At 49.3% G+C, this 68,372-nt stretch overlaps 6 protein-coding genes across 12 annotated transcripts in view; 2 read left to right on the forward strand and 4 right to left on the reverse strand.

The window, feature by feature from the left end:
- Window positions 1-12,964: 12,964 nt before the first annotated feature.
- TLE5 (TLE family member 5, transcriptional modulator) lies at window positions 12,965-28,166 on the reverse strand. Of its 6 annotated transcripts, none has more exons than XM_081178088.1 (7): window positions 27,572-28,166; window positions 24,331-24,428; window positions 23,058-23,121; window positions 20,822-20,866; window positions 19,230-19,292; window positions 18,305-18,409; window positions 12,965-14,275 (listed from the first exon to the last, which is right to left on the reverse strand). In XM_081178088.1, the coding sequence occupies exons 1-7, from the start codon at window positions 27,596-27,598 to the stop codon at window positions 14,054-14,056; spliced, it is 624 nt and encodes a 207-aa protein (XP_081034214.1). In that variant the 5' UTR covers window positions 27,599-28,166; the 3' UTR covers window positions 12,965-14,053. The 6 variants fall into 6 exon arrangements, with proteins under 6 accessions (XP_081034214.1, XP_081034215.1, XP_081034217.1 ...); XM_081178089.1 differs by having other exon boundaries at window positions 12,965-14,272; window positions 27,572-28,165; XM_081178091.1 differs by having other exon boundaries at window positions 12,965-14,272; window positions 18,335-18,409; window positions 27,572-28,164.
- Window positions 28,167-31,096: 2,930 nt separating this feature from the next.
- On the reverse strand, window positions 31,097-35,319 carry LOC308577653 (duodenase-1-like). The gene is made up of 5 exons (XM_081178033.1): window positions 34,867-35,319; window positions 34,244-34,394; window positions 33,860-34,013; window positions 33,073-33,324; window positions 31,097-32,291 (listed from the first exon to the last, which is right to left on the reverse strand). The coding sequence occupies exons 1-5, from the start codon at window positions 34,925-34,927 to the stop codon at window positions 32,157-32,159; spliced, it is 753 nt and encodes a 250-aa protein (XP_081034159.1). The 5' UTR covers window positions 34,928-35,319; the 3' UTR covers window positions 31,097-32,156.
- Window positions 35,320-40,553: 5,234 nt separating this feature from the next.
- LOC308577668 (mast cell protease 8-like) lies at window positions 40,554-47,040 on the forward strand. Its single transcript, XM_081178058.1, has 5 exons — window positions 40,554-40,824; window positions 42,196-42,346; window positions 44,185-44,317; window positions 44,945-45,187; window positions 46,224-47,040. The coding sequence occupies exons 1-5, from the start codon at window positions 40,767-40,769 to the stop codon at window positions 46,356-46,358; spliced, it is 720 nt and encodes a 239-aa protein (XP_081034184.1). The 5' UTR covers window positions 40,554-40,766; the 3' UTR covers window positions 46,359-47,040.
- Window positions 47,041-49,525: 2,485 nt separating this feature from the next.
- LOC308577673 (complement factor D-like) overlaps window positions 49,526-68,372 on the reverse strand; it is a 22,431-nt gene continuing 3,584 nt past the window's right edge. Inside the window, exons 2-6 of one of the 2 annotated variants that reach the window (XM_081178064.1) lie at window positions 53,758-53,800; window positions 53,358-53,505; window positions 52,609-52,744; window positions 51,390-51,620; window positions 49,526-50,287 (exon numbers count right to left, since the gene is read on the reverse strand). In XM_081178064.1, the coding sequence (XP_081034190.1) occupies window positions 50,162-50,287; window positions 51,390-51,620; window positions 52,609-52,744; window positions 53,358-53,505; window positions 53,758-53,800 (684 nt within the window). In that variant the 3' untranslated portion in view covers window positions 49,526-50,161. Of the gene's footprint in view, window positions 50,288-51,389; window positions 51,621-52,608; window positions 52,745-53,357; window positions 53,506-53,757; window positions 53,891-68,372 lie in introns of those variants that run through there. The other variant, XM_081178063.1, reaches the window with a different exon arrangement.
- LOC308577700 (complement factor D-like) lies at window positions 60,025-63,942 on the forward strand. Its single transcript, XM_081178118.1, has 4 exons — window positions 60,025-60,194; window positions 60,808-60,943; window positions 61,807-62,037; window positions 63,174-63,942. Exons 1-4 carry the CDS (start codon window positions 60,106-60,108, stop codon window positions 63,297-63,299), a joined length of 582 nt encoding a protein of 193 aa, XP_081034244.1. The 5' UTR covers window positions 60,025-60,105; the 3' UTR covers window positions 63,300-63,942.
- LOC308577666 (granzyme-like protein 2) overlaps window positions 65,920-68,372 on the reverse strand; it is a 6,007-nt gene continuing 3,554 nt past the window's right edge. The window contains exon 5 of the mRNA XM_081178056.1: window positions 65,920-67,407. Coding sequence (XP_081034182.1) covers window positions 67,273-67,407 — 135 coding nt within the window. The 3' untranslated portion in view covers window positions 65,920-67,272. The remainder of the gene's footprint in view (window positions 67,408-68,372) is intronic.

The raw sequence follows: 68,372 nt of genomic DNA on the forward strand, positions 1-68,372 counted from the left end.
AGGGGCACCCAAAATGTGTCTCTAAATAAGGAGAGCAGAAACTCATTCCATCAGGCAACTAGCAGGTTTAAGGTTTTTTTTGGGGGGGGGGTGTTATGGTTGTCGCGGCCCCAAATCAATAAAAATCAATAAAATACTTAACTTCTTTTCCTTTTTTTTTTACCCAGCAGAGTTGCAGTTTATTTACACAGGCATTCCACAATCCATGGATGGGCAGAAAAAAATAATACAGATTTGACAGGGTTGTTTTTGTTTTTTAAAAATCTAGCTACCTACCTGTACCAGCTGGGATTACATACACAAAACAAGTTTTTAAAAATAATTCTGAGACCACAGTACAGTACTTACTCCAGTGATTTCTGCACACGTTCAAAGATATCACATAGGTGCAGTTTGTACATCATCATCAACAAATTAGAAACTCTCTCATGATAGAATACACGGGTTTGTTTTTTCCTTAAAGAAATTAAAGGAATAAAATACTTAACTGAGGTTCTGCCCCCACTAACAAAAACCCTGGCTATGCCCGTGGGGGGGGGTTGAAGATGGTTAAACCACCCCAAGATAGCCAGACGATTAGTGATGAGCAGGGAGACTTGATGCGCTAGTAAGGTACCACCACCAGCAGCAGCGGACTACATTTCCCAGAAGCCCTTGCGCGCATAGCTAACCCCCCCTCCTCGCTTCTCTCTGCCTCCCTCCCTTTCTCCCTCCTCCCCCCCTCTCCCTGCGCTGTCAATCAAAGTAACGTGGGGTCCTCGGCCTTCCCAGCTCCTGAGTGGTTGGCTTCTATAATTGCAACCCATTGATCTAACCCTGGCAAGGTTTTATGCTGGCTATCAATCAAGCATTAGCAGGAGAGGCAGGCAGGCAGAGAGGGAGAAAAAGGATTGTTCCTCTCTCTCCCTCCCTCTCTCTTTTCTCCAGCTCCAAGAGCAGCCAGGATTGCCTTCAGGAGCCAAACCTCCCCATCGCCCGCCATCAGCAAAAGGGCGCCTTCCAATAAAAAACAACAATTAAAAATAAAATAAAATAAAATCTGCTTCGCTTCCTCTCCTCCGCTCTCCATCTCCTCCTTTCCCAGTACCAAAAGCTTCCTCCGTCATGGGAAAAACACCAGGGAATAATAAACGAGGAAGGACGCCACGGCCTCTGAGCACGTGCAAAGCGGTTTTCTAAAGAGGCTGGTTTAAGACTGGTGAGCTAGGACATGAGAAACCAGGGTTTCAAAATGGCCAGTGCTTTTTTTCTCCCCCTAAAAAAATGTTTAGGGGTACTCTCATTTTCCTACTCATATTGAAGTGTTGTTGTGTAGTCGTTTAGTCGTGTCCACCTCTTCATGACCCCCTGGACCAGAGCACGCCAGGCACTTCTGTCTTCCACTGCCTCCCGCAGTTTGGTCAAACTCATGCTAGAAGCTTCAAGAACACTGTCCCACCATCTCGTCCTCTTTCATCCCCTTCTCCTTGTGCCCTCCATCTTTCCCAACATCAGGGTCTTTTCCAGGGAGACTTCTCTTCTCATGAGGTGGCCAAAGTCTTGGAGCCTCAGCTTCAGGATCTGTCCTTCCAGTGAGCACTCAGGGCTGATTTCCTTCAGAATGGAGAGGTTTGATCTTCTTGCAGTCCATGGGACTCTCAAGAGTCTCCCCCAGCACCAGAATTCATAAGCATCAATTCTTCGGCGATCAGCTTTCTTTATGGTCCAGCTCTCACTTCCATACATCACTACTGGGAAAACCAGAGCTTGAACTATACGGACCTTTGTTGGCAAGGTGATGTCTCTGCTTTTGAAGATGCTGTCTAGGTTTGTCATCGCTTTTCTCCCAAGAAGCAGGCGTCTTTTAATTTCGTGGCTGCTGTCACCATCTGCAGTGATCATGGAGCCCAAGAAAGTCAAATCTCTCACTGCCTCCATTTCTTCCCCTTCTATTTGCCAGGAGGTGATGGGACCAGTGGCCATGATCTTCGTTTTTTTGATGCTGAGCTTCAGACCATATTTTGCGCTCTCCTCTTTCACCCTCATTAAAAGGTTCTTCAATTCCTCCTCACTTTCTGCCACCAATATTGAAGTACTGCCCTGCAATGAGGCCAGACTTAGATTCGCAAAACGTTTAGGGGTATGCGCACCCCAGCGTACCCCCAGGAAAAAAGCACTGGAATTGCCCCTCCCTCCCTCGGCCATGAAGACCACAATGCCTGGGGGTTTGAAATGTGGCCCCACAGACCTTTCTTTCTGAGCCCGAGCCTCTTGGAAGCAGAGCTACGGGTCTTCTTTCTCCGCCGCAAAAATGTCCTGCCCATAGTGTTCCGAAGTTTAAAGGCTGGTTAAAAATGAACAAAGGAAAACAACAACCCCAGTTTGGATATATAGTCAGAATTCCATCAAGGGAGGGAGGGGAAAAGGGAAAGGACTTCAGCTTCTCCCTGGGGAAGTCTGGGGGTGCTCTGTCTACGCTCAGAGACCATGCTGCTTGGAGGAAACGCCCATCTGCTTGGAAATTCGATTTAAAACAAACCCCAAAACATTTGGATTATATTATCCAGACATTATCCAACTACTTAAAAAGTAAAAGACATATCCATCTACTTAAAAAGCAGAGACATCACCTTGCCAACAAAGGTCCGTATAGTTAAAGCTATGGTTTTCCCAGTAGTGATGTATGGAAGTGAGAGCTGGACCATCAAGAAGGCTGATCGCCAAAGAATGGATGCTTTTGAATTATGGTGCTGGAGGAGACTCTTGAGAGTCCCATGGACTGCAAGAAGATCAAACCTATCCGTTCTGAAGTAAATCGGCCCTGAGTGCTCACTGGAAGGATAGATCCTGAAGCTGAGGCTCCAAGACTTTGGCCACCTCATGAGAAGAGAAGACTCCCTGGAAAAGACCCTGATGTTGGGAAAGATGGAGGGCACAAGGAGAAGGGGACGACGGAGGACGAGATGGTGGGACAGTGTTCTCGAAGCTGCCAGCATGAGTTTGACCAAACTGCGGGAGGCAGTGGAAGACAGGAGTGCCTGGCATGCTCTGGTCCAGGGGGTCACGAAGAGGCGCACACGACTAAACGACTAAACAACAACAACAACATCCAGACATTATATATTCTATAAAGGGGGTTCCCTTTGAACACTACAAATCTGATTATTGGAGGGCTGCTGGAGAAGGCAGCAAACAGGAAAGATCCCTGGGAAGGCTGGGAGCACTCTGTGCATGCTCAGAGACCACGTGCGCCTCCCTGCTCATCAAGGGGGCTATGCTAAATGGGCATAGAATCAGAGTCGGAAGGGACCCCATGGTTCCAGCCCCTTGTGACGCAGGAATCATTTGCCCAGCGTGGGGCTTTAACCCTGAGATTAAGAGGTATAGCGCACTACCAGCTTGAGCTATGTTCAAAGGAGGATACACTAGGGCCAAGAATATTTACTTAATTGGAAACTGCAAGAAGTACCAACAGTGGAGGAATGGCAGATGAAGATGATGGGAAGAAGAGGGAGGAGGAGCACAAAGAGGATTGGAAGAAATTCAAAGATTATTTAGTTAAATATCTTAAGATAACATAAATAGAATTACTTGCGAGTACCAAATGGAGCCTGTTCTCTTTGTCCATGGAGTTTTCTTTGGCCATGAGAAGATAAGACTCCCTGGAAAAGACCCTGATTTTGGGAAAGATGGAGGGCACAAGGAGAAGGGGACAAGAGAGGACGAGATGGTGGGACAGTGTTCTCGAAGCGACCAGCATGAGTCTGACCAAACTGTGGGAGGCAGTGGAAGACAGAAGTGCCTGGCGTGCTCTAGTCCAGGGGGTCACAAAGAGGTGGACACGACTAAACGACTAAACAACAACACCAAATAGGGCTAGGATTTAAAATTGTGATGTTGTAAAATACCATGTTAAAGTTAAAATGAAAAGAAAGAAAGATGTAATTTGACCAAGTAAATATTATGTGAAAATAGTTTTTGAAAACTGCTACAATGGACTATATGGAAGCTCAGCTAAGGGGATTCGTGGAAGTCATTTAACACTGTTTAAAAAAATGAATTATTATAGTTAGGATAATTGTTTGATAAAAAAAAATGTTTGATAAAAAATTGGAGAATCAATTTTAAAAAATGGGGGGGGGATAATATTTACTTAGGCTGAAGAGATGAATTAACTGGTTTCCTGGAACGATCAGGAGAGCAAGGTGTGTTGGGGGGGGGACGACACGCCGTGTGGGACCCCTCCACCCCCTGAAATATTGCAGGAGCCAGATGTACTTGCCTCTGCCACCTACCCTGGCATCTGCGCCATCTAAATATTTAATACATCGCATTTCGCCCTAATCTTTTATTAATCACGCTATTTACTGTTTTTGCCAAAAAAAGTGTGGCGGCTGTGGATTGGAGACGGGTGTGGGAAGGAAAAGCTACTGCTCTGTGTGTCTGGAAAGGGCTGTGTGTCTTGCATGCCTTGTTGCTGTTTAGTCGTTTAGTCGTGTCCGCCTCTTCGTGACCCCATGGACCAGAGCATGCCAGGCACTCCTGTCTTCCACTGCCTCCCGTAGTTTGGTCAAACTCATGCTGGTCGCTTCGAGAACACTGTCCCACCATCTCGTCCTCTGTCGTCCCCTTCTCCTTGTGCCCTCCATCTTTCCCAACATCAGGGTCTTTTCCAGGGAGTCTTCTCTTCTCATGACGTGGCCAAAGTCTTGGAGCCTCAGCTTCAGGATCTGTCCTTCCAGTGAGCACTCAGGGATGATTTCCTTCAGAATGGAGAGGTTGGATCTTCTTGCAGTCCATGGGACTCTCAAGAGTCTCCTCCAGCACCAGAATTCAAAAGCATCCATTCTTCGGCAATCAGCCTTCTTTATGGTCCAGCTCTCACTTCCATACATCACTACTGGGAAAACCATGGCTTTGACTATACGGACCTTTGTTGGCAAGGTGATGTCTCTGCTTTTTGAGATGCTGTCTAGGTTTGTCATTGCTTCCCCCCCCCCCCCAAGGAGCAGGCGTCTTTTAATTTCATGGCTGCTGTCACCATCTGCAGTGATCATGGAGCCCAAGAAAGTAAAATCTCTCACTGCCTCCATTTCTCCCCCTTCTATTTGCCAGGAGGTGATGGGACCAGTGGCCATGAGCTTCGTTTTTTTGATGTTGAGCTTCAGACCATATTTTGCGCTCTCCTCTTTCACCCTCATATTTAAAGATAGGATAGCTGCTTATTTCCTTCACATCTGATGGGAGGGCTTTCCACAGGGTGGGCGCCACTACCGAGAAGGCCCTCTGCCTGGTTCCCTGTAACCTCACTTCTCACAATGAGGGAACCGCCAGAAGGCCCTCGGCGCTGGACCTCAGTGTCCGGGCAGAACGATGGAGGTGGAGACGCTCCTTCAGGTATACTGGGCCATTTAAGGCTTTCAAGGTCAACACCGACACTTTGTGCTCGGAAACGTACTAGGAGCCAATGCAGATCTCTCAGGACCGATGTTATGTTGTCTCGGCGGCCACTCCCAGTCCCCAGTCTAGCTGCTGCATTCTGGATTAATTGCAGTTTCTGGGTCTATCCTCTGTTCAGACAGTAGAGCCAGTGAAGGGTGAAGCCTGGGCAGACTTCTGAGGGCCGGATAGAGAGGAAGGGAGGGCCGAATTGGCTCATGGGTCTGCAGCTCCCCCCCCCCCCACTTTTGTTGGAGAAAACAAGTCAAGGTGTGTGAAAATAGTCTCTATGCGTCCCTGGCTTACTCCAAGCTGCCAGTGTCTTGTGAAGATGCGCAAGCAAGACTTTGGAAATGGTTGTGCTTCAAAACCTCCAAAGACAGAGATTCAGGCATAGAATCATAGAATCATAGAGTTGGAAGAGACCCCAAGGGCCATCGAGTCCAACCCCCTGCCAAGCAGGAAACACCATCAGAGCACTCCTGACATATGGTTGTCAAGCCTCTGCTTAAAGACCTCCAAAGTAGGAGACTCCACCACACTCCTTGGCAGCAAATTCCACTGTCAAACAGCTCTTACTGTCAGGAAGTTCTTCCTAATGTTTAGGTGGAATCTTCTTTCTTGTAGTTTGGATCCATTGCTCCGTGTCCGCTTCTCTGGAGCAGCAGAAAACAACCTTTCTCCCTCCTCTATGTGACATCCTTTTATAAGGGGCATTGTAAGGGGTTGGTGTACACAACCTTCGGGGTCCCATCTAGCTCTTATATGATTCTGTGAGTCAACAGCTGGGGGAGGGGGGAAAGGCTACTGCAATTCTAGGCTGCATCAACAAAAGTGCCCAGATCATGAGAAGTCAAGGTAAAGGTAAAGGGACTCCTGACCATTAGGTCCAGTCGTGGCCGACTCTGGGGTTGTGGCGCTCATCTCGCTATATTGGCCGAGGGAGCCGGCGTACAGCTTCCGGGTCATGTGACCAGCATGACGAAGCTGCTTCTGGCGAACCAGAGCAGCGCACGGAAACGCCGTTTACCTTCCCGCCGGAGCGGTACCTATTAATCTACTTGCACTTTGATGTGCTTTCGAACTGCTAGGTTGGCAGGAGCAGGGACCGAGCAACGGGAGCTCAGCCCGTCATTGCGGGGATTCGAACCGCTGACCTTCGGATCGGCAAGTCCTAGGCTCTGTGGTTTAACCCACAGCGCCACCCGTGTCCCTATACATGAGAAGGCAAAGGGACCTCTGACAAGACGTGGAACCTGGCCTGAAATCTTCATGCTGGCGATGCGGGTCTTTGCGGTTCTGTAGAAAACAAATAAATCCTTGTTTTGTGGACGTGATCCCTCCTGCGTCCTTGTGGAGGGCCTCGCTCCAGAAAGAGCCACAATGGCTTTCGACCTTATCCTTCCAGCTCCTGTTTTCCCGTACTGCTCTTGAGTGGTGTCTCAATTATTGATGTCCCTCCTTCTCTCTCTCTCTCTCTCCAACTCCCTCTTAGATTCAGCTACTGCATTAGTGATGCTCTGGGAGGCAAAGGCAGGTTGCTATGCCTTGACAAATCATCCCCAAATCCACCGGCAACGCCAGGCAGTAAAAAGAATAATATTTTTTTTAAAAAAAAACCGAGGAAAGAAGAGAGAAAAATCAAGATTTGGCTAGGCTTTATCAGCCGATGGGCATAATAACAAGACAGCCTGGCCAAATTTTGCAATGGTTCGTTTACTGTATTTTACTCCATTTCTCTTTTTTTATATAATAATTTTTATTAATTTTAACATATAAATTAGAATACATACCACAAAACTTCACCACTTATACAGTCTTTTTTGGACTTCCCTCAGCACCTCTGATGATCCGCCGTTTTAACCACTTCTTATGCATTTCTTAAATTCATATTGCCTGTAATTATCTTAACTAACCACCCTCCCCTTTATCCATTTTTGCAATAGTTCCAATAATTCTCCTCACAAAACTTCTGGCAAACCTACAAATGTACTCTGATCATCACAAATAGTCTGTAAATTTACACCAGTCTTCTGTGAATTTCTGGTCCCGCAGATCTCAAATCCTTCCTGTTAGTTTATCTAGTTCTGCATAGTCCATTAATTTCATCCTCCATTCCTCTTTCGTCGGTAATTCTTCTTGCTTCCATTTTTGTGCCAATAATATTCTTGCTGCTGTTGTTGCATATAAAAACAACTTACATTCCTTTCTATTTATATCACTTCCCTCAATGCCCAGTAAAAAGGCTTCTGCTTTCTTTATAAATGTATATTTCAACATTTTTTTCATCTCATTATATATCATCTCCCAGAAGTTACTGTACAGTGGTGCCCCGCAAGACGAATGCCTCGCAAGACGGAAAACTCGCTAGACGAAAGAGTTTTCCGTTTTGGAGGTGCTTCGCAAAACGAATCTCCTATGGGCTTGCTTCGCAAGACGAAAATGTCTTGCGAGTTCCTGTGGGGGGTTTTTCCTCCCCCCCCTTTTTCTAAGCCGCTAAGCCGCTTATCAGCTGATCCGATCACCCTCTCCCACCTTTGGAAGAACTGTACGGTTCCCGTTGCCTTAGGAAAGCAAACAACATCCTGCAGGATCCATCTCACCCGGGACACAGTCTGTTTGCACTACTGCCTTCTGGCAGGAGGTATAGAAACATCAAGTCAAGGACAAATAGACTGAAAAACAGTTTCTATCCAAGAGCTGTGGCCTTTTTGAATGCTGTAACTCGATAGTGAGATCTGGGAGTTTTTGGGGGTGGGTGTGGGTGTGGTTGGAAGGTGGTTTGTTTGATTGTTGTTGTTTTGCTTTTGTTGTTTTTAAGGGATGGCATCCAATTTCGTTGCACTTGTGCAATGTTGCACTAGTGTAATGACAATAAAGAATCTATCTATCTATCTATCTATCTATCTATCTATCTATCTATCTATCTAAAAGCCGCTAATAGCGCTAATCCTCTAATCCGTCAATGGGCTTGCTTCGCAAGACAAAAAAACCGCTAGACGAAGAGAATCCCGGAATCCCGGATTCTTTTCGTCTTGCGAAGCACCACTGTATTTAATCCGTTTCTATCCTGCCTTTTCTCCAAAGGGCACAAGGCAGTGCAAACGGTTCTCCCCGCTCCTTATCAAGTTCAAGTTTTATTGCGGCCAAAGCCAGTAACACTAAACACCACAAGATCAAACAACAAGAAATCAACAACAACCTCAGGAAAAAAAAAGTTACACAAGGGAACTTCGCACTGTGCCATTCAACAGAAGAGATTTACGCTTCCTAATTACTAAAGTGCAAAATTTAGCCACCTCATATGATATTGAGCTTGAGGAATCTTCCAGGAGGTATTTTCGAAGAATTTCGGGGGAGGATTCCAAATAATATTGAAGGTGTATAAATTTTGATAGGAGCGGTAAAATAAGTTGAACTCGTTCTTCCACTATAAAATTCGCAAAATAGAAGAATGTGTGTGACAGATTCTACCTTATTAGACATACAGGAGCAGAGACGCGCATGCATTGGGACCCGCGTGAATTTGCCATACAGCACTGCTGAGGGCATTGTCTCAAAGCGGGCTCTAGAGAAAGCCCATCTATAGGCTTCATTAGTGATGTTAGTTAAGTAAGGGGCAGCTGCAAAATTAGGCCAAGCTTTTAAACATCTATACGTCTCCGGGAGTAGGGCTCCTTCTTGTTGCAATCCCCGCTCCTTATTCTGCCATCGCAACAACCCTGAGAAGTAGGCCTGGCCAAGAGGCCGCGACTGAACACCTGCTCTCCAAGACCACCCCAAGTGAGCATCATGGCTGAGAGGGGTGGGATTTGAACTCAGGTCCTAATCAAGTGATGTTAACTATCAGAGCGCAATGGAGAGAGCCTGTTGGATTGGCCAAAGTGGGGGGGGCACCTAGACCTGCATTCTCCCCTCGAGGTAGTCAGGCCTAGTGGGAAGGCCCTTGGCGCTGGACCTCAGTGTCCGGGCTGGACGATGGGGGTGGAGACGCTCCTTCAGGGATACAGGAACAAGGCCGTTTAGGGCTTTCAAGGTCAACACCAACACTTTGAATTGTGCTCGGAAACGTACTGGGAGCCAATGTAGGTCTTTCAGGACTGGTGTTATGTGGTCTCAGCGGCCGCCCCCAGTCCCCATTCTAGCTGCCACATTCTGGATTAGTTGCAGTTTCCGGGTCACCTTCCAAGGTAGCCCCACATAGAGCGCATGGCAGTAGTCCAAGCGGGAGATAACCAGAGCATGCTCCACTCTGGCCAGACAGTCCGCAGGCAGGGAGGGTCTCATCCTGCGTACCAGATGGAGCTGCCCTGGACACAGAACTGACCTGCGCCTCCATGGACAGCTGTGGGTCCAAAATGACTCCCAGGCTGCGCACCTGGTCCTTCAGGGGCACAGTGACCCCATTCAGGACCAGGGAGTCCCCCACACCTGTCCCCCCAAAACAGTACTTCTGTCTTGTCAGGATTCAACCTCAATCTGTTAGCCGCCATCCATCCTCCAACCGCCCAAGAATGCTAAAAAACATTCTTCTTCAGACCAGCCTACCTAGAGGCTTAGAAAGTCCGAGTGGATTTTAATCTGTTTCAGCGTTTTAACTTTTGTATGTTTTAAAATAGGGCTGTAAGAAACTAAGTGGTCTTTAGCTGTAATGTTATAAGAGAATACGAGAAAATGGTTATTAACAGGTAAAAACTTAATGTTATAATATTTTAAAATTGAAGATTAAGATGATTGAAGAGGGGAGGGATTTGCTGAATTAAAAATTTGAATTGGAATACAGAAAAGGGAGGTGTGAGGAGGTCCGGGAAATAAGCAAATGAAAATATGGGATGGAAAGACTGAATTGTTTTTAACTATTTTTATTTTGTATTTTTTCTGTTTTTTTCTTTTTTCTTTTATATTTGGTAACTTTTTTTGAAAATGTCAATAAATATCTTTTAATAAAAATAAAGTAGGGCTGTAAATTTTTTAAAAATTATTCTTATATTTCACTGTTTTATATTTTGTAAACTGGGTGTGTGTGAATGTTTGTTTGTTTCAAACCCAATCAAGCGGTTTGTAAAATAAATGTTAAAAAAGGGGAGGTGGTCTTATACACGGGGGGGGGGGCAATCTCCCCATTTTATTAATTTTGAGTCCCCCAAAATAGGGGGCATCTTATACATGGGAGCGTGTTATACACGGAAAAATATGGTACGTGTTCCGGGAACCACACCCTGAGATATATGTATGAAGGGCGGTATATTATTATTATTATTATTAATAACAATAATAATAAATATAACACGAACCACCCAGATATATTTGTATGAAGGGCAGCATATTATATTATCACCACCACCACCATAAATAAATTAACAATTTATGAACAAATTAATAAATTAATTAGAACTCCAATGGTGTGTCAAAGAGCTATTTAACTCAAGTTGTTTTTCTTTGAGACTTCTGAACATCTCAGTTTCCAGAATTCTTGTCTGAAATGAGAGGAGGCAATCTATGAGCATCTTCTCTCAAGGGATAACTGGCCCAGGAGCCAAGACGCAGCCTGAGGCTATATAGGACCAAGAGAACACCCACTGGCTCATTTCTGTCACCTGACAGCCAGGAGGACACCCATTGGCTCATTTCCGGCGCCCGGCAGCCAACCAGGCAGAAGCTGCACTACCACCACCGGCCCACTAGGAGGAGCTCTAGCAGATCCCGGGGTGAGGTTCTGGCTCCCCCTGGTGGCAATGAACAGTCAACACAAGAAAAACAGCTGCAGTTTTAACCAACCATCTGATTTCTTTTATTTAAAAAGGCACAGCTAAGACACCCTTAATACAGAATTAATTTCTCTCAGTTCCTCTTAATATATAGGTCAAGTGATTAATAAACACATGAAGCAAACAAAGGTTTTTTTCCCCTCTTTTCTTTTCTCCCTTCCTTCCTTTTTTTCTCCTCTCTTCCTCTAAAGGAATATATACAAACACGAAAATCTCTCTCTCTCTTTTTTTGTCTTAAAATTTCTTTTGTTAAATGGGGTTGTGGATAAAGAGTCAAGCTAGCTTACAGAAAGAGAAGACAAAGTTGCAGTATCCTTTTCAAAAAAAAAAAATGACAACAGGGAGAGTTCAAAACAAAAACATTAAAAAGTGAGGAGGGGTGGGGTGGGGTTGAAAATTGTCGTATTTTTCTTCCCTTACCACCCTTCTCCCCTTTCCCACAACTCAAACCTTTCAGGGGGGGGGTGAGGAAGAAATAATGAAAAGGACGTCAGCCGCTGGGATACTGGGAAGAACCTAGATTTGCAAGAATGGGGGTCACAGATAAGGAAGGGTGTGTGTTTTTTGGGGGGAGAGGGGGGGAACCGACACCACGTCAAAAGTCACCCGGAAGGAGGAATATGGGATGAATATATTTATATATTTATAGATATAGATATATATAAAAAAATTCCGATTCTGTGCTACCTTAAAAACGAGACACATGCAAAAATAAAAATTAAAAAGGACGAAAGGTGCTCATTTGTCTAAAACTGCACCGGCGGGGAAAGGGGATCTGAAGAATGTGTGCATTGCGAAAGAGAAAGGAAGAAAAAGAAATCGCTTGTGGGAGCCGCTATGCGCAGAAACGGCGGGGGGAGTTAAGCAATGGGGAGTCGCCGCCTGGATCAAATTCGAATCGGGAAGTCTGGCAGATAATGGAGGTTCTCGCGGGTAACGGGGTGAGTGTGGGAAGGAACGCGAGGGCAGGCAAAAAACTTCCTAGGTGCTTGTTGGCACGTGCGTAGTGCCACGCACAACAGGGGCGGCGTTCGGGAATGCCGGGGGTTTTTTGCCGGCAGCTTGACGGACAGGTTCCCTTCTGGGGGCGGGACCGCAACCTGCTGGTGGGCGGGGTCAGAGGTGAAACTGGGCGGGGCAAACGGGCAGCGGGCGAGTTTTGACACCCACCACCCACCCTCTGTCGAGGCAAGCGGGAAGTGTTAGCAAAGGGCACCTTCCAGCCAGGCCAAAGGACTCAGGAATTGTGCGGAACGGGGTCAGCAAAGGATCGTGGGTTGGGGAGACTTCTGGGGGGCCGAACAAAGACGTCTCGGGGGCCGCCACCACCCCCTGAAGGTACGTCCTTCCCAGGTTAACCAGAAGCGATGCACGCTCAAGGTCTGGAGGAACATCAAAGCACGGTTCTCTGTTCCGCAAGCCACCTCCTCTACTGGTTTGGTGGTTCGGAAAACATCACTTGGGGCAAATGTTGGTTTTCATCTCACTTTCAGGCCGAGGGAGCCGGCGTTTGCCCGCAGACCGCTTTCCGGGTCATGCGGCCAGCAGGACTAAACCGCTTCTGGCTCATGACGGAAACCAGAGCGCACGGAAACACCGTTTACCTTCCCGCCACAGCGGTACCTATTTATCTACTTGCACTGGTGTGGTTTTGAACTGTTAGGTTGGCAGGAGCTGGGACAGAGCAACAGGAGCTCACCCCGTCGTGGGGATTCGAACCGCGCCACTTAACGCAGGGCTCGCAAACCGTTTCAAGCCACGGGGCGCGCATGGATTTTGCACCAGTCCCGAAATGGCCGCGGCAAGGAGTGCGGCATAGCACAAATTGGCTGCCCACAGAGCTGAACCCGTAGAAGCACAAACTGGGCAGGAAGAGCAGTTCCTCGCACGCTACGAATTTTTGAGGGTGTTATTTACGGAGACCTTTCGCGGGTGCCGTAAGCGCTCGTGATGGGACACACTGGCGCCCGTGAGTACTGCACTGGTGACCCCCTGGACTTGTTGTTTATTTAATTTGTCAAGCTGCAACCCTAACCCCTTACTTGGAAGCAAGCCCTACTGAATATGATTTGCTTCCGAGTAGACCCAGTTAGGATTGCACCATCGGTCACCTAAAACAGGGCAGTGGGTTTTTAAAACTTCCAAGAAGTCTTTAAATCGTTAGATGTGAAGAGGGTAATTTTTTTGGAGGGGTGTTTTTCGTTGTTGGACAACCAGGGCTCAGAAACTTTCCCCGATCTACTGCAAAGCATTTAGCCACCCATGACAAATTCTACCTACGGCCTGATTTTCCCCCTGCTATCTGCGAAGACCGGTTGTTCACCATTTTGTAAAACTCAAAAAAGCAGTCTCTCTCATACAGCGGCTCGCGACGATCTCCCCTCCATTCTGCAAAAAGCCAGGTCACTCATTGCCCCCCACAAAGCCACTGTTTGGACTTCTGCCATGTTAGGTGAAGAACAGCAAGCGGTTATGGGTGGCCCTGGAGCATACACAGAGTTCCCGGCAAGCCGCTGGCAGTGGTGGCAATTTTGTCGAGGGAAGCTAGCGTTTCCCCATGCAGAAAAATCTAAATCAATAGGGGTGGTGTTCACCTGCAATTCATTGCAGAGTGATCAGGATTGTGCCTCTGGGTATAATTGCTTTGGCAACGGGGGGGGGGCTGGAATTCCAAAAGGGGAGGGGACCCAAAAACGTTATTGCTGCAGAGGTGGGCGGGGCAGGCTAAACTCCTCCCCCCACCCAGCCCCCCACCAAACAACACCAACGGGTCCACCGAGCGCTAGCCGGAGTGGATACCGCAACTTTTACTGGGCTTTCCCCTTTTGTGCCACCGCCGCCCCAGGATCCCCCCGCCGAAAGCTGGTCTAATCCGACTTCTCCCCGTCGTCGTCCTGGTGGGCGTCCCCGTCGTGGCCGTTCTTGTCTTCCTTGGAGAGGTGGGCTTGCGAGCCGAGGGCGGACAGGGACAGCAAGCCGGTGCTGGCGCTGACGGCCGGGAGCGACGGGGGCTGCAGCCCCACGGGCAGCGGGGTCAATGGCAAGGCGAGAGCTTGGAGCTGGGAGAGTTGGTGAGCCTGGAGCTGCTGCTGTAGGGAAACGAGAAAGCAGAGGAAGAGGGGAGGGGACAAAGGGATGGGTGAGCGGGGCTTGCAAAGGGAGCGGACTGCAAACCACCTCTGCAAAAAAATCACATTATCAGTTCTGTTCGCATGCGGGCAAAATGGAGTACAGTGGAGCCCCGCAAGATGAATGCCTCACAAGACGGAAAACTCGCTAGACGAAAGAGTTTTCCGTTTTGGAGGTGCTTCGCAAAACGAATTTCCTATGGGCTTGCTTCGCAAGACGACAATGTCTTGCGAGTTCCTGCTGTTTTTTTCCCCTTCCCCCCTTTTTCTAAGCCGCTAAGCCGCTTATCAGCTGATCCGATCAGCAGATAAGCCGCTAAAAGCTGCTAATCCGCTAATCCGTCAATGGGCTTGCTTCAACCGCTAGACGAAGAGAATCACGGAACGGATTCTTTTCGTCTTGCGAGGCACCACTGTATTTCTACAGCAGAGGGAGAATGCTTCTTTTTTAAAAAAAAGCTCTGGGATGCGGAACCTGTGGCCTTCCAAATTTTGCCGGACTACGAAGTCCATCCTCCACGAGCACCAGTTGCAGGTGATGGGAATTGTAGTACAACAACACACAGGGCCCCCATTCCTGGTTCGGGTGAAGCATCAGGGACGGCGAAGTTTTGACCCGCCACTAAGAGGGAGTTGTCGGCAGTGTGGGAAGAAAACCCGGACGTTTGCCCAAAAGGGCAAGTTAATGGGAGGGCCCCCAACCAGACATCGAAACGAGGACTGGCCGTGCACAGTAGCTGTGGTATGTTCATCAACTGATGTGGGGTGGAGAAGGGAAAACATTGGGGGGAGGGAGGGGGAGTTAACAGGTCAACTCCCGTGTCCAGGGCAGCTGTCTACCAGCTCCACCTGGTACGCAGGATGAGACCCTACCTGCCTGCGGACTGTCTCGTCAGAGTGGTGCATGCTCTAGTTATCTCTCGCTTGGACTACTGCAATGCGCTCTACGTGTGGCTACCTTTGAAGGTGACCCGGAAACTACAACTAATCCAGAACGCGGCAGCCAGACTGGTGACTGGGAGCGGCCGCCGAGACCATATAACACCGGTCTTGAAAGACCTACATTGGCTCCCAGTACGTTTCCGAGCGCAATTCAAAGTGTCGGTGCTGACCTTGAAAGCCCTAAACAGCCCAGTATCCCTGAAGGAGCGTCTCCACCCTCATCGTTCTACCCGGACACTGAGGTCCATTTCCGAGGGTCTTCTGACGGTTCCCTCCCTGCGAGAAGTGAGGTTACAGGGAACCAGGCAGAGGGCCTTCTCGGTGGTGGCTCCCTCCCTGTGGAACGCCCTCCCATCAGATGTCAAAGAAAACAACAACTACCAGACTTTTAGAAGACATCTGAAGGCAGCCCTTTTTAGGGAAGCTTTTAATGTTTGATGTATCACAGTATTTTAATATTTTTTTGGAAGCCGCCCAGAGTGGCTGGGGAAGCCCAGCCAGATGGCCGGGGTATAAATTATAAATTATTATTATTATTGGAGAATTTTGGGAAAGACCATAGCCGGCCAGAATCCCGAACAGCGACAAACTACACCGCAACACTTTGTTGCAGGTCCTACACCTTAAAGTATCCTTGGTCTACGGGAGAAAAGGAGAAACATCTCTTTTAAGAAGGAACTTGCGTTCACAGGAGCCACTTTTAGAAATATGGGGGAGGGGGCAATACCGCCCCAGAAAATACCCAAGATGCAATTTCCCCCATGAGCCAAGCGCCCGGTGGCCCGATATCCCCCACTCCAGAAGGGAGAGACTTTGCTATCCTAGGCTGTTTTTCGAATTAAAAAAAATCTAAACCCTATCCAGTTTGGACCTTGGCGTTTTTCTCAGCAGCATGTGAAATACTGTATTTTTTGCTCTATAAGACTGACTTTTCCCCTCCTAAAAAGTAAGGGGACATGTGTGTGCGTCTTACGGAGCGAATGCAGGCTGCGCAGCTATCCCAGAAGCCAGAACAGCAAGAGGGATTGCTGCTTTCGCTGCGCAGCGATCCCTCTTGCTGTTCTGGCTTCTGAGATTCAGAATATTTTTTTTCTTGTTTTCCTCCTCCAAAAACTAGGTGCGCCTTGTGGTCTGGTGCGTCTTATAGAGCGAAAAATACGGTAACTTTCAAAATAAGCTCCACAACTTTGACCTGAAACCCCCCCCCCCCGCAATAAAGCTGTCGATCACTGCCAGTTTTTTAATTCTGGGAGAGTTGGCTGTCCCTGGTATAACCAAACCAGTCATTTTTGATTAAAAACTACTCTGGAAAATTTATTATTCCAAAATACGAAACCTTCATCTGGTTGCAAATATTAAGATATTGTGCCAACAAGAACGAATCTTTCTGTAAAAAGAAGAAGATTTAAATCAAGTCTGACTACCCTGGTTTTTGTTAATGCCATTATTGGGTGGGGCAGACAAAACAGTTCTTTCCCCTTTTGGGTAGCCGGTCTGGAAAGGACGTCTTCGACAGCAACTCGCAGAGGAGCCAAGGTGTGTATTTAAGGAAGATGGGAAAGGGAGGGTGGGGGGAAAACGATAGGAGTGTACTAACAAACCTGAAATTTAGGGGCCACGGGAAACTGAGCATCCCAGGGCTCCTTGCTGATGTTGTCACGGGCCGCAAGAATGCCACAAGAAAGCAATCAAAAGTGGTGTCAGATCGCCAGTCCGTGCTGCATTTACACTGGGTCGTTTGTTACGTCTCTCAGCCTAGCCAACAGGGGTGGGCTTCCCAGTAGCTCGCCACAAACCCCATCAAGCTTGACCACTAGGCATGCTTGCTGAGGCGGAAGGGAGTTCAACAACCGCTGGAGGCGCCAGCGAGCCTTCTTAGCTCTGACCTACAGGGTTGCCGCGAGGATAAAATGGCTGGGAGCCATGCCCCGTGACCCAGAAGCCGGGATAAACAACATGACAAGTAACGCATAGCTCAATTCACAAGAGGTTGCCCGTTGAGCTTCTGAATGAGTCACTGTTCTGCCTTGCCTTGCCTCTGCTAAAGGAGTGGATACGTGCGGCACATGAGGTGCGGCGAGAGCAAGTGAGACGCGCAGCAGAGCGACCCCCCTCGAGGGTGCCTGTCGTCTCCCTGCACGAGTCCCCGAATTCAGACTCTTTTCAGAGTTTGGCCCCAAGCATTATGGAGTTGTTGGGATGGCTCCTTCAGAAGCTGAGCCAAATGGCGCTTGCTTCCCGGGAAAGTGAGGACCGTAGCCAATGAAGAGGCGTCCACCGAGCAGTGACTCATTCGGAAGGTGATGGATACTATTGAGGGCTTCAGATTACAACTCTAAGCTGCCCCCCAGCCAGTATGAAACTGGGAGCGGATGGGAGCTGTACTCCAAAACCCTTGCAAGGCAAAGTTTGCTTTAAACAAGTAAACCTTTGCGGGTGTAAGAGTAGCAGACGTTCACCCATATCCCCTCCAGGTTGGAGTTTACAACACAGGAATCCAGGAACCTTGGTTGTCGAACTTAATCTGTTCTGGGAGTCCATTCGGCTCCCGGAACCATTCAAAAACCAACACGCGGCTTCTGATTGGCTGCAGGAACTTCCTGCAGCCAATCGGAAGCTGCGCTTGATGTTCGGTTTCCGAAAAACGTCCGCAAACCGGAACACTCACGAGGTACCACGGTATTAATAATAACAACCACCAGTGCTTTTTTCTGAAAAAAAATGTTTAGGGGTGCTCTCATTTTGACTCGAGAAAACCACCGTTTTATAGTTCAAATTGGGAACAATAAATACAGTAGACGGGCAAAAGTACAAATATTCACGAAATGTTTCGGGGGTATGCGTTCCCCAAGAAAAAAAGCACTAATAATAATAATAAGCAATAGTGATTTATTTGCACATTCTCAGCAAGATGCAAAAGCAACGTGCAGGATTCCTCCCCCCTTTTAGTTATCGAAGTAAGCTCTCCCCAGTCCTAGCCCAACGCTAACCACTATGCTCTCCTCCCTCTCAGGGGAAGGAACGCCAATGTTCTTCCCTCCTACCCACCGCCCAGTTCCCGTACGGAACGCCACGGACCCGGATGATAGAGTTGAGTTCCGGCGCCGTCACTTGCTTGGCTCGTTCAATGGCTCCGAGGACCTGTTGTTGGTGCTGGAGAAATAGAAAGCAAATAACAACAAAACCACACACATATTCCACTGGTGGGGCAGCAAGGAGGTCCAGGAACAAGGGGGCAGCAAGGGACGCGGGGAGATCAACGGACGGAACAGTTTCAAAGAGGGACTCGGCAGCGGTCGAGCCAAAATAAATGCCGGAGCGAGGGTGAGATTTGCCTGGGACTCGGATTTCTGGAGCTCCTACACACCCAGCCGTGTTACAAGCAGAACGTCAGGTCTTCCCAAGACGTTCACCTCTGGCTCAGAGGTAGATTGAGCTTCTGAACATCAGCAAGGAGCCCTGGGGTGTGTGTTTTCCCATGGCGCCCAAATATTTCGGTGATATCAGGCACCCCGAAATCTAACCATCCTAGAGTGCACTTTGGAGAGGAAGGCCTGGGGTGTGGTTGTGAGCATGCAAGGAGCCTTGGGAGGTATAGTTCCCAGGGCACCCTGTTTTCCCTGCTGAGTTCTCAGGTGCCCTGGGAAACTCAATATCCCAGGAGCACTGGTGTCCGGCACACTGTTATTCAGTGTGTCAGGTATGGGGTGAAGGACAGGAGGCTTTCAGGTTGGTAGGGAGAGAAGGAATGGGGTTGGTGCCCTGTCACACTAGGCCCTGTCACACTCCCAGTGATGTCACCAAGAGTGTGCCAAGTCACCAAGCCCAAAAGCAAGCCGAGTGAAGTCTGCCCTCCTTAGGAAAGATGATGTTGCTCTAGAAAGTGGTGGGGAATATATTTTTTTTCAGTGATGAAATCCAACCCTATTCTCCCCCATTTGCAAAAAAAAAGAAGAAGGGAGAGAGGAGTTACCTCTTGGGAAAGATAGGGCAACACTTGAGCACAGATCCCATTTAACCTCTTGACAATTTCGGCCTGAAATGGAAGACAGAAAGAGTCAACGTGAAGACAGAAGGAGTCAACGAGAAGACAGAAAGCTTCAACATGAAGACAGAAGGAATGTCAATCGAAAAGATGCCAACTCGTCTTTCAAACACCGTGGTGGCAGTGGTGCAGGCCAGGGCTGATGTGAGGTGCAGCCCAAAACATCTGGAAGACACCAGTTTGGGGGGGGGGGAATGTACACTAGCCACTTTTCATGACTTAATCTCACCTCACCTATGAATTCACAAATCTTAGCTCTGGAATACAGGGATTGTAGACACTGGCTTATTTTACAGGGTCATTGTAAAAGTTTGATGTTACAGAGGATTTGATATCAAAAATATGGGATGTGGTATATACGGTGAAACTAAGGAGCATCGTTAAGTCAGGGAAGGAAGACCGCTTAATCGTTTTATTGGAAAACTGAACGCTTTCACCACTGATGCAAAAACCCCAGTATATTTTAAGAGAAAAGCGTGCCTAAACTGTGCATTTTAGGAGGGAAAGGGTATGCAAAAACGAGTATTTTGAGGACAAAATGCATACAAATATGCATTTGTTTCTGGGGGAGAGAGAGCATTTGCTGTTGTTTAGTCGTTTCGTCGTGTCCGCCTCTTCGTGACCTCCTGGACCAGAGCACGCCAGGCCCTCCTGTCTTCCACTGCCTCCCGCAGTTTGGTCAAACTCATGCTGGTAGCTTCGAGAACACTATCCAACCATCTCGTCCTCTGTCGTCCCCTTCTCCTTGTGCCCTCCATTTTTTTCAGGGAGTCTTCTCTTCTTATGAGGTGGCCAAAGTCTTGGAGCCTCAGCTTCAGGATCTGTCCTTCCAGTGAGCACTCAGGGCTGATTCCTTCAGAATGGAGAGATTTAATCTTCTAGCAGTCCATGGGACTCTCAAGAGTCTCCTCCAACACCATAATTCAAAAGCATCCATTCTTCGGCGATCAGCCTTTTTAATGGTCCAGCTCTCACTTCCATACAACACTACTGAGAAAACCATAGTTTGAACTATACGGACCCTTGTTGGCAAGGCGATGTCTCTGCTTTTTAAGATGCTGTCCAGGTTTGTCATTGCCTTTCTCCCAAGAAGCAGACGTCTTTTAATTTTGTGGCTGCTGTCACCATCTGCCGTGATCATGGAGCCCAAGAAAGTAAAATCTCTCACTGCCTCCATTTCTTCCCCTTCTATTTGCCAGGAGGTGATGGGACCAGTGGCCATGTTCCTCGTTTTTTTGATGTTGAGCTTCAGACCATATTTTGCGCTCTCCTCTTTCACCCTCATTAAAAGGTTCTTTAATTCCTACTCACTTTCTGCCATTAAAAATACTAACTTTTATTTTTTTGAAAAAAGAAACCACAGCTCAATGCAGACCTGAGCAGGCTCGTAAGTCAAAAATGGACTTGCACCATTCTTCCCTACAGGGAGACAACAGAGGGGCTGGCTAAGGGACACTGCGGTCTGGGGACAAGCTGAGTTAAGGGCAAACCGCCATGAGAACTACAAAGCTGCGCCTTACCTGTTTGTGCATTTCAATATTGAGCCCATAGGACATCTCGTAGTACTGGAAGGGGCAGAGGAGATGGAGAGGAAGAGTTAGGATTTGAGGAAGGAAAACAACAACAGCAAAATAGGGTAAGAATCACCTTAGCCGCCTTCTGCCCCTTCAGCTATTTCAGTTACACCAACCCTGTACCTGGAAGCTCTGTGACATAAAAGGATGTCACATAGAGGAGGGAGAAAGGTTGTTTTCTGCTGCTCCAGAGAAGCGGACACGGAGCAATGGATCCAAACTACAAGAAAGAAGATTCCACCTAAACATTAGGAAGAACTTCCTGACAGTAAGAGCTGTTTGACAGTGGAATTTGCTGCCAAGGAGTGTGGTGGAGTCTCCTTCTTTGGAGGTCTTTAAGCAGAGGCTTGACAACCATATGTCAGGAGTGCTCTGATGGTGTTTCCTGCTTGGCAGGGGGTTGGACTCGATGGCCCTTGTGGTCTCTTCCAACTCTAGGATTCTATGATTCTACTTTGCTACCGCAATGAGACGTCCGTGAGGAGGAGTTTGCACGGATCAGGACTCAAGGCTCATCCCGTATACAGTGGTACCTCAGGTTACATACGCTTCAGGTTACAGGCTCTGCTAACCCAGAAATAGTTCTTCAGGTTAAGAACTTTGCTTCAGGATGAGAACAGAAATTGCTCGGCGGCAGCGGGAGGCCTCATTAGCTAAAGTGGTGCTTCAGGTTAAGAACAGTTTCAGGTTAAGTACGGACCTCCCGAACGAATTAAGTACTTAACCCGAGGTACCACTGTAATCTAGATAACCACACGGCAGACCTCTGTGTGTCTTTGTTTGCTTTTTAACTATGCTAACATCTCTCTTGCCACCCCTCACCACCACCACAAATTTACTCCAGGGGATGCTCTGAAATAGTTTTTTTTTTGGGGGGGGGCACATAGAGGGCATCCAGATTTGCCGTTCAAGCTTTTAAAGACACAATCACATTTTAATTTTTTGGTGGGGAGGGTGTTCTTGGAAACCACATTGCGAGGGCAGCAGTCCTCTTAAAGGAGGCGAACGGGGGGGAAAATCCAAAACGAATCCAATCCCACCTTCATGTGGACTAGGAGGTTTTTCAAAAAGGCAAAAGCGCAGATTCCTTTTTTGCGGCTTCAATGCGGCCTCTGCACAGAATTCTGCCGCACGTGTAATTAAATTGGTGGTTTGGCTTTTCCCCCTTTTCTTTGTTCTCGCCCCCTCCACCCCCTTTCTATAGCTGATAGTTTCCTGGGAGATAATTCATCTCCCTATTATCTCGCCCTTCCAGGGGAAGCGCCGACGCGCGGCTGGAGCTCTGGAAATCTTTTCAGCCGCCCTTAATGACACCCTGGCGGAGGGAAACAAAAAGCCATCGAACTGGAATCACCAACACACACAGAGAGAGACAGGGACCTTAAGCCTGCTGGGCCGACCCTAGCCCAGAATATTCCCCATCCGCTCAGCCTAAATCACGCTAATTGAAAGCCCTAAACGGCCTCGGTCCTGTATACCTGAAGGAGCATCTCCACCCCCATCATTCAGCCCCGACACTGAGGCTACAGGGAACCAGACAGAGGGCCTTCTCGGTGGTGGCGCCCGCCCTGTGGCACGCCCTCCCATCAGATGTCAAGGAAATAAGCAGCTATCTTATCTTTAAAAGCCAAACAAAGCCACAAGCGGTGGTTCCCACAGCGCAGCAACCCGGCAAAGGGGATGCAGCGAGGAAAACCACCGTCACCTCTCCGCTGGGAAGCGCTGAGCAAAGGCGAGTCCCCAGGCGACGGGGCCGATTGGATCGGCACAAGGCATGCAAGCTCCACCACCTAGTCGTTCTTAGACTCCTTATTGGGTGAGCAACGCAGCCGAGCAACAAATTGGAGCCTCCCTCCTCCCTGGCCGGCAGGGAGGGAGGGAGAGGAGCTGCTTCCTTTGAAACCCGGGAAATTTAAGGGACATCCTCAATAAGGGACAGCAGCAGGACATGGTGCTGGGATAAGGGACTTTCCCGCCAAATGAGGGACAGTTGACAGATATGGATGGGACCTATATTGTCTGAGCTTTCCAAGGCAAGGAGTTAAAGGCTCTTTAACCTCGGCTAGTTTGAAAACGGTGTCGCCCCGGCAGGGCCTTGATCTTGTGTCCGTCCCCGCAACCCCCCTTGCAGCATTGCCATCTCCCGCTCCGGCGAGCGCCCGGCCGCGAGTGCGAAACCTACCATCACGTAGTGGCGCTGCATCTCAGACTTCTCGCTGGCGAGCTTGTCGCATTCCAACTTCAGGCTGCCGGTTGGGTTGGGGGGAAATGAGCGCAATGGAGGAACGAGAGGGGGGAGAGAAAGAGAAATGATGATGATAATAATAATAATTAATTGTTTTAAATATTTAGAAAATCAATAATTTTTTCGGGGGATAAAAGAAAACCCAGAAACACTAGTGACTTAGGGGGCCATTTTAAGCTAATGGACACGAGAGCAGGTTTTTTATTTCACTTGTAGCGCAGGAATTATTATGGAGAATATGGTTTGGCACAAAAATGGGATGAGTATGGATGAATATGCAGTTATAGATGTTTATAGGACCCTCGTACCTACGGGACCGCCTCTCCCGGTATGCCCCACGGAGGACCTCAAGGTCCATAAATAGCAACACCCTAGAGGTCCCGGGCCCTAAGGAAGTTAGATTAGCCTCAACCAGAGCCAGGGCCTTTTCAACACTGGCCCCGGCCCGGTGGAACGCTCTGTCTCATGAGACCAGGGCCCTGAAGGATCTGATTTCTTTCCGCAGGGCCTGTAAGACAGAGTTGTTCCGCCTGGCCTTTGGCTTGGAGCCAATTTGATTCCCTCCCCCTCTTTCTTTTTCCTTTCTCCTCCTGCGATGAGGCTACATTTTAATATTTTAATATTTCAATATTGTATTTTAATTTTGTTTTTAGTTTGTATTCATTCAACTTGTTTTTATTATTGCTTGTTAGCTGCCCTGAGCCCGGCTTTGGCTGGGGAGGGCGGGGTATAAATAAAAATTATTATTATTATTTAAATGAGACTCCAATTTTTTTGGGGGGGTAGTCCCGAGATTCGGATAATCTCTTTATAAAGATATGTGTTTTCTTTTCATTTTGTTTGTTTATCTGTACTTTGCATTTGTAAAACCAATAAAAGCGATCTCAAAATAAATAGCTAAATAAATAAATCAGTTTTAACCATCGGAGGCTGGTTCCTCCACAGACATCTCAATTTATCCTCCATCGAGGGATGCAAGCGGAATAGGTGGAAGGACACAGCCTAGGTTGAGGGTGTGGCTTAGGAAGAGGGGCGTGGCCTGGGAGGATTGCAAGGGGCCTGATCGTGGGGTCCAGAGGGCCACATTTAGTCCTCGGGGCTGAAGCTCCTCATCTCTCCCATTATTATTATTATTATTATTGGAAAAAGCTGACATAACCATTAATAAGAACTTAGCATTTTCCGCGAAGGGAGTCAAAAGGAAACTTGCCTGTGGTATTGAGCTTGCAGCAGCTGAAACTCATCCTTAATCCGGTCACAGGAATCTGACGTTGTGAACTTCAGTTGCTGGGGCAAGTGTGAAGAACCCTGGAATATAACTATTATTTTAACCATTTGACAACGGCAGAGATGGGTAATAGGCAAGCTTGGAAAAGGACACCCCCATCTTCCTTACTTAACCCGAGGAACGAAAACAGGGGACATAATTAGGCGCCGAATTCTCTCCCCGTCCCCAGCCAGGTTTCCGTAAAACTTCCTTCCCTGCCATCACACAAGGGGAGGTGGATATAGTGCTGCTGGGAATGCGTGACGTCACTGGCACAGACCAGTAGGTGCTGATTCCAGATTTGGAACTCCATATTGGTGGAGGTCGTTTCCACCCCATCAAATTTGCTGGTGCCAGAGTATTGTGAACAGCAGCAGTAGTGAATATATTCTACGTACTGTTAAAAATCTTGCAATTCCTGAACTGCAAAAAGACCATACTATATATATATTGCATTGTATAATGCACTGCTTGGAAGGGCCAGGATGTTGTAGCAGCGAGCGTTCCAGTCTATTCCCTGGGAAACCAGGGTTCGAATTTCCACTCGGGTGGTGACCTCAGACCCTCAACCTAACCTACCTGACAGGGATGTTGTGAGGATAAAATGAGGAGAAGCATGCAAGCCACCTAAAGCTCCTTGGACAAAAGCTGGGATATAAATGCCACTACTACGTGGGTGGCGCTGTGGTCTAAACCTCAGAGCCTAGGACTTGCTGATCAGAAGGTCGGTGGTTCGAATCCCCGTGACGGGGTGAGCTCCCATTGCTCGGTCCCTGCTCCTGCCAACCTAGCAGTTTGAAAGCACGTCAAAGTGCAAGTAGATTAAATAGGTACCGCTCCGGCGGGAAGGTAAACAGCATTTCCATGCGCTGCTCTGGTTCGCCAGAAGTGGCTTAGTCCTGCTGGCCACATGACCCGGAAGCTGTACGCCGGCTCCCTTGGCCAATAAAGCGAGATGAGCGCCGCAACCCCAGAGTCGTCCGCGACTGGACCTAATGGTCAGGGGTCCCTTTACCTTTTTATGCTATCCGAATCCATGATTGTGTGATCCCTGGAAGCTGGCTGGTCACTGCAGGAGCTGCTTCCGGAAGGAGGGGGACTGGATTTAGCAGGGGGCGGGGTCTTCATACACAGCAGGAGATTGTGTGTCCAAAACACTCCCCCCGTATTTTACTTCATTTTGAAAAAGCGTTCGCACGGAAATCTAGCTCGTCAGGATGAGGGCTGCCGCCTGGCTTGCTACCTTTCTACAGGAGAGGGGCCCGGTTTTATTTTGTCAGAATGTTTAGGGGAGCCAAACCTGCTGTGCTTAGATAAGGGGTGTGTGGAGCCTTGAAATCTCGATCCGATCTGCTGCCTTTGAAGGCTCCATCCCATCACCTTCAGATCCAGATATTTTATTGCATTTGTCTCCCTTTTCCTTCTCAAGGGAGCTCAAGGTGGCAAATGGGTTTCTCTTCCCTGTCCTCATTTAATCCCAAGTAACAGTGCTAAGAGAGGGACGCAGGTGGCGCTGTGGGTTAAACCACAGAGCCTAGGACTTGCCGATCAGAAGGTCGGCGGTTCAAATCCCCGTGACGGGGTGAGCTCCCGTTGCTCGGTCCCTGCTCCTGCTAACCTAGCAGTTCGAAAGCACGTCAAAGTGCAAGTAGATAAATAGGTACCGCTCCAGCGGGAAGGTAAACGGCGTTTCCGTGCGCTGCTCTGGTTCGCCAGAAGCGGCTTAGTCCTGCTGGCCACATGACCCGGAAGCTGTACACCAGCTCCCTCGGCCAATAAAGCGAGATGAGCGCCGCAACCCCAGAGTCGGCCACGACAGGACCTAATGGTCAGGGGTCCCCTTTACCCTTTACCTTAACAGTGCTGAGAAGGAGCGACCGGCCAACAAGGTCACTGAGAGAGAGAGCGCTTCCTGGGAAAGTGGGAGAATTCGAACCCTGGTCTCTAGCCTGATGCTCTAACCACAACTTCACAATAACCACCTTAGAGCTAATGTAACTATTTCACTGCCCTTCATTCAGTCTCGAGATAAACTGGCAACTTTGTTTGTTTGTTAGAAAACAAAACAAAGCCCTGCTTTTAAAAATCACCTAATGTGCAAATCGCCTTGAGGAAATGAGTAAATCAAGGGCGGTGATAATAATAACAATGATAATAATATCAACTTATTTGCTATGTAACCCTTCACCCTAAGGGGTGTGTGTGTGTGTGTGTGTGTGTGTGTGTGTGTAACAGCACTAAAAACAACCCACTCACCAGATTGCTCTCTACCCCTTCCAGGGGACCCCTCCCTCATTTCTCAAGGCACTCCAATGGGTCACAACCCCCACAACTGCACCCCAGAGAACCCCCCCCCCCACGCTCGCTGCTCCACTTCCTGGGCCAAAAGCCAGCCTGGAAACTTTCTCTCCCCTGTCGCCAAGCCCCCCCCCCCCAGCCCTGGACACGTGCAGGAGGAAGGCGACAGCCGCTCCCCTTTCTCACATCCGGCCTGGGGAGTTTCCCTTGAACACCCCAACCCTTCCCAAACACCCCAACCTCCTCCTTTCCTCCCTCTTCCCCCCCTTTGCACCCTAATCTTCCCACTGCTCTCCATGACACCCAAACCCCTCCCTGGTACCCCAAACCCCTCACACCTCCCCCAAATTCCCCCTCTGGGCGCCCCAACCTCTTCCTGCCTCCTTGCTCTCTTTACAACAGGTTGCCCTTCCGCCTGGCGCCCCGATCCTCCCTTCTGGGCACCCCGGTCCTTCCCTCTTTCCTTAGCACCCCAAACCCGTCCTTCCTTCTCTGGGCACCCCAATCCTCTACCCCGGCACCTCAAACTCCCCATTACCCCCCCAAATTTCCTTCCCCGGCACCCCAACCCCTCCTAATCTCCTCTCCTCCCTCGATTCCCCCTTTGCACCCCACCCCTTTCCGACACCCCAATCGTGGCCCCCTCTTTTCCATAGCACCCTACTCCTCTCCTCTCCCGGCACCCCAACCCCCTCCTTCCTTCTCAGAGAACCCCAACCCTCTCCTCCCTTGGACCGCAACACCCCCCTCCTCAGCACCCAACCCCTCCCCCCTGGCACCCCGCCCTTTCCCTCCCCCCCTCCTGGATGGGCACCCCAATCCCTCGCGCCCCCGCCCTCTTTGCATCCAACTCCCCTCCCCCTCGCTTCTCTCCCCCCCCCCTCACCGAGTGCCGGCTTTGAGGAAACATCATGTCAGGCCCCGATCCGAAGCGCAGGGCTGCGGCGGCGGCGGATGCGGAGCGCGCTTCCTCCCGCTTGCGCCAAAGGCGTCCGCAAAGAAGGCCCGGAGAGCGCGCGCTCGCTTTCCTTTCCCCCTGGCTTTTCTGGGCTGCTCCGGCGGCTCCTTCCTCCGCAAGCAGCAGCTCCGGAGGGGGAAAGAAGAAGGGGCGGAAAAGGAGAAAAATAAGACCCCAAAACCTCGCGAGGCGCACGGCCTCCTTGCTTTTTGCGCCTGGAAAGCAGGGCCCCGGAGATGCGTCCTTGGCGAGGTTTGGCGAGGTTGGGCGCAGACGCACACGCGCGCCCCTCTCTCTCTCTCTCTGCGCTCCCGATCTCGCTCCTCCTCTCGCTCCGGGTCTTGCTCCCGCTCTCCCCGGCTCCCTCGGCTCCGGATGCGACCCTCCCCGCGGACTCCGGCCTGGCCCCAGCCAAAAAGGAGACGGACACCCGTGCGCGCCGCTCCGCCTTCCCCCAGCTATTGTTTAATGGCGGCTGCGGAGGCGCCTCTCCTCTCCTGCGGCTGAGCGCCAGCACCACCTGCCGTCGGGACGCGGCAGCTCCGAGGGCGCGCGCACACGCCGCCACCCCCCCCCGCCACCCACAGCAACACCCCAAAAATAACCCCCCACCAAAAAAAACCCCATCACCCCACCAGTTATGGATGAATGTGCAGGGATAGGGCGCTAGGAGGAGAGGGTCGGGGTGCTAAGGGAAAGAGAGGCTTGGAGAGGGAGCGGCGATATTCTGTTATGTTTATTATTATTATTATTATTATTATTATTATTATTATTATTATTATTATTATTATTACTGCCACTTTTAATTTTTGCTTTTCTCCCCCTCTTCTTTAAGTCTTTTGTGCCTTATTTTATCCCCATGTTTGTATCTTATGCTAGTCTGTGGCAGTAATAAAGTTTGTAATGTTGGATTCTTGGGAGAAGGGCAATGACAGGCCTAGACAGCATCTTAAAAAGTAGAGACATCACCTTGCCAACAAAGGTCCGTATAGTTCAAGCTATGGTTTTCCCAGTAGTGATGTATGGAAGTGAGAGCTGGACCATAAAGAAGGCTGATCGCCGAAGAATGGATGCTTTTGAATTCTGGTGCTGGAGGAGACTCTTGAGAGTCCCACGGACTGCAAGAAGATCAAACCTCTCCATTCTGAAGGAAATCAGCCCTGAGTGCTCACTGGAAGGACAGATCCTGAAGCTGAGGCTCCAAGACTTTGGCCACCTCAGGAGAAGAGAAGACTCCCTGGAAAAGACCCTGATGTTGGGAAAGATGGAGAGCACAAGGAGAAGGGGACGATGGAGGACGAGATGGTGGGACAGTGTTCTCGAAGCTACGAACATGAGTTTGACCAAACTGCGGGAGGCAGTGGAAGACAGGAGTGCCTGGCGTGCTCTGGTCCAGGGGGTCACGAAGAGGCGGACACGGCTAAACGGCTCAACAACAACAACAACAAAAGGCCAGCCCTTCATCCAATACAAAATGAGATTGCAAGAATGCATAATGAAACAAAAACAAGAATGAAAACAAACCAATAACAGACATAGACGCCTCCAGGAAACACATCTAAAAGGCCACAGATACGTAACAAAGGCGGCCGGCGAGCCTCTCTGGGGAGAGAATTCCACAAATGGGGAGCCACTCTCAGGGCTGCGGGTTTGAGCCCCACATTGGGCAAAAGATTCCTGCATCGCAGAGGGTTGTATTATATGGCCCTTGTCGTACCCTCCAACTCTTATTATTTTATGAATTGGTGCCTTAATTTTGATTCATGTTTTCCTCTTCCCTCCCGGCCCTTCCCTTCTTTTTCCAATCTCCAGTTAGCCACCTAAGTAATAATCCTAGAATCATAGAATCATAGAGTTGGAAGAGACCACAAGGGCCATCGAGTCCAACCCCCTGCCAAGCAGGAAACACCATCAGAGCACTCCTGACATATGGTTGTCAAGCCTCTGCTTAAAGACCTCCAAAGTAGGAGACTCCACCACACTCCTTGGCAGCAAATTCCACTGTCGAACAGCTCTTACTGTCAGGAAGTTCTTCCTAATGTTTAGGTGGAATCTTCTTTCTTGTAGTTTGGATCCATTGCTCCGTGTCCGCTTCTCTGGAGCAGCAGAAAACAACCTTTCTCCCTCCTCTATGTGACATCCTTTTATATATTTGAACATGGCTATCATATCACCCCTAATAATGATAATGATAATAATTTATTATTTATACCCTGCCCATCTGGCTGAGTTTCCCCAGCCACTCTGGGCAGCTCCCAATCAAGTGTTAAAAACAGTACAGCGTTAAATATTAAAAACTTCCCTGAACAGGGCTGCCTTCAGATGTCTTTTAAAGAAAGGATAGCTGCTTATTTCCTTCACATCTGAGGGGCGGGTGTTCAACAGGGTGGGCGCCACCACCGAGAAGGCCCTCTGCCTGGTTCCCTGTAACCTCACTTCTCGCAATGAGGGAACCCCCAGAAGACCCTCGGCGCTGGACCTCAGTGTCCGGGCTGAACGATGGGGGTGGAGACGCTCCTTCAGGTATACTGGACCGAAGCCATTTAGGGCTTTCAAGGTCAGCACCAACACTTTGAATTGTGCTCGGAAATGTACTGGGAGCCAATGCAGATCTCTCAGGACCGGTGTTATGTGGTCCTGGCGGCCACTCCTAGTCACCAGTCTAGCTGCCGCATTCTGGATTAATTGCAGTTTCTGGGTCACCTTCAAAGGTAGCCCCTCGTAGAGCATGTGGCAGTAGTCCAAGTGGGAGATAACCAGAGCATGCACCACTCTGGCGAGACAGTCCATGGGCAGGGAGGGTCTGAGACTGCGTACCAGATGGAACTGGTAGACAGCTGCCCTGGACACAGAGTTAACCAGAGCTTCCATGGACAGCTTTGCCATTTAAGTTCAGTTATCCACGTATCTGTAAAAGTTTGCAGGGTATTTTTTTTAAAAAAAGAAAAACTCAAGAAAATTCAACAGCATTTTAATGTGAATTTCTTTGCATACACACTTTGTTACGCAATTGTGCCGAATATTCACATTTTCTGCAAAGCAATTTGCCCTAAGATAATGCATTTTTTGTTTGCTTTTTTTTAAAAAAAAAACTTTACATGCATCAAAAGACACACTTTACCCCCCATTACGTGCATTCCCATAAACATGGCTTGGCTGGAGGCCTGAACGGCAAAATCTGGAGAAATGTTAATTTTGGAGGATGACTGTTTTTGGTGTGAACCATGTTTCAGAAAGTGTGAACTTTCAATCCAGGCTGAATATTAAATGTCTCCTCCATTCCTACAATACATCGCAACCCACAGCCTAAGGTAAAGGAAAAGGAACCCCTGACCATTAGGTCCAGTCGTGGCCGACTCTGGGGTTGCAGCGCTCATCTCACTTCCGGGTACAGCTTCCGGGTCATGTGGCCAGCATGACTAAGCCGCTTCTGGCGAACCAGAGCAGCGCATGGAAACACCGTTTACCTTCCCGCCTGAGCGGTACCTATTTATCTACTTGCACTTTGAGGTGCTTTCGAACTGCTAGGTTGGCAGGAGCAGGGACTGAGCAACGGGAGCTCACCCCGTCATTGCGGGGATTCGAACCGCCGACCTTCTGATTGGCAAGTCCAAGGCTCTGTGGTTTAACCCACAGCGCCACCCGTGTCCCTAACCCACAGCCTAGGGGAGTTTATTTTGTGAAAAGGTTATTTGTGAGATGTTGTGGGTGCCAAGGTGTTTTGGATCTGCATCTAGGAATCCTAGAGGTTAGGGTGGTCTTTGGGGGGGCTGATGAAATACAGAGAGGACCCCTTTAGAAATGGGATAAAGTCCTTCCGTGTTGGCTGAGAGGACAACGTCCCACATGCCTTAACCTCAAGGGGCTTGACCTGACCTTGTCCCAGAATGCAGGTTTCAATGGCAGGTCTGTGGGGCTCTGGGAGGAAGAGCCAGTGGAATCCTCTAAAGCAGAGGTGGCTGACATATTGGCCATCCAGATGTTGATGGACTTCAACTCCCATCAGCCCTCACATTTGGCTATACTGGCCCGGACTGATGGGAGTTGGAGTCCAGCCACATTTAGAGAGTCACAGGTCCTTCCCTCCTGATCTAAAGGAACATGATGCTATCCAGACATTTGGACCGTCTTTGGCTCTCCAGATGTTGCTGGACTCCAACATCTGGGGGCCACAGGTCCTCCATCTCTGCATTAGGGGAAGGAAGGGAGAAGGGAGGAGCTGTTGGAGGGAGATGGAGGTCCGTGGAAGGGTTTTCTTCAAGGGGATGGGAGGCAGTGAAGGAACTTGCCCAAACACCATCCTGTATGAAACATCTGATAGATATTCCTTTTTTGCAGCCATTGAGGGCTCTCTCTCTCTCTCTCTCTCTCTCTCTCTCTCTCTGTGTGTGTGTGTGTGTGCGTGTGTGTGTGTGTCTGTTGTTGCAGAATGCAAGCCAAGCAGGTTATTCAGCAAGCAAAAGCATTAGGGGTGGGAAAGAAGGCACAATGTCACCGCGGTTGCTTCTTCTGTTCACCGTTTCATGGTTTCCTTGATCCATGGAAGGTAATGGGCAACACGAGTGTAAACTCCAGGAGGGCAGGGATAGCCATGCGAAACGATTCCTTCTGCCACGCCATTGCACACCAAGGGGCCACCTGAATCGCCCTGTGGAGAAGAGAGAGAGAACAAAGATGGCAGCTGGGGGAAGATTTGGATCCACATTGTGGCCAACTCTCGTGCCTGAACCAGGGCAAGGTAAAGTTAAAAGTATAGGGACCCCTGACCATTAGGTCCAGTCGTGACCAACTCTGGGGTTGCGGCGCTCATCTTGCTTTACTGGCCGAGGGAGCCAGTGTACAGCTTCCAGGTCACGTGGCCAGCAGGACTAAGCCACATCTAGCGAACCAGAGCAGCGCATGGAAACGCTGTTTATCTTCCCACCAGAGCGGTACCTATTGATCTACTTGCACTTTGACGTGCTTTCGAACTGCTAAGTTGGCAGGAGCAGGGACCGAGCAACGGGAGCTCACCCCATCGCGGGGATTCGAACCGCCGACCTTCTGATTGGCAAGTCCTGGGTTCTGTGGTTTAACCCACAGCCCCACCCGCGTCCCTGAACCAGGGCAAACTGACAGGTTACTAGTGGCTCCGCTCTCAGTACGACTTGGGGCTCGTCCACTCTTTCCTTTCCCAGGAAAACCGACTATTTAAGTTCTAAATCGGAACAAACGGCGATCCATGCAAAGCTTGATGGCCGATTGCTCCAATTGAGCGCTAAGGAGTGACCCCCCCCCCGGAAAGCAGAGGGACAAGCGAAAGTGGGAAGGAGCCCTTAGCAAAATACAAGCCCATGCCCATTTTCCTGGAGAAGTGAACGATCCCTCAGAAGGGTGGGATCCATAACCCCGGCCCGATCCTGTCACTTGCTGCTTCTGCTGCCCCTCACCTGGGAAGAATCCTCAGGCTTGTCGGGTCTCCCGGCACAGACCTGCCCATAACTGAGATTTCTATACCACCGACGGCACAACCCACGGTTGTAGATGGAGACATTGGTCTCGTAGAGTGTGTCTGGTGCCCAGTCTTTGTAAACCCGGCCCCATCCTGCCACACTGCAGGAGGTCCCATGGGAGAGGTCACGGCTGGACTTGGGCAAGCGCAGGATCTGGACGTTTTCATTCAGAGTAGCCTTGGATTTCAGCTGCGGAAAGGAGAGGTGGGAGAGAGGTCATTGGTTTAGTGTTGCTTGAGGAAGCCCTTGGGGGAGTCTGGTGCCTCTAAAATGGGGAACTCTGGGTAAAGAAATCAGCAGACTGCATTGATAATACCAAATGATAATATTACGGTATGGATAATATTAATGGCGCACGTTCAGCTGGATGGTTGTACCAGCAAGAGTCTTGAGACTGCGATGGGGCTTCTCAACTGCACCCCCCCCCAACCTGCTTTGTGGCAAACATTTCAATACCAAAAGAATACAACTGAAATCGCTTTTAGAAAAAACATTCCCAGAATTAGATAAAAACTCCTACAAGCAACAGCCTACTCCGAAATTAATGATTTCTGGGCTGGCACGGAAGAGACTTTTGGTCATCCAATGCGAGGGTAAACTGCACAAAATCTAGTTCATTATGCTGCACACATTGGAACTGTGAGGAGAGCCTTGGCTCCTTCTGCCTTCAGGATCACTGACCTCGAGGGGAAGATAGAAGGAGAGATTGCTTGGAGCAAGTTACCTTGAGCAGACGGATATCGTTGTATGAGACGAGTTGGTTATTTTGGTTATATTTTTTATAGTTTGGGTGTGGGTAGTTAGCCTCAATGCTGAACACTTGCTGAGACGGTTCTTTAAAGGAGATGTTATGTGCCCCCAAGGTGACAATAAAATTGCTGGAAAGAGAGCATCAGTTAGTGTCAGAGATGCCAGGACTCAATCCCCTCCTGGCCCCCGTGCAAAATACCAGGCTCCCTCCATACAACCAGCTGTGCACCTTGATGGTTAGGTGGTCATCTGTCATGGGTGCTTTAGCTGACCAGAGGACCCTTGCAGTCCAATTGTATAATTCTCTGATTCTATGACCATCCCTGCTAAGAATCAAGGAGGGATTAGTGAGACTTACCCAACGCAGTGCGCAGCCGTCATTACCCACTGGGGCGCCACCAGGAATCCGCCACAGCCGAAATCCCCATTGTAATACTTCAAGGCAGCCATGTAGGGTCTGGAGTGGGGCTTGGCTTCATGCCCCCCAACAATCTGACTCCGCAATGGATCTGCAAGAACCGTATGCAGAGATCAGCTCCTCCTACTCCTCCTTGCATGTTCCGGGGTGTCTTCCACACTTCCAAAGTTATTGGGGGAGCAAAAAGGACGGGTCACCGTCCCAATGAGCTTACAATTGGTTTTCCTAGCAAGGAAGTTACCAAAGCGAAAGCCAAGAACAGTCATAAGAAGACCCCTTCATCCATTAGCTTAGTATTCTCCTGCATGGACTGCCAAGAGGAACTCATTCTGGAATTGAGATACAAGTCTCATAACGTCATTATTATGATTGGCAGACCAACTCTGCATTACAAAGGGGTCTGCTAACATGAAGACTGGCAACATTAACCTTACCTTGCAGATGACCGCAGTGCCTGGAGACAGACAGTCAAGTTGTGATTAGAGAGGGAAGGACGGCTGGGAGGAGGATTTCAGGGAGAAGAAACCCCATGGGGCATCATCTGCCATGGTGCTTTTACTCACCTGTTTGGGCCAAGGAGAAGGACAGCAGCAGCAGCGGAAGAACCTGGCGGAGTCTCCACATCTTGATGCTTGACAAGGAGGGAGATGCCTGCGCTCAACTCTTCAGCCCCTTGACCCCGTGGCTTTTATTTCCTCCACCCTCTGGACTCCACCTTCCCCAGGAAGCCACAATCTGGACTTGAGATCTGATAGGCAGGCTTATCGTTTCTCGCTAGCCACATGGTTGATCCCACCACGAACGGCAATCAGATAGTCAGATGGGGAGATTGGGAAAAATGAGAAAGGGAGTGATTCCAGAATTGGAGACTTTTTAAACAAAGGTTTACGAAATCAGAGGAGCGAAGATAATGTAATTCATTAAGACAAAATCAGAGACCAGCTTTCGATACACTCGAGTGGCTGTTACTATTAATTTCTTCTTCTTCTTCTTCTTCTTCTTCTTCTTCTTCTTCTTCTTCCTCCTCCTCCTCCTCCTCCTCCTCCTCCTCCTCCTCTTAATTAATTAATTAAATTTGTATGCTGCCTTACTTTGTGACAGGACACTGGATTCCTTATGGTTTCTGTGGTCGCTTGGTTGAAAGGTGCAAAGAGACTTTTCCATCTGTTTTGTGAACTGATCAAGAGACTTGAGGTCCTGATGGTTCTGCGCTGAGTTCATATGGTCTTACATGTCACGGATTGATGAGCGACTGGATTCAGATGCACAAATATCTCAATTATGGGAAGGTCTGTGCCGGAAGATCCGACACGCCAGAGACTGTTTTCTTTTTCTTTTTAAATAATTTTTATTGATTTTAACATATAAATTATAAAATGTACCACAAAACCTATCACATATACAATCTTTTTAGACTTCCATCAGCACCTCTGATGAGCCACCGTTTTAACCACTTCTTATGCATTTCTTAACTTTATATTGCCTTTACATCTCTTAATAAATCATCCTTCCCCTTCTCCACTTTTGCAGTACTTCCAATAATACTCCTCACAAAACTTCTTGCAAACATACAAACGTCGTCTGGTCTTCACAAATACTTTTCAAATAGTCCGTAAATTTACTCCAGTCTTCCGTGAATTTCTGGTCCTGCCGGTTTCGAATCCTTCCTGTTAATTTATCTAGTTCTGCATAGTCCATTAACTTCATCCTCCATTCTTCGATCGTCGGTAATTCTTCTTGATTCCATTTTGGGGCCAATAGTATTCTTGCTGCTGTTACTGCATATAAAAAGAGCTTAAATTCCTTTCTGTTTATATCACTCCCAACAATGCCCAGTAAAAATGCTCCTGGTTTCTTTATAAATGTATATTTCAACATTTTTTCCATCTCATTATATATCATCTCCCAGAAGCTTTTCACCTTTTTACATTCCCACCACATGTGATAAAATGTTCCCTCTTTTTCTTTACATTTTCTTTACATTTCTTTATACATTTTTGCTAATTTGACGGGTGTAATAAGCCAGAGACTGTTTTCACGGTGAGTCAGCAGAAGGTGCAAGTGACAGGATCGGAAGGGGGAGAGCTACACGCCTTTCTCGTTATGGATTCCACCCTTCTGAGGGATCCTTCTCCCGTCCAGCAAAACAGACATGGGCAGATGCCAGACTACTTATACCTGGCCTCAGGGGCATAGGAAGGGGGTGCGGTCCGCCCTGGGTGTCATCCCTGAGGGGTGACAAAATAACACACCATGGGGGTGGCACTTACCGCGGGGCCTGGCCTGCAGCATGCCCAAGCCACGCGTCTCTCCAGGCAGACTCCGTGGGCAACTCGCTGTGGTGCCCCCTGGGCAGATCATCCTGCCCCCCATCCAGGGATCACTGTGGTGCCCCCATGGGGGGCTCACCCCACCCCCAGTGCTCTAGGTTCCGGAGCAGCTAGCTACATCCCTGCCTGGCCTGACCAACCCAGTGGCTTCATACAATGGATGCCGACCCCCAGGTACAAAAATGCATTTGATTAGAAAGCCACTGCCTACCAAAATGTGTATGTTAGGGGAAATCTCATACCTCGTACCTACAGGACTGCCTCTCCCGGTAGGCCCCACGGAGGACCTTAAGGTCCATGAATGGCGACATCCTAGAGGTCCCGGGCCCTAAGGAAGTTAGATTAGCTTCAATCAGAGGCAGGGCCTTTTCAGCACTGGCTCCGGCCTGGTGGAACACTTTGCCTCATGAGACCAGGGCCCTGCAGGATCTGATTTCTTTCCGCATAGCCTGTAAGACAGAGTTGTTCCGCCTGGCCTTTGGTTTGGAGCCAATTTGATTCCCTCCACCTCTTTCCCTTCCTTTCTCCTCCTGTGAGGCTACATTTTAATATTTTAATGTTTCAATATATTAATGTCGTATTTTAATCTTGTTTTTAACTTGTAGTCACTCAACTTGTTTTTATTATTGCTTGTTAGCTGCCCTGAGCCTGGCTTTGGCTGGGGAGGGCGGGGGATAAATAAAAATTATTATTATATTAAATGCCCACCAATATTTCCATTCAGAATTGACAGATCCAACCAGCAGAAACCTGGCAGTTTGCCCTGGCTCAAGCACCAGAGTTTGCCATGACATGGATCCGAATCTTCCCCCAGCTGCCATCTTTGTTCTCTCTCTCCTCTCCACAGGGCGATTCGGGTGGCCCCTTGGTGTGCGACGGTGTGGCACAAGGAATCGTCTCGTATGGCACATCCTCCCCTCCAGCAGTTTACAGAACGCAAAGTCCAAATCTATGCCAGGCTGAAGAGGGAGGATGGAGGAAGGTGGAATCATCTAAAGGGAGGTGCGGTTAATCTTTTGGCCATCCAGATGTTGATGGATGTCAACGCCAGTCGCCCCGTATTGGCCATGTTGTCTGGGGCTGATGGGAGATGGAGTCCAACAACATCTGGAAGGTGACAGGTTCTCCTCCCCTGACCCAGAGGATGAGGAAGAGATCTGTGGAGCTTTGGTCAGTCCAGACATTTGGATAACGGTGGGGAACCTTCGGCCCTCCAAAAGTTGCTGGACTCCTATCAACTGCAGCAAACATGGCCAATGGCCAGGGATAATGGGTGGGTTGTTGCTTTGGTCATCCATCCGGGCCAAAGAGAAGGAGTAGAAGAGGCAGTCAGAGTTTCCACATCTTGATGCTTGCCAAGGAGGGAGATGCCTGATCTTAACTCTTCAGCATCTTAACCCCTGTGGCTTTCACTACCTCCACCCTCTGGTCTCCACCTTTGCCCAGAAGCCGCAACCTAGACTTGAGATCCGATAGGCGGATTTCAACACATTTATCTTTTCTCTCCAGCCACTTGACAGACCCCACCCCACCCATGGATGGTAACCAGATAGCAAAATGGTTTGTGTGGTTTGGTTCTGTTGGGGCCATATAAGGAGACTGGGGAAAGGAGAAACGGATTGAACCCGGAATTGGCAGAGCTGCTCATCCGTCTCTGGGGCTGATGGGAGCTACAGAAGAACAACATCTGGGGGGTCAGAGGTCTCTAACAAATGGGATGATGGCAGTCATAACAGTGTGAAACATGTGCCCACTTGCCATGCTTATAGCTCTTGCGTTTTTTGTAGCTCCCTTGTGGAACTCAGCAGAGAGCAGGATGGAGAGGAAACTGGGATGAGCTGCCTCTCTGCCTGACCAGCTGTTGGGCTCCCTAATTTACACTCCGCAAGGGACAGCAGCTGCCAGTAAAATCTTTGATATGGGGAGTGTTATGTACTGAATTTCTTACCCTGGGCCAGCAGGGGGATACTGCAAATAGTTTTTACTCAGGTCCACATATGCAAATAAGGGATCGAAAGTGATGCTCAGTGATTGGATAGATACAGAAAGTTGTTACAGTTACGTTGTACTGGAGCTCTATATAAGCAGGCTGGCTGAACCCTTCAGTTCAGTTCTGTTCTGGCCTGTGAATAAACAAGAAGAAGAGGAAGAAGAAGAAGAAGAAGAAGAAGAAGAAGAGGAGTTTGGATTTGATATCCCGCCTTTCACTCCCTTTAAGGAGTCTCAAAGCGGCTAACATTCTCCTTTCCCTTCCTCCCCCACAACAAACACTCTGTGAGGTGAGTGGGGCTGAGAGACTTCAAGGAAGTGTGACTGGCCCAAGGTCACCCAGCAGCTGCATGTGGAGGAGCGGAGACGCGAACCCGGCTCCCCAGATTACGTGACTACCGCTCTTAACCACTACACCACACTGTTTGAAGAATCGCTGTGTCGTCTGATATGTTCACCCACAACTTAACAGGGAGCTTGGCAGTAGATCCCCTGCTTTGCAAGCAGAAGGTCCCTGTTTCCATTCTGGGAACCTCTAGTTTGAAAAGGACATGGTCTGCGATGGATGATGCCCATTGGGACTGGCGAGGAGGAATGTGGAAAGATTCAGCACAGAGCAAAAGCAGGCCATCTTTTAGCACTGCATAGTGAAACTCTGGAGCTCACCTCCCAGTTTCTAACGTTCATCTTTGAGAACCAAGGTACCACTGATCTTCTGTTGATGCAGCCTAGAATAGTGTTAGCTTTTTTTGCTACTGCATAACACTGTTGATTCACGTTAAGCTTATGTTCCAGCAATACCCTTCATGCTGTTGTGACCGCCATCATCCCATTTGCCCAGGGGTTAAGAACCTTCCGCTCTCTGGATGTTGTTCTCCTCCAGCTTCCATGAGCAACTGCGAGAGATGGGCAGCTTTGCCAATTCCGGGTTTCCGGGCCGAATTCAAGGTGATCATAAGTTTGTGACTTGTGGAACTATAGAATCGTAGAGCTGGGACCCTGAGAATCATCTGTTCCAACCATCTGCAATGCAGCTGCCCCATACCGGGACCAAAGATGGAATTTTAGCTTCGTCGGCATCAGGTAGTGCAGGCCTTTTGGTGCTGTGGGTTAAACCACAGAGCCAAGGACTTGCCGATCACAAGGTCGGCGGTTCGAATCCCCGCAACGGGGTGAGCTCCCGTTGCTCGGTCCCTGCTCCTGCCAACCTAGCAGTTCAAAAGTACGTCAAAGTGCAAGTAGATAAATAGGTACCACTCCGGCGGGAAGGTAAACGGCGTTTCCATGCGCTGCTCTGGTTCGCCAGAAGCGGCTTAGTCCTGCTGGCCACGTGACCCGGAAGCTGTACGCCGGCTCCCTCAGCCAATAAAGCGAGATTAGTGCTGCAACCCCAGAGTCGGCCACGACTGGACCTAATGGTCAGGGGTCCCTTTACCTTTACTATCACAGGCTGAGCTACCTTGGTTTACAACCATAATCTGTTCCAGAGGTCCGTTTGTAAACCAAAACAGGTTGTAACCCAAGGTGCGCTTTCGCCAATGGGGCCTCCAAAAAAACGTGTTCGCAATCCCCAAAAATGGGTTGTAATCCAAAAAGAGGTTGCAAACCGGGACACGCATTTCTGGGTTTGACGTGTTTGTAATCCCAAACGTATGCAAACCAAGATGTGTGCAAAACAAGGTACCATTGTACGCAGGTGATGACTCAACAACGGCCCTCCTTGCCAACCCACCTCCAAAGGGAAGGTTAGGCGGCTTGGATTCCCGTGTCTGGATTTAGATTCTGCATGAAGCCTTTCTATTGGTAAGGGAGAGGTTCTCTGCATACAGCAAGGCAGCACCCCAATCATCGCACTCCCCCCCAAAAAAGCACCTTCACCGCTTCTACATTTCGACACTGAGGGTTCACTCTTTTTCCCCAGTCTCCTTATCTGGCCCCAACGAAACAAAACCCCACAAACTGTCTTGCTATCTGATGGCCATCGATGGGTGGGTGGGGTACTAAAGATTCGCCCATCAGATCTCAAGTCTAGATTGTGGCTTCCTGGGGAAGGTGGGGTCCAGAGGGGGGACGTAATAAAAGCTACGGAGTCAAGAGGCTGAAGAGATAAGCGCCAGACATCTCCCTCCTTTTCAAGCATCGAGATGTGGAGACTCCGCCAGGTTCTCCTGCTACTGCTGTCCTTCTCCTTGGCCCAAACAGGTCAGTAAAACCCGCTAACTCACGAACCCATTTCTACTACACCTGGGGGCCAAGCCAACCTCATTCCTTCTGTTTCAGATGCTTAGGGTGCTTTAAAGCCCTAAACGGCCTTGGTCCAGTATACCTGAAGGAGCGTCTCCACCTCTATCATTCTGACCGGACACTGAGGTCCAGCACCGAGGGCCTTCTGGCAGTTCCCTCCCTGCGAGAAGCCAAGTTACAGGGAACCAGGCAGAGGGCCTTCTTGGTGGTGGCACCCGCCCCGTGGAACACCCTCCCACCAGATGTCAAAGAGAAAAATAACTACCAGACTTTTAGAAGACATCTGAAGGCAGCCCTGTTTAGGGAAGCTTTTAATATTTGATGTATTATAGAATTTTAATATTTTTTGGGAAGCCGCCCAGAGTGGCTGGGGAAGCCCAGCCAGATGGGCAGGGTATAAATAAATAAATTATTATTATTATTATTATTATTATTATTATTATTATTATTATTATTATTATTATTAGGGTGTGAGTGCTGTTTGTATGCCTAGATCAATGGCAGGGCACCCGCTTTGTATTGCACAAGGGCTAAAGGTTCCATCCCTAAAATTCGGATCTCCGGGTTGGGACAGTGAACTGTTCTCCTGTCCCCATGGCTTTTATTTGGCACATATAAAAACATAGTAAAACATCAAACGTTAAAAGCTTCCCAATCCAAGGCCACCTTCACATGTCTTCCAAAAGTGACATACAGTGGTACCTCAGGTTAAATACGCTTCAGGTTACAGACTCTGCTAACCCAGAAATAGTACCTCGGGTTAAGAACTTTGCTTCAGGATGAGAACAGAAATCACACAGCGGCAGCGGGAGGCCCCATTAGCTAAAGTGTTGCTTCAGGTTAAGAACAGTTTCAGCTTAAGAACGGACCTCCGGAACGAATTAAGTACTTAACCCGAGGTACCACTGTAGCCCCTATCTCCCCTCTTACATCGATACATACACAACATGCAGGCTAATAGTTAGTAGAGAATATATAATAAAATAATGATATCAATCGTATTGTAGGAAGAAGCCAAATTGTAGGATTAACCCGAGGTACCACTGTAGTTCTTTATCTCCTTGATATCTGATGGGAGGGGGTTCCACAGGGTGGGCGCCACCACCGAGAAGGCCCTCTGCCTGGTTCCCTGTCACTTTGCTTCTCGCAACGAGGGAAACTGCCAGAAGACCCTCAGAGCTGGATCTCAGGCGATGGGGGTGGTGACACTCCTTCAGATATACAGGGCCAAGGCAGCTCCAGCATTTTGAACTGGGCTCAGAAACAACAAGGCTCTAGAATTTGTAAGCAGCAGCAGTAGCAGTTTATCTCTGTGTTTGCTTCTTGCAGATCCACTGGGGAGGCAGAATCGTTGCCCGAATGGAGCCATTCCTCACTCCAGACCCTACATGGCTGCTTTGCTGGATTACCAGAACCGTTACATCTGTGGCGGATTCCTCGTGGGAGAACAGTGGGTCATGACTTCTGCACGCTGCGGACGGTAAGTATCCCCAAGGCCTTCCTCTTTTTTTAGGAGTGGTGATCATCCAGGGTAAAGCTAATTGCTGGAAGGGAGCAGGGCAGGGCAGGAACGTGCCATTGCTCTGTCTAGTCAAGTTGCATGGGATGAATTTCAACCTGTTACCTCTGAGGATGTGGACAGGCTGCCTGGAGTGAAATCAACCCCCTGCCTCCGTGATCCTTGCGCATCGTGGCGCATAAAAGCGAGCCAGACAGGGATGGGCAATAGGCTCTGCGGGGTGGTGGATGCCTCCCTTTGTGAGGGAGTCTCCACAGACCAGCTGGGGAAAAAATGGTTGTTAAACAACTTCCTAAAAAAACATCTTAAGGACCAGGTGTGCAGCCTGGGGGTCATTTTGGACTCACAGCTGTCCATGGAGGCATAGGGCAATTCTGTGCCTAGACAGCTGTCTACTAGCTTCATCTAGTACGCAGGATGAGACCCTACATGCCTGGAGACTGTCTCACCAGGGTGGTGCATGCTCTGGTCATTTCCTGCTCGGACTACTGCAATGCGCTCTCCGTGGGGCTACCTTTGAAAGTGACTCAGAAGCTACAACTAATACAGAATGTGGCTACTAGACTGGTAGCCAGGAGTGGCTGCCAGGACCACACAACACCGGTCCCAAAATATCTACATTGGCTCTCAGTATGCTTCTGAGCACAATTGGTGCTGGCTACGAAAGCCCTGGGATGCGGGTGGCACTGTGGGTTAAACCATAGAGCCTAGGACTTGCTGATCAGAAGGTCGGCAGTTCGAATCCCCGTGACGGGGTGAGCTCCCGTTGCTCGGTCCCAGCTCCTGCCAACCTAGCAGTTCGAAAGCACGTCAAAGTGCAAGTAGATAAATAGATACCGATTAAGATTACACGCTCTGGGATCCCACTGCTAATTCTCCCCTGGCTCCTTGCTGGCCCAAGTAGGACTAATTCAGACAGGTAGCCCTGGTGATTATCTAATGCTTATTAGATGGATTTCCTCTAAATTGATTTCTGAACTTTGATTTTATTGTTATTCAGGGCAGCTAACACCAGTCAAGGGATGCGGGTGGCGCTGTGGGTTAAACCACAGAGCCTAGGGCTTGCCAATCAGAAGGTCGGCAGTTCGAATCCCTGCAACAGGGTGAGCTCCCGTTGTTCGGTCCCTGCTCCTGCCCACCTAGCAGTTCAAAAGCACGTCCAAGTGCAAGTAGATAAATAGGTACCGCTCCGGCGGGAAGGTAGACGGCGTTTCCGTGCGCTGCTCTGGTTCACCAGAAGCGGCTTAGTCCTGCTGGCCACATGACCTGGAAGCTGTACGCCACGACTGGACCTAATGGTCAGGGGTCCCTTTACCTTTACTAAAGCCCTAAATAGTCGCAGCCCTGTATCCCTGAAGGGGCGTCTCCACCCCCATCATTCAGCCCAGACACTTAAATCCAACTCCGAGGGTCTTCTGGTGGTTCCCTCACTGAGAGAAGTGAAGTTATGGGGGGTCAGGCAGAGGGTCTTCTTGGTAGTGACGCCCTCCCTGTGGAACGCCCTCCCATCAGATGTCAAAGAAATAGACAAAGTTATGACCTTCCGTAAACATCTGAAGGCAGCCCTGCGGAGGGAAGCTTTGAATGTCTGATGTTCTGCTGTGTTCTTCTATATTCTGTTGGAAGTTTCCCAGAGTGCTTGGGGCATCCCAGCCTGACGGGCGGTGTACTACTACTACTACTACTAATAATAATAATTTGTTATTAAGGGCCGTGGGGTGGGGGCTGGTCTTTTGCCCAGGGATTAGGAGAGCACTGATTCTTGGGATCTCTGACCCTAACTGTTGCTTTGTTTCCAGTTTTGATAAGGTTGTCCTGGGAGCACATTACCCCACACTTGCCATAACGTATCACAGCGTGGCCAAATCCTACAAGCACGAAAATTATACGTTTAAGGACAGCATCTTTTCAAATGATATCCGTCTGCTCAAGGTATCTCACCCCAGCCTTTTTCTCACTCTGCAAGCACCCCCGAGGGTCCCGATCCTGAAGGCAGAAGCAGCTAAATGTCTCCTTCCATCCCCATGTATGAAATATAATGGACTTGTTCAACTGAATCCAGCTCTTTGGTCATTAGTATGATCGGATTATTATCACTATTTATTGTTGTTGTTGTTTAGTCGTGTCTGCCTCTTCGTGACCCCCTGGACCAGAGCACGCCAGGCACTCCTGTCTTCCACTGCCTCCCGCAGTTTAGTCAAACTCATGTTGGTAGCTTCGAGAACACTGTCCCACCATCTCGTCCTCCATCGTCCCCTTCTCCTGGTGCCCTCCATCTTTCCCAACATCAGGGTCTTTTCCAGGGAGTCTTCTCTTCTCATGAGGTGGCCAAAGTCTTGGAGCCTCAGCTTCAGGATCTGTCCTTCCCGTGAGCACTCAGGGCTGATTTCCTTCAGAATGGAGAGGTTTGATCTTCTTGCAGTCCATGGGACTCTCACTATTTATTAGAGTTCATTATTATGAATGCAGTTCTGCATTCATAAAGAAACAGGTTTCAAGGGCTTCCTATTGCAACGCTAAGGCGCTCATTTCTGCCTCATCTCCCTCTCCTTTCCCCAGCTGAAGTCAAAGGTTCGTCTGAATGGAAACATTCGCATCCTGCCATTGCCAACATCTAGCAGAGACCTCTCTGAGGGGATGCATTGCACTGTGGCCGGCTGGAGCCCGAATGAGAAAAATTGTGCATATATGCTCTATGAGGCCAACATCAGCATCTACGACCGACGCAAGTGCCAGAAGGTCTATCCCAAGATCGACGATGGAAAGATCTGCGCAGGCCATCAGTCTCAGTCATTTACGCAGGTAAGCGTCAGCAGAAATGGCAGGCGGCAGGACCAGAAGAAGGGGGGCAGGAGGAGAACTGTCCTGTTATTGGACAGGATCCGCAGCCTAGAAAAGGGGAAATAGGAAGCCGCGGTGGGAACAGGTGGAGGAAAATACGTAGAATGTGTATGTATGCGTGGAAACTTAATGATAAATAGAAACCCAGGAAACTAGCTTTCCCTTCCCTCGCCCAGGGAGATGCATAGGAACAGCTCAGTAATGCCTGCTCTGGCAAACAGCAGCAGACATTTCTAGCCCTACCTGGGGATGCCATTGGGACATTCTGCACGCCAGGCAAGTGCTCTATCAGTGAGCTCTGGTTTTAACCAAATGAAGATTCCAGTCCTCATGGGTTTGAATGATTAGCTCAGCATTGTCACGGTTTCGGACGGGGTTGTCTCCCTCTCAGCCACAGCTGCAGATGCTGCCACAGCTGGAGCCAAGCGAGGAAAGGAGATAACCCTCTTCTCCAGCAAAATGGACGTGGGCAGAGGCCAGTCACTGGGCAGTTGGGGATTACTGGTCTTCATTTCTGTGCCTCAGGGCTGAGCCTCCAAGAGTCGAATGCCCCCCAACACAGATGGTGGAATCATAGAAATGTAGAGTTTGAAGGGACCCCCAAGGGTGGGGGAGGTCTGCTCCCCCGCCATACAGGAATCTCAGGAAACATGTGCATGTCAATCCCCAGCCACACAGCTCCCCAAGTGACCCTGGGGCCTAGTAACTAGCTCCCACACACCCTACCTCACAGGGTTGTTTTCTGGATAACAGGGAGAGGAAGGGAAGCCATATTTGAGCTCCTCACAGGAGAAGGAAGCCTGTCAATACAATATGTATTTGTGTGTGGACTCAGAGAAAACGATGAAGCGCTGTACAAAAGTGGGGAGCCGAGGAACATTCAAAACAGGGAGAAACAGGAATTGGGAGGTTTGCCTATCTTGTTGCTGTTGAAGTCCTCCTTGAGGTGGAGCCAAATCTTCCCCCACCTGCCATCTTTGTTTCCTTCCTTCCACAGGGGGAGATGGGTGATCCTTTGGTGTGCAACGGCGTAGCGCATGGAATCCTCTCCTACAGCAACCCCTGCCCTCCTGCCGTTTACACTCGCATCGCCCAGTACCTTCCTTGGATCAAGGAAACCATGGCCAAGTGAAGAGGAGAAGGAAGACCTCCTCCTTCTTCTCGCCTTTAATGCTTCTGCTTGCTACATAAGCCGTTTGGCTTGAATCCTGCAACCACACACACACACACACACACATGCACTGACCCCCCTCAACAGCTGCAAAAGTATCAGGTGTTCCGTACATGATTTGGTTTGCACAAGTTCCTTCAGTTCCTTCAGTCTCTTCCCATCCCCTTCAAGAAAACCGCTCACCTCCTTTCCTCTACTGTGTTCCCCATCGTACCTCTTCCCCTGACCTTCACTGCTCCATCTCTCTCATCTAATAAAGGTGCCCTTCTTCTCCTTTAGAACTATTCTGTCCCTTCTCTCTCCCTGTCCCCATACGGCTGGAACAATCTCTCAGAGCGCGATACGCCTCTGACGCCCTGAAGCGACTCCTTCTACCCTGCCTGGTTTCTCCTACGGCAGGGAAAAGGGACCTCTGGCCTTCTCGATGCTGCTGAGATGCAACTCCCGTTATCCCTGACCATTGGTCATGTTTGCTGCAGTTGATGGGAATCCAGCAATCTTTGGAGGACCAAAGGTTCTCCACCGTTGTCCAAATGTCTGGACTGGCCAAAGTTCCACAGATCTCCTCCTCGTCCTCTGGACCAGGGGAGGCGGACCTGTCACCTTCCAGATGTTGTTGGACTCTAACTCCCATCAGCCCCAGACAACATGGCCATCAATCAACATCCATCAACATCTGGATGGCCAAAAGATTAACCGCACCTCCCTTTAGATGATTCCACCTTCCTCTATCCTCCCTCTTCAGCCTGGTATAGATTTGGACGCTGTGTTCTGGGAGACTGGAGGGCCAGGACTGTGGGAATTTCTCACCCTGTTCAAGACGAGATATTTCATTTCAGCCCAGGGGACTTGTTCCTCGAGGTCCAAATCACTGGTCTGAGTTTCTGGAATAGGATATGAAACACAGCAGTCCTTTCAAATTCGCCCTCCTCTGAATTTTGCAGTTTGGCTCTCCAGGCGAGTCTAGTGCACAAAAATGCAGATACTGGAATGAGGTGTGTCTATCAGTGTGCGTAGCAGTGAAAGAAGCCTGCCCCAAATGCCTTATATTGGAGGGATCGCTTTGCAAAGACGCGCCATTTTGGCAACCTTGCATGCAACTCTGTATCTCAAGAGTAATTCACAATAAACTGCTGATGCACCCACACAAATGTGTTGTTGTTGTTTGCCTGAGCACACCGGAGAGGCGGGAAGCGCGCCCTTGCCAGCGCCCATTGTGCGCAGTAGGCTTCGGCGCAGGGAGGGGCGGAAAAGGCTGGGGGTCACACGGCTTTTATGCTGGGGGAGGTACAAAGGCCAACCACTCCCAGATTCTGCTAGCGATTGAGCCAGACATGAACTTAGGACGCTCTTCACTGTTGCACCAAGAATAAAGCCTGGAAAAGACAGGCCGGAGTCTTACCTGTTTACCCTCGAGCAACCACACCACCTTCTGACATTGGCAATTGGCCCTGTGGACGTGGCTTTAATTTAATAGCACTACGGTCACTGCTCCCACCTGGTTCAACAATACTGACGCATAAAGGGGGCCACTTAAGAGGAAGCCCCGCCTGAGCCCCCCTGAGGCGGCCAGGTGTTCTAGGACACAGTCCTTTGGGGTAAAGCCACTTCCGAGCTAGGGAGGAGGTGGGGTTGCGGGCTTCACGCCCCTCCCCACACACGCGGGGGCTTTCAGCTCCCATGATACCAGGGGAATCCTCGGACGCATCACCACCCTGGACAGCCAATCGGCTGGCCCGGGAGGCGTGGCTGGCTCTATTTAGGGCAGGGCGGCCGAGGGTCTCCCTCTTTCCCGTTGCTCAGCTGACCTGTTTTTCCCTCCCCTCCCACCCGTTAGGCTAGGCTCTCTGACGTTGCTATGGACGTCGGTTGGTCGCCGTCAAGGGGCCTGGTAGGAATTTTCCCAACGGGCAGATTGGCACCAGCCACTTGGTTTTCGCCTACCTCGTAGCAAACCTTCACAACTCCCAGTATGGGCGGTTAGGCATTGGTAAGGGAATTATTATGCAGATGATGGGGGGGAAGGAAGCGCCATCACCTTCTCCCAAAACAAAGGGTAGTCCGGTAAAGGATTCTGGGGGGTCATGGCCTCGTCCTAAGCCTATGGAGGTGTGGGCCCACGGCACACCCCCGAGCGGTGACCCCGGGGGAGTTCCTAGTTGACGGGCATCAGTGGGACTCCCCCTACTGGTGGTTAACCCTTACCGGTCTTGCAGCAAGCGGGCTGAAGCCAGTTAGTTGATAGGACCAATGCCTAAGCCAATACCGCTCAATTCCTCTAATCAATAAAGTTGTGGCCTAATTTGACCCATTAACTCAAATTCTTGTGTCTTTATTTCTGTGGGGGAGGCGGGAACTCGCCACGCAACTAGACATTTTTAGCTCTTGGTTATGGCAGGGACACAAGGGCAGCCTGTCTATGTCAAGGTAGTTGAAGTCACCCATGCCTACGGCATAGACATGGATAGACAAACTGTCCACTTTTATGCCTTCCAGCGTCTTCTTTTTCCCATCATAAGTTCAGTTATCCACATATCTGCATAAGTTTGCAGGCTTGTTTTTTTTTTTTTTAAAGAACAGACGGAAAACTCATGAAAATTCAACAGCATTTTAATGTGAATTTCTTTTGATACACACTTTTGTATGCAATTGTGCCACAAATTCACATTTTTTTGCAAAGCAATTTGTTGTAAGATAATGCATTTTTGGCATGCTTTTTTAAAAACCATTCCTTGCATCAAAGGACACACTTTCCCCCCATTATGTGCATTCCCATAAACATGACTTGTCTGGAGACCTAAACTGCAAAATCTGGAGAAATGTGAATTTTAGAGAATGACTGTTTTTGGTGTGAACCGTGTTTCAGAAAGTGTGAACTTTCAATCCAGGCTGAATATTAAATGTCTCCTCCATCCCTACAACACATTGCGACAACCCACCGCTTAGGGGAGTTTATTCTGTGAAAAGGTTATTTGTGAGGTGTTGTGGGTGCCAAAATGTTTTGGATCTGCATCTAGGAATCCTAGAGGTTAGGGTGGTCTTTGGGGGGCTGATGAAATACAGAGAGGATCCCTTTAGAAATGGGATAAAGTCCTTCCCTGTTGGCTGAGAGGACCATGTCCCACATGAGCTTGTCCCAGAATGCAGGTTTCAATGGCAGGTCTGCGGGGCTCTGGGAGGAAGAGCCAGAGGAATCCTCTAAAGCAGAGGTGGCTGACATTTTGGCCATCCAGATGTTGATGGACTTCAACTCCCATCAGCCCTCACATTTGGCTAAACTGGCCAGGACTGATGGGAGTTGGAGTCCAGCCACACTGAGCGAGTCACAGGTCCTTCCCTCCTGATCTAAAGGAACATGATGCTATCCAGACATTTGGACCGTCTTTGGCTCTCCAGATGTTGCTGGACTCCAGCATCTGGGGGCCACAGTTCCTCCATCCCTGCATTAGGGGAAGTAAGGGAGAAGGGAGGAGCGGCTTGAGGGAGATGGAGGTCTGTGGAAGGGTTTTCTTCAAGGGGAATGGGAGGCAGTGAAGGAACTTAACCAAACACCATCCTGTATGAAACATCTGATAGATCTAATTTCGCAGCCATTGAGGGGCGCTCTCTCTCTCTCTCTCTCTCTCTCTCTCTCTCTCTCTCTGTGTGTGTGTGCGTGTGTGTGCGTGTGTTGTTGCAGAATGCAAGCCAAGCAGGTTATTCAGCCAGCAAAAGCATCAGGGGTGGGAAAGAAGGCACAATGTCACCGCGGTTGCTTCTTCTGTTCACAGATTCATGGTTCTCTTGATCCATGGAAGGTAGTAGGAGATGCGAGTGTAAATTCCAGGATAGCGATACAAGATGATTCCTTCTGCCACGCCATTGCACACCAAGGGGCCACCCGTGTCCACCTGTGGAGAGAAGAGAGAGATAAGACATGGCAGCTGGGGAAAGATTTGGATTCACCTTGTGGCGAACTCTGGAGCTTGAGCCAGGGCTAACGGCCAGGTTCCTGTTGGGTGGATTCTTCAATTCTGAGTGGAGATCTTGGTGGAAATTTCTCCTAATATATTGATTTTGGAGAGCAATGTCTTTCTAATCAAAAGCATTTTTGTACATCAGTTTTACCAATATATGCATTTACAGTGGTACCTCGGGTTACATACGCTTCAGGTTACAGACTCTGCTAACACAGAAATAGTGCTTCAGGTTAAGCACTTTGCTTCAGGATGAGAACAGAAATCGGGCTCCGGAGGCCCCATTAGCTAAAGTGGTGCTTCAGGTTAAGAACAGTTTCAGCTTAAGAACGGACCTCCGGAACAAATTAAGTACTTAACCTGAGGTACCACTGTATAGGTGCTCTTCCTGCTAATGCATTCCTTTATGTAAATATTATTTGAGTGGAGAACTATCCGGCCATTATAAAAGATAACCAATTTTCAGTTCTGCTATAAGTTCAGAAAGCATAAATCAGCTCTGCTTCTGTTTAAAAGGAGGATCGGACCTAGGGTGGCATCCCATAATACTATGATACACAATGAGTGTTGATTTCAGTGGGTCTGCTCTCAGTAGGACATAGGGCTCGCTTGTCCCGTCCGAGCAGTTTCCCCCTTGCCCCACTCCTTTCCCAGGGAAAATCAGCTCTTTAGCTCTAAATAGGAACAAACAGCAATCTGCAGAAAACTCCTTTCTTGTTTGCTCCACAGAGCGGTTTTCTCCTGGAAAAGCAGCGGGACAAGAGGAATTGTGCAGGAGCCCTTAGGAGGATGCAAGCCTAAATAACTCCAGCTTCGCTTTTGGGGACCCTTGGAGCCACTGTGAAGCACAGAAGTGAAGGGCATCATTCGACATCCACCCCTGGGAATTGGCAGACATTCTATGAAGCCACTGGGTTGGTCAGGCCAGGTGTAAGTAGACTGGCATCTGCCCATGTCTATTTTGCTGGAGAGAATAATCCCTCAGAAGGATCCCCAACCTCTGATTCTCCCACTCACTGCTTCTTCTGGCTCTCACCTTGAAAACAGTCTTGCTATGTCCCGCGGAACAAATCTTCCCGTAATTGTAATAGTGACGATACTTCCTCTTGCATCGACTACGGCCAAAGACAGTGATATTTGGTGACCAGCCTTTGTAAACCCAGTCCCATCCTGCCACGCTGCAGGGAGTCCCATCGGAGAGGTCACGGTCGAATTCGGGCAAGGGCAGGATCTGGACGTTTTCATTCAGAGTAGCCTTGGAATTCAGCTGCGGAAAGGAGAGATGGGAAAGAGCTCATTGATTTAGCATTGCTCAAGGAAGCCCTTGGGGCAGTCTGGTGCCTCTGAAATGGGGCACTTTGGGCAAAAAAAGTAGCAGAATGTATTCATAATACAGAATGATAATATTATGGCATGGATAATATAAATGGTTATATTATAAACACATGGTATTGTGTTTCCTGCTTGGCAGGGGGTTGGACTCGATGGCCCTTGTGGTCTCTTCCAACTCTTCTATGATTCTATGATTCTATGAATGGTCCACGTTCAACTATATGGTTGCACCAGCAAGAGTCCTGCCAATGCGATGGGGCTTCTCCACTGCACCCCCAAATCTGTGGTCAAATGTTCTATAGGGTGTTGTTTCTTTAGAAATCACGGGACTGGGGACTTTTTGAGAAATACAAGTCGTTGCAATATTCTGAAGAAATAGAGTGTCTTTAGCAACCGTGGTCTTGATGTTTGCCCAGGTGGGAGATGCCTGGCACTTAACTCTTCAGCCTCTTGACGGACGTGGGTTTTATTACCTCTGGTGGGACAAGAGGAATCGTGCAGAAGCCCTTAGCACAGGGGAGAGCAAACATTTTCAGCAGGGGGCCGGTCCACTGTTCCTCAGACCTTGTGGGGGGCCGGACTATATTTTGAAAAAAGAATGAACGAATTCCTGTGCCCCACAAATAATCCAGAGAAGCATTTTAAATAACAAATAACCCAGAGATGCATTCTGGCAAACATTTCAATACTAAAAGAATACAACTAAAAATGTTTTAAGATAAAAACTCCTACAAGCAGCCGACTAGTCCGAATTTAGTGATTTCTGGGTTGCCACGGAGGAGACTTTTGGTCATCCAATGCCAGGGTAAACTGCACAATGTCTACTTCACATTGGGAGGGAGGAAGACGCTTGACCCCTTCTGCCTTCAGGATCACTGACCTCGGGGGGAAGATAGAAGGAGAGATTGCTTGGAGCAAGTTACCTTGAGCAGACGGATATCGTTTGAGGAGAAGAGTTTCTCATATTGAGGGTGTGGGTAGTTAGCCACAACTCTAAACGCTTGCTGAGAGGGTTCTTCAGCGGAGATGTGATGTCCCCCCAAGTAGACATAATGGACGCTGGAAACAGAGCATCAGTTAGTGTCAGAGATCTTAGGACTCCGTCCCCTCCTGGTCCCCGTGCAAAAGACCAGGCTCCCTCCATACCACCATCTCTGTACCTTGATGGTTAGGTGGTCATCTATCATGGGTGCTTTAGCTGACCAGATGACCCTTGCAGTCCCTTCCAACTGTAAAGGTAAAGGTACCCCTACCCTTACGGGCCAGTCGTGTCCGACTATGGGGTTGTGTGCTCATCTCGCTCGAGAGGCCGTGAGCCGGCGCCGTCCGAAGACACTTCCAGGTCACGTGGCCAGCGTGACGAAGCTGCAGCGGCGAGCCAGCACCAGCACCGCACACGGAAACGCCGTTTACCTTCCCGCCGGAGTGGTACCTATTTATCTGCTTGCACTTAGGAGTGCTTTCGAACTGCTAGATGGGCAGGAGCTGGGACAGAACGACGGGAGCTCACCCCGCCGCGGGGATACGAACCGCCGACCATACGATCGGCAAGTCCTAGGCGCTGAGGTTTTACCCACAGCGCCCCCCGCATCCCACGTCCCTTCCGACTGTACAATTCTCTGATTCTATGACCATCCCTGCTAAAAATCAAGGAGGGATTAGTGAGACTTACCCCTCACAGTGCGCAGCCGTCATTACCCACTGGGGCGCCACGAGGAATCCGACACAGTTAGTGCCCCCAGTAATCCCCAAGTGAGCCATGTAGGGTCTGGGGTGGTGCCTGGCTTCATAGCCCCCAACAATCTCACTCCGCAATGGATCTGCAAGAAGCGTATGCAGAGATCAGCTCCTTCTCCTCCTCCTTGCATGTTCTGGGGTGTCCTCCACACATTCAAGGTTATTGAGGGAGCAAAAAGGATGGGTCACTGTCCCGATGAGCTTACAATTGGTTTTCCTAGCAAAGAAGTTAGCAAAGCGAAAGCAAAGAGGAGCCTTTGGGCTTTTGAATGGGAGGAGGATATCAGGGAGAAGAAACCCCATGGTGCATCATCTGCCATGGTGCTTTTACTCACCTGTAAGGGCTAAGGAGAAGGACAGGAGCAGTAGCAGAAGAACCTGGCAGAGTCTCCACATCTTGATGCTTGCCAAGGAGGGAGATGCCTGACGCTTAAGTCTTCAGCCTCTTGAATCCGTAGCTTTTATAGTCCCACTCTCTGGACCCCACCTTTCCCAGGAAGCCACAATCTAGACTGGAGATCTGATAGGCGAATTTATACACGTTTATCTTTTCTCTCCAGCCATGTGACCTCTCTTATCTTTTCTCTCCAGCCAGTTCGACGGATTGCTGTTTGTTCCGATTCAGAGGTAAAGAATGGGATGCAGGTGGTGCCGTGGGCTAAACCACAGAGCCTAGGACTTGCTGATCAGAAGGTCGGCGGTTCGAATCCCCGCGACGGGGTGAGCTCCCGTTGCTCGCTCCCTGCTCCTGCCAACCTAGCAGTTCGAAAGCACGTCAAAGTGCAAGTAGATGAATAGGTTCTGCTCTGGTGGGAAGGTAAACGGCGTTTCCGTGCGCTGCTCTGGTTCGCCAGAAGCGGCTTAGTCCTGCTGGCCACATGACCCAGAAGCTGTACGCCGGCTCCCTCGGCCAATAAAGCGAGATGAGCGCCGCAACCCCAGAGTCGGCCACGACTGGACCTAATGGTCAGGGGTCCCTTTACCTTTACCTAGAGGTAAAGAACTAGTTTTCCCTGGGAAAGGAGTGTGGCAAGGGGGAAACTGCTCAGACAGGACAAGCAAGCCCTAAGTCATACTGAGAGCAGACCCGCTGAGATCAACACTCATTGTGTCTCATAATATTATGGGATGCCGCCCTAGGTCTGGTTCACATTTTGAACACAAGCAGAGCTAATTTGTGCTTTCTGAACTAATAATGGAACTGAAATTCCATTTCACATAGTTATCGTTGGCCACTCAGTTAATATATACATAGTGGAATACGTTAGCAGAAAGAGCACCTATAAATGCATATACAGTGGTACCTCAGGTTACATACGCTTCAGGTTACACACTCCGCTAACCCAGAAATAGTGCTTCAGATTAAGAACTTTGCTTCAGGATGAGAACAGAAATTGTGTGGCAGCAGCAGCAGGAGGCCCCATTAGCTAAAGTGGTGCTTCAGGTTAAGAACAGTTTCAGGTTAAGAACGGAACGAATTAAGTACTTAACCCGAGGTACCACTCTATTGGTAAAACTGATGTACAAAAATGCATTTAATTAGGAAGACATTGCCTACCAAAATGTGTATTGTGAGAAATGTATATGTTGTCTTTTCAGTTTGCTCCTGCAAAAGAGGTTTTTTTTTTTATTAATCCTAAAAATAATAGGGCTATAAGAAAAATTACAGCAGGGGTGTCTACGGCTATAGGAATATTGCAGCCAGGGTGTGGGTGGCTGTTTTTAGCATATTTCAAACTAGCTGTGGTCAAACATTCTATAGGGTGTTGTTTCTTTAGAAATCACGGGGCTGGGGACTTTTTGAGAAGTACAAGTCGTTGCAATATTCTGAAGAAACAGAGAAATAGAGTGTCTTTAGCAACCGTGGTCTTGATGTTTGCCCAGGTGGGAGATGCCTGGCACTTAACTCTTCAGCCTCTTGACGGACGTGGGTTTTATTACCTCTGGTGGGACAAGAGGAATCGTGCAGGAGCCCTTAGCACAGGGGAGAGCAAACATTTTCAGCAGGGGGCCGGTTCACTGTCCCTCAGACCTTGTGGGGGGCCGGACTATATTTTGAAAAAGGATGAACGAATTCCTATGCCCCACAAATAACCCAGAGATGCATTAAAATCAAAGGACACATTCTACTCATGTAAAAACACACTGATTCCTGGGCCGTCCGCAGGCCAGATTGAGAAGGTGATTGGGCCGGATACGGCCCCCGGGCTTTAGGTTGCCTACCCATGCCTTAGCAGGATGCTTTGGCTTGTTGGATCTCCTAGCACAGACCTTCCCATCATTGCAATCTGAGGAGAACCTACAGCCAGAGATGGTGACATTGGTCTCGTAGATGCACAACTATAGGATGGGGCTATAGGATCTGGCTTACGGGCAGTACGTGTGAAAAGGATCTAGGGGGTCTTGGTGGACCACAAGATGAGCATGAGCCAACAGTGTGATGCAGCAGCAAAAAAGGCTAATGCAATTCTAGGCTGCGTCAATGGAAGTCTAGCGTGCAGATCAAGGGAAGTCATAGTCCCGCTCTCTTCTGCCTTGGTCAAACCACACCTGGAATACTGTCTGGAATACTCTTTCTGCTAACGTACTCTACTATGTATATATTAACTGAGTGGCCAAAGATAACTATGTGATCAAAGGTAACCGAATTTCAGTTCCGTTATTAGTTCAGAAAGAATAAATTAGCTCTGCTTGTGTTCAAAATGTGAACCAGACCTAGGGCGGCATCCCATAATATTATGAGACACAATGAGTGTTGATTTCAGTGGGTCTGCTCTGTATGACTTAGGGCTTGTTTGTCCTGTCTGAGCAGTTTCCCCCTTGCCACACTCCTTTCCCAGGGAAAACTAGCTCTTTACCTCTAGGTAAAGGTAAAGGGACCCCTGACCATTAGGTCCAGGCGTGGACGACTCTGGGGTTGTGGCACTCATCTCGCTTTACTGGCTGAGGGAGCCGGCGTACAGCTTCCGGGTCATGTGGCCAGCAGGACTAAGCCACTTCTGGCGAACCAGAGCAGCGCACGGAAACGCCGTTTACCTTCCCGCCGGAGCGGTACCTATTTATCTACTTGCACTTTGACATGCCTTCGAACCGCTAGGTTGGCAGGAGCAGGGACCGAGCAACAGGAGCTCACCCCGTCGCGGGGATTCGAACCGCCGACCTTCTGATCGGCAAGTCCTAGGCTCTGTGGTTTAACCCACAGCGCCACCTGTGTCCCATTCTTTACCACTGAATTGGAACAAACAGCAGTTCTGGGCACCACCTGCTCAAGGAGACCTCTGAAGGGAAAGGGGTTCATAGGCATCACCTGTGGTGAGGGTGTGTCCCCATTAGCTCCAGATGAGCAAATGAAAAACCACCAAGACGGCAAGAGCTGCTGGGACGATGTCCATGCACTCGGTCAGTGTACTCCCCACCGAAGCAGCACCTGTCTCTGCCAAACCTGCTCTGACCCTGCAGCTTGCCTGATTCTTGCATGTACACCAACCGCCCTGAAAAGGCCCTGACCATCCCAAAAACCCTTTGGCCACCACAGCTCCTCATGCTGCCACCTTTGGTCCTCCGAAGCTTGCTGGACTCCAGCTCCCGTCAGCTGCAGCAAACATGGCCAATGGGTGGTGAAATAGACTCGGAGTCGAGAGTGGATTTCATGCTCTTTCTTCAGCTCATAGTGGTGAGGAGGAATGGAAGTTCCCCCAGAATGTCTGCTTTATATGCATTATTTACACAGTGGGCCCCACGTGATTGGCTAATTCCAGGATTCACCTGTAGGCCAATCAGGTTGTGGATTCACTTCCACCTGGAGCTGGATTGGGTGGCTCCTGTGGACCAATCAGACCGGCTGCATTCTGGACCCTATTGTTCTAGGACTAATCAGACTGCTTCATTCTGGACCCTATTGTTCTAGGACAAATCAGACTGCTACAATCTGAATCCTATTGTTCTAGGACCAATCAGACTGCTGCATTCTGCACCCTTTTGTTTTAGGACCAATCAGACTGCTCCCTTTTGGTTCCTATTCAACTCAGTACATAACAGGTGGCTTGTTGCTTTTGCTCATCTGAAGCTAATGTGGACACACCCTCACCGCAGGCGATGCCTATGAACCCCCTTCCCTTCAGAGGTCTCCTTGAGCAGGGGGTGCCCAGAACTGGACACAGTGTTCCAGGTGTGGTTTGACCAAGGCAGAGTAGAGTGGGACTATGACTTCCCTTGATCTGCACAATAGACTTCCATTGATGCAGCCTAGAATTGCATTAGCCTTTTTTGCTGCTGCATCACACTCTTGACTCATGTTCATCTTGTGATCCACCAAGACCCCCTAGATCCTTTTCACAGTTACTGCTAGTAAGCCAGATCCTATAGCCCCATCCTATAGTTGTGCATCTACGAGACGAATGTCACCACCTCTGGTTGTAGGTTCTCCTCAGATTTCAATGATGGGAAGGTCTGTGCTGGGAGATCCAACAAGCCAGAGCATCCTGATAAGGCATGGGTAGGCAACCTAAAGCCCAGGGGCCGGATCCGGCCCAATCGCCTTCTCAATCTGGCCTGCGGATGGTCCAGGAATCAGTGTGTTTTTACATGAGTAGAATGTGTCCTTTGATTTTAATGCATCTCTGGGTTGTTTCTGGGGCATAGGAATTCATTCATCCCTTTTCAAAATATAGTCCAGCCCCCCACAAGGTCTGAGGGACAGTGGACCGGCCCCCTGCTGAAAATGTTTGCTCTCCCCCGTGCTAAGGGCTCCTGCACGATTCCTCTTGTCCCACCAGAGGTAATAAAACCCACGTCCGTCAAGAGGCTGAAGAGTTAAGTGCCAGGCATCTCCCACCTGGGCAAACATCAAGACCACGGTTGCTAAAGACACTCTATTTCTCTGTTTCTTCAGAATATTGCAATGACTTGTATTTCTCAAAAAGTCCCCAGCCCCGTGATTTCTAAAGAAACAACACCCTATAGAAAGTTTGACCACAGCTAGTTTGAAATATGCTAAAAACAGCCACCCACACCCTGCCTGCAATATTGCTATAGCCTCAGACACCCCTGGTGCAATTTTTCTTATAGCCCTATTATTTTTATGATTAATCAAAAAAATGTCCTCTTTTGCAGGAGCAAACTGAAAAGACACCATATACATTTCTCACAATACACATTTTGGTAGGCAATGTCTTCCTAATTAAATGCATTTTTGTACATCAGTTTTACCAATAGAGTGGTACCTCGGGTTAAGTACTTAATTCGTTCCGTTCTTAACCTGAAGCACCACTTTAGCTAATGGGGCCTCCTGCTGCTGCTGCCACGCAATTTCTGTTCTCATCCTGAAGCAAAGTTCTTAATCTGAAGCACTATTTCTGGGTTAGCGGAGTATGTAACCTGAAGCGTATGTATCCTGAGGTACCACTGTATATGCATTTATAGGTGCTCTTTCTGCTAACGTACTCTATTATGTATATATTAACTGAGTGGCCAACGATAACTATGTGAAATGGAATTTCAGTTCCATTATTAGTTCAGAAAGCACAAATTATCTCTGCTTGTGTTCAAAATGTGAACCAGACCTAGGGCGGCATCCCATAATATTATGAGACACAATGAGTGATGATTTCAGTGGGTCTGCTCTCAGTATGACTTAGGGCTATCTTGTCCTGTCTGAGCAGTTTCCCCCTTGCCACACTCCTTTCCCAGGGAAAACTAGTTCTTTACCTCTATGTAAAGGTAAAGGGACCCCTGACCATTAGGTCCAGTCGTGGCCGACTCTGGGGTTGCAGCGCTCATCTCGCTTTACTGGCCGAGGGAGCCGGCGTACAGCTTCCGGGTCATGTGGCCAGCAGGACTAAGCCGCTTCTGGCAAACCAGAGCAGCACACGGAAACGCCGTTTACCTTCCCACCAGAGCAGAACCTATTTATCTACTTGCACTTTGACGTGCTTTTGAACTGCTAGGTGGGCAGGAGCAGGGAGCGAGCAACGGGAGCTCACCCCGTCTCGGGGATTCGAAACGCCGACCTTCTGATCATCAAGTCCTGGGCTCTGTGGTTTAGCCCACGGCACCACCTGCGTCCCATTCTTTACCTCTGAATCGGAACTCACAGCAATCCGTCGAAATGGCTGGAGAGAAAAGATAAGAGAGGTCACATGGCTGGAGAGAAAAGATAAACGTGTATAAATTCGCCTATCAGATCTCCAGTCTAGATTGTGGCTTCCTGGGAAAGGTGGGGTCCAGAGAGTGGGGCTATAAAAGCTACGGATTCAAGAGGCTGAAGACTTAAGCGTCGGGCATCTCCCTCCTTGACAAGCATCAAGATGTGGAGACTCCGCCAGGTTCTTCTGCTACTGCTGTCCTTCTCCTTGGCCCAAACAGGTGAGTAAAAGCACCATGGCAGATGATGCACCATGGGGTTTCTTCTCCCTGATATCCTCCTCCCATTCAAAAGCCCAAAGGGGTCTTCCTAGGCTCCTCTTTGCTTTCGCTTTGCTAACGTCCTTGATAGGAAAACCAATTGTAAGCTCATCGGGACGGAGACCCATCCTTTTTGCTCCCTCAATAACCTTGAATGTGTGGAGGACACCCCAGAACATGCAAGGAGGAGAAGGAGCTGATCTCTGCATACGCTTCTTGCAGATCCATTGCGGAGTGAGATTGTTGGGGGCTATGAAGCCAGGCACCACCCCAGACCCTACATGGCTCACTTGGGGATTACTGGGGGCACTAACTGTGTCGGATTCCTGGTGGCGCCCCAGTGGGTAATGACGGCTGCGCACTGTGAGGGGTAAGTCTCACTAATCCCTCCTTGATTCTTTGCAGGGATGGTCATAGAATCAGAGAATTGTACAGTCGGAAGGGACGTGGGATGCGGGGGGCGCTGTGGGTAAAACCTCAGCGCCTAGGACTTGCCGATCGTATGGTCGGCGGTTCGTATCCCCGCGGCGGGGTGAGCTCCCGTCGTTCTGTCCCAGCTCCTGCCCATCTAGCAGTTCGAAAGCACTCCTAAGTGCAAGTAGATAAATAGGTACCACTCCGGCGGGAAGGTAAACGGCGTTTCCGTGTGCGGTGCTGGTGCTGGCTCGCCGCTGCAGCTTCGTCACGCTGGCCACGTGACCTGGAAATGTCTTCGGACGGCGCCGGCTCATGGCCTCTAGAGCGAGATGAGCACACAACCCCATAGTCGGACACGACTGGCCCGTAAGGGTAGGGGTACCTTTACCTTTACAGTTGGAAGGGACTGCAAGGGTCATCTGGTCAGCTAAAGCACCCATGATAGATGACCACCTAACCATCAAGGTACACAGCTGGTGGTATGGAGGGAGCCTGGTCTTTTGCACGGGGACCAGAAGGGGATGGAGTCCTAAGATCTCTGACACTAACTGATGCTCTGTTTCCAGCGTCCATTATGTCTACTTGGGGGGACATCACATCTCCGCTGAAGAACCCTCTCAGCAAGCGTTTAGAGTTGTGGCTAACTACCCACACCCTCAATATGAGAAACTCTTCTCCTCAAACGATATCCGTCTGCTCAAGGTAACTTGCTCCAAGCAATCTCTCCTTCTATCTTCCCCCCGAGGTCAGTGATCCTGAAGGCAGAAGGGGTCAAGCGTCTTCCTCCCTCCCAATGTGAAGTAGACATTGTGCAGTTTACCCTGGCATTGGATGACCAAAAGTCTCCTCCGTGGCAACCCAGAAATCACTAAATTCGGACTAGTCGGCTGCTTGTAGGAGTTTTTATCTTAAAACATTTTTAGTTGTATTCTTTTAGTATTGAAATGTTTGCCAGAATGCATCTCTGGGTTATTTGTTATTTAAAATGCTTCTCTGGATTATTTGTGGGGCACAGGAATTCGTTCATTCTTTTTTCAAAATATAGTCCGGCCCCCCACAAGGTCTGAGGAACAGTGGACCGGCCCCCTGCTGAAAATGTTTGCTCTCCCCTGTGCTAAGGGCTTCTGCACGATTCCTCTTGTCCCACCAGAGGTAATAAAACCCACGTCCGTCAAGAGGCTGAAGAGTTAAGTGCCAGGCATCTCCCACCTGGGCATGCATCAGGACCACGGTTGCTAAAGACACTCTATTTCTTCAGAATTTTGTAACGACTTGTATTTCTCAAAAAGTCCCCAGTCCCGTGATTTCTAAAGAAACAACACCCTATAGAACATTTGACCACAGATTTGGGGATGCAGTGAAGAAGCCCCATCGCATTGGCAGGACTCTTGCTGGTGCAACTATATAGTTGAACGTGCACCATTAATATTATCCATGCCATAATATTATCATTCTGCATTATGAATACATTCTGCTACTTTTTTGCCCAAAGTGCCCCATTTCAGAGGCACCAGACTCAAGCAACACTAAGCCAATGATCTCTCTCCCATCTCTCCTTTCCACAGCTGAATTCCAAGGCTACTTTGAATGAATACGTCCAGATCCTGCCCTTGCCCGAATTCGACCGTGACCTCTCCGATGGGACTCCCTGCAGCGTGGCAGGATGGGACTGGGTTTACAAAGGCTGGTCACCAAATATCACTGTCTTTGGCCGTAGTCGATGCAAGAGGAAGTATCGTCACTATTACAATTACGGGAAGCTCTGTTCCAATTGGCAGAGCAAGACTGTTTTCAAGGTGAGAGCCAGAAGAAGCAGTGAGTGGGAGGATCAGAGGTGGGGGATCCTTCTGAGGGATTATTCTCCTCTCCAGCAAAATAGACATGGGCAGATGCCAGTCTACTTACACCTGGCCTGGCCAACCCAGCGGCTTCATAGAATGTCTGCCAATTCCCAGGGGTGGATGTCGAACGATTCCCTTCACTTCTGTGCTTCACAGGCGCTCCAAGGGTCCCAAAAGCGAAGGTGGAGTTATTTAGGCTTGCATCCTGCTAAGGGCTCCTGCACAATTCCTCTTGTCCCGCTGCTTTTCCAGGAGAAAACCGCTCTTTGGAGCTGAATTGGAGCAAACAACAAAGGAGTTCTCTGCAGATTGCTGTTTGTTCCGATTTAGAGCTAAAGAGCTGATTTTCCCTGGGAAAGGAGTGGGGCAAGGGGGAAACTGCTCAGACGGGACCAGCGAGCCCTATGTCCTACTGAGAGCAGACCCACTGAAATCAACACTCATTGTGTATCATAGTATTATGGGATGCCACCCTGGGTCCGGTCCTCCTTTTAAACACAAGCAGAGCTGATTTATGCTTTCTGAACTTATAGCGGAACTGAAAATTGGTTATCTTTTATAATGGCCGAATAGGTCTCCATTCAAATAATATTTACATAAAGGAATGCATTAGCAGGAAGAGCACGTATACAGTGGTACCTCAGGTTAAGTACTTAATTCGTTCCCGAGGTCCGTACTTAACCTGAAACTGTTCTTAACCTGAAGCGCCACTTTAGCTAATGGGGCCTCCTGCTGCTGCTGCAGCGCCGCCGGAGCATGACATCTGTTCTCATCCTGAAGCAAAGTGCTTAACCTGAAGCACTATTTCTGGGTTAGCAGAGTCTGTAACCTGAAGCGTATGTAACCCGAGGTACCACTGTGAATGCATATATTGGTAAAACTGATGTACAAAAATGCATTTGATTAGAAAGACATTGCTCTCCAAAATCAATATATTAGGAGAAATGTCTACCAAGATCTCCACTCAGAATGGAAGGATCCACCCAACAGGAACCTGGCCGTTAGCCCTGGCTCAAGCTCCAGAGTTCGCCACGAGGTGGATCCAAATCTTCCCCCAGCTGCCATGTCTTATCTCTCTCTTCTCTCCACAGGGGATCACGGGTGGCCCCTTGGTGTGCAATGGCGTGGCAGAAGGAATCATCTTGTATCGCTATCCTGGAATTTACACTCGCATCTCCTACTACCTGCCATGGATCAAGAGAACCATGAATCTGTGAACAGAAGAAGCAACCGTGGTGACATTGTGCCTTCTTTCCCACCCCTGATGCTTTTGCTGGCTGAATAACCTGCTTGGCTTGCATTCTGCAACGAAACACACACAAACACACACACACACACACACACACACACACACAGAGAGAGAGAGAGAGAGAGAGAGAGAGAGACCCCTCAATGGCTGCGACAAAGGAAGATCTATCAGATGTTTCATACAGGATGGTGTTTGGGCAAGTTCCTTCACTGCCTCCCATCCCCTTGAAGAAAACCCTTCCACAGACCTCCATCTCCCTCAAGCCGCTCCTCCCTTCTCCCTTCCTTCCCCTAATGCAGAGATGGAGGACCTGTGGCCCCCAGATGCTGGAGTCCAGCAACATCTGGAGAGCCAAAGACGGTCCAAATGTCTGGATAGCATCATGTTCCTTTAGATCAGGAGGGAAGGACCTGTGACTCTCTAAATGTGGCTGGACTCCAACTCCCATCAGTCCTGGCCAGTTTAGCCAAATGTGAGGGCTGATGGGAGTTGAAGTTCATCAACATCTGGATGGCCAATATGTCAGCCACCTCTGCTTTAGAGGATTCCTCTGGCTCTTCCTCCCAGAGGTCCGCAGACCTGCCATTGAAACCTGCATTCTGGGACAAGCTCATGTGGGACATGGTCCTCTCAGCCAACAGGGAAGGACTTTATCCCATTTCTAAAGGGATCCTCTCTGTATTTCATCAGCCCCCCAAAGACCACCCTAACCTCTAGGATTCCTAGATGCAGATCCAAAACATTTTGGCACCCACAACACCTCACAAATAACCTTTTCACAGAATAAACTCCCCTAAGCGGTGGGTTGTCGCAATGTGTTGTAGGGATGGAGGAGACATTTAATATTCAGCCTGGATTGAAAGTTCACACTTTCTGAAACACGGTTCACACCAAAAACAGTCATTCTCTAAAATTCACATTTCTCCAGATTTTGCAGTTTAGGTCTCCAGACAAGTCATGTTTATGGGAATGCACATAATGGGGGGAAAGTGTGTCCTTTGATGCAAGGAATGGTTTTTAAAAAAGCATGCCAAAAATGCATTATCTTACAACAAATTGCTTTGCAAAAAAATGTGAATTTGTGGCACAATTGCATACAAAAGTGTGTATCAAAAGAAATTCACATTAAAATGCTGTTGAATTTTCATGAGTTTTCCGTCTGTTCTTTAAAAAAAAAAAAAACAAGCCTGCAAACTTATGCAGATATGTGGATAACTGAACTTATGATGGGAAAAAGAAGACGCTGGAAGGCATAAAAGTGGACAGTTTGTCTATCCATGTCTATGCCGTAGGCATGGGTGACTTCAACTACCTTGACATAGACAGGCTGCCCTTGTGTCCCTGCCATAACCAAGAGCTAAAAATGTCTAGTTGCGTGGCGAGTTCCCGCCTCCCCCACAGAAATAAAGACACAAGAATTTGAGTTAATGGGTCAAATTAGGCCACAACTTTATTGATTAGAGGAATTGAGCGGTATTGGCTTAGGCATTGGTCCTATCAACTAACTGGCTTCAGCCCGCTTGCTGCAAGACCGGTAAGGGTTAACCACCAGTAGGGGGAGTCCCACTGATGCCCGTCAACTAGGAACTCCCCCGGGGTCACCGCTCGGGGGTGTGCCGTGGGCCCACACCTCCATAGGCTTAGGACGAGGCCATGACCCCCCAGAATCCTTTACCGGACTACCCTTTGTTTTGGGAGAAGGTGATGGCGCTTCCTTCCCCCCCATCATCTGCATAATAATTCCCTTACCAATGCCTAACCGCCCATACTGGGAGTTGTGAAGGTTTGCTACGAGGTAGGCGAAAACCAAGTGGCTGGTGCCAATCTGCCCGTTGGGAAAATTCCTACCAGGCCCCTTGACGGCGACCAACCGACGTCCATAGCAACGTCAGAGAGCCTAGCCTAACGGGTGGGAGGGGAGGGAAAAACAGGTCAGCTGAGCAACGGGAAAGAGGGAGACCCTCGGCCGCCCTGCCCTAAATAGAGCCAGCCACGCCTCCCGGGCCAGCCGATTGGCTGTCCAGGGTGGTGATGCGTCCGAGGATTCCCCTGGTATCATGGGAGCTGAAAGCCCCCGCGTGTGTGGGGAGGGGCGTGAAGCCCGCAACCCCACCTCCTCCCTAGCTCGGAAGTGGCTTTACCCCAAAGGACTGTGTCCTAGAACACCTGGCCGCCTCAGGGGGGCTCAGGCGGGGCTTCCTCTTAAGTGGCCCCCTTTATGCGTCAGTATTGTTGAACCAGGTGGGAGCAGTGACCGTAGTGCTATTAAATTAAAGCCACGTCCACAGGGCCAATTGCCAATGTCAGAAGGTGGTGTGGTTGCTCGAGGGTAAACAGGTAAGACTCCGGCCTGTCTTTTCCAGGCTTTATTCTTGGTGCAACAGTGAAGAGCGTCCTAAGTTCATGTCTGGCTCAATCGCTAGCAGAATCTGGGAGTGGTTGGCCTTTGTACCTCCCCCAGCATAAAAGCCGTGTGACCCCCAGCCTTTTCCGCCCCTCCCTGCGCCGAAGCCTACTGCGCACAATGGGCGCTGGCAAGGGCGCGCTTCCCGCCTCTCCGGTGTGCTCAGGCAAACAACAACAACACATTTGTGTGGGTGCATCAGCAGTTTATTGTGAATTACTCTTGAGATACAGAGTTGCATGCAAGTTTGCCAAACTCGCGCGTCTTTGCAAAGCGATTCCCCCAAAATAAGGCATTTGGGGCAGGCTCCTTTCACTGCTACGCACACTGACAGACACACCTCATTCCAGTATCTGCATTTTGGTGCACTAGACTCGCCTGGAGAGCCAAACTGCAAAATTCAGAGGAGGGCGAATTTGAAAGTGTGAATGAGGGAGGTTCAATCTTACCTTTGAGCTGAATTTAATTTCCCCTCTGTCCCTCTGGTATATCACCCCGAACCATTAGCCTGGAGGAGTTTTGGCATGTGAAATGGTAAACTGGTAACTTTTAACTCTTCCCCCCATTTAAAATGCTTTTTGGTGCCAAGGTCCTTTGTATGATTGTCTAGGAATCCTAGAGCTCAGACCAGTGATTTGGACATCGAGGAAATGCACAGAGGAAGTCCCCTAGGGCTGAAATGAAATGTCCCCTCTTGAAGAGGGTGAGAAATTCCCACAGTCCTGGCCCTCCGTTGTCCCAGAACACAGCGTCCAAATCTATGCCAGGCTGAAGAGGGAGGATGGAGGAAGGTCGAATCATCTAAAGGGAGGTGCGGTTAATCTTTTGGCCATCCAGACGTTGATGGATGTTGATTGATGGCCATGTTCTCTGGGGCTGATGGGAGTTGGAGTCCAACAACATCTGGAAGGTGACAGGTTCGCCTCCCCTGACCCAGAGGACCAGGAGGAGATCTGTGGAGCTTTGGTCAGTCCAGACATTTGGACAACGGTGGAGAACCTTTGGTCCTCCAAAGATTGCTGGATTCCCATCAACTGCAGCAAACATGACCAATGGTCAGGGATAATGGGAGTTGCATCTCAGCAACATCGAGAAGGCCAGAGGTTCCTTTTCCCTGTCTTAGGAGAAACCAGGCAGGGTAGGAGGAGTCGCTTCAGGGATTCAGGGGCATATGGCGCTCTGAGAGATTGTTCTGGCCGTATGGGGACAGGGAGAGAGAAGGGACAGAACAGTTGTAAAGGAGAAGAAGGGCACCTTTTTCAGATGAGAGAGATGGAGCAGTGAAGGTCGGGGGAAGAGGTATGATGGGGAACACGGTCAGGGAAAGGAGGTGAGCGGTTTTCTTGAAGGGGATGGGGAGGGACTGAAGGAACTTGTGGAAACCAAATCGTGTACGGAACACCTGATACATTTGCAGATGTTGAGGGGGGTCAGTGTGTGTGTGTGTGAGTGTGGTTGCAGGATTCAAGCCAAACAGCTTATGTAGCAAGCAGAAGCATTAAAGGCGAGAAGAAGGAGGAGGTCTTCCTTCTCCTCTTCACTTGGCCATGGTTTTCCTGATCCAAGGAAGGTACTGGGCGATGCGAGTGTAAACGGCAGGAGGGCAGGGGTTGCTGTAGGAGAGGATTCCATGCGCTACGCCGTTGCACACCAAAGGATCACCCATCTCCCCCTGTGGAAGGAAGGAAACAAAGATGGCAGGTGGGGGAAGATTTGGCTCCACCTCAAGGAGGACTTCAACTGCAACAACATTGGCAAACCTCCCAATTCCTGTTTCTCTCTTGTTTTGAATATTCCTGATATTTAAACTCGGCTCCCCACTTTTGTACAGCGCTTCATAGTTTTCTCTGAGTCCACACACAAATACATATTGTATTGACAGGCTTCCTTCTCCTGTGAGGAGCTCAGATATGGCTTCCCTTCCTCTCCCTGTCACCCAGAAAACAACCCTGTGAGGTACACCGGCTGGGAGCTAGTTACTAGGCCCCAGGGTCCCTTGGGGAGCTGTGTGGCTGGGGATTGGCATGCGCATGTTTCCTGAGATTCCTGTATGGCAGGGGAGCAGACCTCCCCCACCCTTGGGGGTCCCTTCAAACTCTACATTTCTATGATTCCACCATCTGTGTTGGGGGGCATTTGACTCTTGGAGGCTCAGCCCTGAGGCACAGAAATGAAGGGCAGCAATCCCCATCTGCCCAGTGACTGACCTCTGCCCACGTCCATTTTGCCGGAGAAGAGGGTTATCCCCTTTCCTCGCTTGGCTCCAGCTGTGGCAGCATCTGCAGCTGTGGCTGAGTGGGAGACAACCCCGTCCGAAACCGTGACAATGATGAGCTAATCATTCAAACCCATGAGGACTGGAATCTCCATTTGGTTAAAACCAGAGCTCACTGATAGAGCACTTGCTTGGCGTGCAGAATGTCCCAATGGCATCCCCAGGTACGGCTAGAAATGTCTGCTGCTGTTTGCCAGAGCAGGCATTACTGAGCTGTTCCTATGCATCTCCCGGGGCGAGGGAAGGGAAAGCTAGTTTCCTAGGTTTCTATTTATCATTAGGTTTCCATGCATACATACACATTCTACGTATTTTCCTCCACCTGCTCCCACCGCGGCTTCCTATTTCCCCTTTTCCAGGCT

This window comes from Podarcis bocagei, assembly GCF_964188305.1.
Source record: "Podarcis bocagei genome assembly, chromosome: 18".
Lineage (NCBI taxonomy): Eukaryota > Metazoa > Chordata > Lepidosauria > Squamata > Lacertidae > Podarcis > Podarcis bocagei.

Bases quoted from the DNA above. Each gene is read 5' to 3' on its own strand.
- TLE5 (XM_081178088.1), bottom strand. From the start codon at position 27,598: ATGATGTTTCCTCAAAGCCGGCACTCG. The intron at 24,429-27,571 runs GTGAGGGGGGGG...GTTATATTCCAG, and splicing joins TTCCTCAAAGCCGGCACTCG to GGTTCTTCACACTTGCCCCA. The intron at 14,276-18,304 runs GTGGGTAGGAGG...GTTTCCCTACAG, and splicing joins TTCCGTACGGGAACTGGGCG to CAGCAGCTCCAGGCTCACCA.
- LOC308577653 (XM_081178033.1), bottom strand. From the start codon at position 34,927: ATGTGGAGACTCCGCCAGGTTCTTCCGCTGCTGCTGCTGTCCTTCTCC. The intron at 34,395-34,866 runs GTGAGTAAAAGC...CGGTTCTTGCAG, and splicing joins CTTCTCCTTGGCCCAAACAG to ATCCATTGCGGAGTCAGATT. The intron at 34,014-34,243 runs GTAAGTCTCACT...CTCTCTTTCCAG, and splicing joins ACGGCTGCGCACTGCGTTGG to CAATTTTATTGTCACCTTGG.
- LOC308577700 (XM_081178118.1), top strand. From the start codon at position 60,106: ATGGCTCACTTGGGGATTACTGGGGGCACTAACTGTGTCGGATTCCTG. The intron at 60,944-61,806 runs GTAACTTGCTCC...TCCTTTCCACAG, and splicing joins ACGATATCCGTCTGCTCAAG to CTGAATTCCAAGGCTACTTT. The intron at 62,038-63,173 runs GTGAGAGCCAGA...TTCTCTCCACAG, and splicing joins AGAGCAAGACTGTTTTCAAG to GGGATCACGGGTGGCCCCTT.
- LOC308577668 (XM_081178058.1), top strand. From the start codon at position 40,767: ATGTGGAGACTCCGCCAGGTTCTCCTGCTACTGCTGTCCTTCTCCTTG. The intron at 40,825-42,195 runs GTCAGTAAAACC...TGCTTCTTGCAG, and splicing joins CTTCTCCTTGGCCCAAACAG to ATCCACTGGGGAGGCAGAAT. The intron at 44,318-44,944 runs GTATCTCACCCC...TCCTTTCCCCAG, and splicing joins ATGATATCCGTCTGCTCAAG to CTGAAGTCAAAGGTTCGTCT.